Source organism: Macaca mulatta, chromosome 16 (assembly GCF_049350105.2).
Source record: "Macaca mulatta isolate MMU2019108-1 chromosome 16, T2T-MMU8v2.0, whole genome shotgun sequence".
NCBI lineage: Eukaryota > Metazoa > Chordata > Mammalia > Primates > Cercopithecidae > Macaca > Macaca mulatta.
Window position 1 is genome coordinate 35,930,223 of NC_133421.1, and position 72,089 is coordinate 36,002,311.

Sequence of the window (72,089 nt, forward strand, 5' to 3'; positions counted from 1 at the left end):
AAAGAGTAAAAAGAAATGAACAAAGCCTCCAAGAAACACGGGACTATGGGAAAGACCAAATCTACATTTGATTGGTGTACCTGAAAGTGAGGGGAGAATGGAACCAAGCTGGAAAACACTCTTCAGGATATTATCCAGGAGAACTTTCCCAACCTAGCAAGGCAGGCCAACATTCGAATTCAGGAAATACAGAGGACACCACAAAGATACTCCTCAAGAAGAGCAGCTCCAAGACACGTAATTGTCAGATTCACCAAAGTTGAAATGAAGGAAAAAATGTTAAGGGCAGCCACAGAGAAAAGTCAGGTTTCCCAGAAAGCAAAGCCCATCAGACTAACAGCGGATCTCTCATCAGAAACTCTACGAGTCAGAAGAGAGTGGGGGCCAATATTCAACATTCTCAAAGAAAAGAATTTTCAACCCAGAATTTCATGTCCAGCCAAACTAAGCTTCATAAGTAAAGGAGAAATAAAATCCTTTACAGACAAACAAATGCTGAGAGATTTTGTTACCACCAAGCCTGCCTTACAAGAGCTCCTGAAGGAAGCACTAAACATAGAAAGGAACAACAAGTACATGCCACTGCAAAAACATGTGAAATTGTAAAGACCATTGATGCTAGGAAGAAATGGCATCAACTAACAGGCAAAATAACCAGCTAACACCATGACAGGATCAAATTCACACATAAAAATATTAACCTTAAATGTAAATGGGCTGAATGCTCCAATTAAAAGACACAGACTGGCAAACTGGATAAAGAGTCAACACCCATCAGTGTGCTGTATTCAGGAGACCCATCTCACATGCAGACACACACATAGGCTCAAAATAAAGAGATGGAGGAAGATCTACCAAGCAAATGGAAAGCAAAAAAAAAAGCAGGGATTGGAATCCTAGTCTCTGATAAAACAGACTTTAAACCGACAAAGATCAAAAGAGAGAAAGAAGGACATTACATAATGGTAAAGGGATCAATTCAACAAGAAGAGATAACTATCCTAAATATATATGCACCCAATACAGGAGCACTCATATTCATAAAGCAAGTCCTTAGAGACCTACAAAGAAACTTAGACTCCCACACAATAATAACAGGAGACTTTAACACCCCACTGTCAATATTAGACAGATCAACGAGACAGAAGGTTAACAAGGATATCCAGGACTTGAACTCAGCTCTGCACCAAGCACACCTAATAGATATCTACAGAACTCTCCACCCCTAATGAACAGAATATACATTCTTCTCAGCACCATATCGCACTTATTCCAAAATTGAACAAATAATTGGAAGTCAAGCACTCCTCAGCAAATGTAAAATAACATAAATCACAACAAACTGTCTCCCAGACCACAGTGCAATCAAATTAGAACTTGGGAATAAGAAACTCACTCAAAACCGCACAACTACATGGAAACTGAACAACTTGCTCCTGAATGACTACTGGGTAAGTAACGAAATGAAGGTAGAAATAAAGATGTTCTTTGAAACCAATGAGAACAAAGACACAACGTACCAGAATCTCTGGGACACATTTCAAGCAGTGTGTAGAGGGAAATTTATAGCACTAAATGCCCACAAGAGAAAGCAGAAAAGATCTAAACTCGACACCCTAACATCACAATTAAAAGAACTAGAGAAGCAAGAGCAAACACATTCAAAAGCTAGCAGAAGGCAAGAAATAACTAAGATCAGAGCAGAACTGAAGGACATAGAGACACAAAAAACCCTCCAAAAAAATCAATGAATCCAGGAGCTGGTTTTTTTAAAAGATCGGCAAAATTGATAGACCACTAACAAGACTGATAAAGAAGAAAAGAGAGAAGAATCAAATAGACCCAATAAAAAATGATAAAGGGGATATCACCACCGATCCCACAGAAATACAAACTATCATCAGAGAATACTATAAACACCTATACACAAATAAACTAGAAAATCTGGAGGAAATGGATAAATTCCTGGACACATACACCCTCCCAAGACTAAACCAGGAAGAAGTTGAATCCCTGAATAGACTAGTAACAGGCTCTGAAATTGAGGCAATAATTAATAGCCCACCAACCAACAGAAGTCCAGGACCAGACGGATTCACAGCCGAATTCTACCAGAGGTACAAAGAGGAGCTGGCACCATTCCTTCTGAAACTATTCCAATCAATAGAAAAAGAGGGAATCCTCCCTAACTCATTTTCTGAGGCCAGCATCATCCTGATACCAAAGCCTGGCAGAGACACAACAAAAAAAGAGAATTTTAGAACAATATCCCTGATGAACATCAATGCGAAAATCCTCAATAAAATACTGGCAAACCAAATCCAGCAGCACATCAAAAAGCGTATCCACCACGATCAAGTTGGCTTCATCCCTGAGATGCAAGCCTGGTTCAACATATGCAAATCAATAAACGTAATCCATCACATAAATGGAACCAAAGACAAAACCACATGATTATCTCAATAGATGTAGAAAAGGCCTTCGACAAAATTCAACAGCCCTTCATGCTAAAAAGACTCAAAAAACTAGGTACTGATGGAGCGTATCTCAAAATAATAAGAACTATTTATGACAAACCCAGAGCCAATATCATACTGAATAGGCAAAAACCAGCAGCATTCCCTTTGAAAACTGGCACAAGATAGGGATGCCCTCTCTCACCACTCCTATTCAACATAGTGTTGGAAGTTCTGGCCAGGGCAATCAGGCAAGAGAAAGAAATAAAAGGTATTCAATTAGGAAAAGAGGAAGTTAAATTATCCCTGTTTGCAGATGACGTGATTGTATATTTAGAAAACCCCATCGTCTCAGCCCAAAATTTCCTTAAGCTGATAAGCAACTTCAGCAAAGTCTCAGGATACAAAATCAATGTGCAAAACTCACAAGCATTCCTATACATCAATAACAGACAGAGAGCCAAATCATGAGTGAACTCCCATTCACAATTGCTACAAAGAGAATAAAATACCTAGGAATCCAACTTACAAGGGATATGAAGGATCTCTTCAAGGAGAACTACAAACCACTGCTCCATGAAATAAAAGAGGACACAAACAAATGGAAGAACATTCCATGCTCATGGATAGGAAGAATCAATATCATGATAATGGCCATACTGCCCAAGGTAATTTATAGATTCAATGCCATCCCCATCAAGCTACCAATGACTTTCTTCACAGAATTGGAAAAAACTACTTTGAAGTTCATATGGAACCAAAAAAAAGAGCCTGCATTGCCAAGACAACCCTAAGCAAAAGGAACTAAGTTGGAGGCATCACACTACCTGACTTCAAACTATACTACAAGGCTGTAGTAACCAAAACAGCATGGTACTGGTACCAAAACAAAAATATAGACCAATGGAATAAAACAAAGGCCTCGGAAATAACATCACACATCTACAACCATCTGATCTTTGACAAGCCTGACAAAAACAAGAAATGGGGAAAGAATTCCCTATCATATAATCTGACTTAGTCAGATACAATGGATTAAGAAAATGTGGCTCATATACACCACAGAATACTATGCAGCCATAAAAAAGGATGAGTTCCTGTCCTTTGTAGGGACATGGATGAAGCTGGAAACCATCATTCTGAGCAAACTATCGCAAGGACAGAAAACCAAACACCACATGTTCTCACTCATAGGTGGGAACTGAACAATGAGAATGCTTGGACACTGGGCGGGGAACATCACACACTGGAGCCTGTTGTGGAGTGGGGAGATGGGGGAGGGATAGCATTAGGAGAGGTACCTAATGTAAATGACGAGTTAATGGGTGTAGCAAACCAACGTGGCACATGTATACCTATATAACAAACCTGTACATTATGCACATGTACCCTAGAACTTAAAGTATAATTTAAAAAAAAATACAAAAATTAGCCAGGCATGGTGGTGCGCACCTGTAATCCCAGCTACTCAGCAGGCTGAGGCAGGAGAATTGCTTGAACCCAGGAAGCGGAGGACGCATGAGCCATAATCACGTGACTGCACTCCAGCCTGGGGGACACAACGAGAATTCATCTCAAAATTCTGTAGATTGCTTTTGGTAATAAGGACATTTTAATAATAGTAATTTTTCAAATCCACGAGCATGGGATATCTTTCCTTTTTTTGTGTCCTCTTTAATTTCTTTTATTCACATTTTGTATTTTTCATTAGTTCTGTATCTTGATTGTAGTAGTGGTGGTTACAAACATCTATATATGTGATATACATACGAAATGCTGATTTTGACATGATACCCTGATAATGTGAGATGTGACTACTGGGGAAAACTGGGTGAAGATATTCAGTTCTCAAGATCCGCATTGGGCCTGATCCAGCCCTTGTACAGGCTCTCAGATGGTGTATAATTCTACTTCCTGTGAAAGAGACAGAAAGACGGACCAGGCCCTGGGAAGAAGAGTGAGTTTGGCCCTGAAAAGGGGATTGGTGAGAGTAGAAGGAAGGGAACCCACAAGATGTGCTCTGTTTATTCAACACCTTTGTTTGTCGCCATATCTTGCCCACTGTCTATAGACTTATAATGAGTAACTAAATGAATGATGTCAAAAGCTGAGCCCTTGGTGTAAAACAGGCACTCTTCTTCAGTTCCTAAGTGACAAAACCCATCCCATTGCCTCTGGACCCTGGTCCTCTGGAAGCTGGAAGGAGGATAATCATGCTTTTCCTAGAAGCTCCAGGCAAGCTGCCAGTGGTTTGGACATTTCATCCCTGCGGCCCTTGCCGGAACTGGACCTGCTGCCCCAGGTACGTGTTACAGTGCAGGAGCGTGGTATGTCAGCCCTGAAGCATCCTGATGCAAGCCACTGAACGCTCAACTCAAAATCGCTTAAGCAATAATGAAAAGTATCCTTTCACATAAGAAGAATTCTGGAGATCAAGCAGTTCCAGTGTTGGTTCATTTCCCAGCCAAATTTGGTCATCAAGTACTCAAATTCTTTCCACTTCATCTTCAGTGGATTGACTATTCAGCTTTTTCGTATTTGCCAACCTGACACATAAAAAATGGTATGTAATAAACAAGACACAAGTTTATTGACAGTCTGGAGTAGTCACTAGTAGGCAGGGTTCTGAGAAAATACTCAGACTCTTCTTGCCCCAGAAAGTATATCCAGCAAATCAACTCCTGGGATCTCCAAACAGATTGGATTAAAAATGGAAAATAGCAAAGGATCTTGGCAGAGAATCCTCTCTGACTTAGTCGGATACAAGATTAAAAAAAAAAAAAAAGTTCTTGTCTTGCTTTCTAAAACAAATTCTGATAAAGACCCCTAAGAATCTAAAATCAATTGAACACAGAAAGTTTAAAGCGAAGGAATTTCCCTACGTCCTGCCAAGAAGAGGAATGTTTACAATCTCTGCACATGGCCTAACATGGCTCCCCTAAGAACAAGCTTCCCTTGTTTCAATTTCCATTAAAAGAGGAGCATAAGGGCTTTTTTTTTTTTTTTTTTTTGAGACAGAGTCTCACTCTGTTGCCCAGGCTGGAGTGCAGTGGCATGAACTTAGCTCACTGCAAACTCTGCTTCCCGGGTTCAAGCAATTCTCGTGCCTCAGCCTCCTAAGTAGCTGAGATCACAGGCATGCACCACCACACCTGGCTAGTTTTTGTATTTTTTGTAGAGACAAGGTTTCACCATGTTGCCCAGACTGGTCTGGATCTCCCAACCTCAAGTGGTCACCATGCCCAGCCTGCATAAAGGCTTTTCTAAACTAACGCTACCCCAGTAAAATTTTCTGTAATGCTGAATATGTTTTATATCTGAGCTGTCCAATGGAGTAGCCACTGCCATGCATGTGTGACTATGTGGTACTTGAAATGTGGCTAGTGTGAATAAAGAACTGAATTTTTAATTTTAAGAAATTTTACTTAATTTAAATTTAAATAGCCACATGTGACTAATAGCTACCACACTGGACAGAGCAGTTCTAGGTAGACTTGTTTGGCGTTTTCTTTTGCTAAGAGCGATGCCCCAGGTCTTACTGGTTCAAGATGCCCATGACTGCAACCTCTGGACATGACTAGGGTTGTTGCTGATAAACCACAGGATAGTATAGCTTCAGGTTTTTATAGTAATAAAAATAAAGAGAAAGAGTAGAGGATGCTTACACCCAAAATCACAGGCACCACTCCATGTCCACTCCAGCCACAGGCTGAGTCTGCACAAATGAAATCGAGTGTTGAGCTGAGATAAATACCTTGCTGAGAAAGGGAAGTTTGGTAGGAGAGGTGAGGAAGAAGGAAGGTCTGAGCATTGTTGAATTACCTGGATGTAAGTGTTTTACTTCACCACTTTGGCCCTAATATCACAACACAATTATTGAAGGGAGTACTTACCAGGTACAATTGCAATTTTACTTTATTAAATGTTCACAATGTGTAAGCAACTGTACAGAACATAGAAACAATTGTCCTCATCCTCCAGGACTACATACTCTGATGAGATGGGTAAAAATAATAATAAAGACCAGGAGTGGTAGCTCACGCCTGTAATCCCAGCACTTTGGGAGGCTGAAGCAGGTGGATCATCTGAGGTCAGGAGTTCAACACCAGCCTGGCCAACATGGTGAAACCCCATCTCTACTAAAAATACAAAAATTAGCTGGGCGTGGTGGCGGGCACCTGTAATCCCAGCTACTCGGGTGGCTGAGGCATGAGAATCACTTGAACCCGGGAAACAGAGGTTGCAGTGAGCCAAGGTCATACCACTGCACTCCAGCCTGGGCAACAGAACAGGACTTTGTCTCAAAAAATAATAATAATTAATAACACTAACAATAATAAAGGAGACTGAGTGCAGCTGAAAGATATCATGATGAAAAAAAGATGGATAAACAAATGATGTGTTATTTTCTTCTATTATGGATTTTAAAAATACATACTTTTTCCCCTGTAATTATTGAAATGATATTTGCCCATTATGGAAAAACTGAAATAAACAGATAAGCACAAAGAAAATAAGTATCAGCTATAATAGCATGAAAATATTTCCTTAACCAATTTTCTTTCAAAATATATATATTTTTAGGTTGGGCACGGTGGAGGAAGTTCTCTAGCAAGGAGAAAAATCAAGCTAGAGAATATTTTGAGGTAAAGGCATTGAAATAAATTACTCACGTTCATTGCTCTCTAAAAACATGATGACAAAAAAGGGAAAATATAATAAACCATAACCCAAACTCTAAATAATACAAACAGCAGACATAAAAAACCAGAGCTAGTGAAATATACCTAGGTACACATCCGTTTGGGAGAGAACACATAGATATTGATAAGGTTAAGAAGCTGACAACAGGGAAATATAGGTATTAATGTAAGGGGTAAACCCCAGAAGAATAAAAATAGAATGTATATCTTACGCAAAGAGTAAAAGAAAATTTATTCTATCCAGTGAAAGGAAAAAAGGAATAAAAAAGAAATAAAAGTATGAAATAGAAAACATGAAATTAAAATTATAGAAATAGCTCTAGTAGACTGGTGATTAGAATTTATGTAAATAGGTTAAATTTGCCTTTTAAAAAAAATTACCAAATTGGATTTTAAAAATAGGCTGGCCACGATGGCTCACGTCTGTAATCCCAGCACTTTGGGAGGCCAAGCTGGGAGGATCGTTTGAGCTCAGGAGTTGGAGACCATCCCTGGGCAACATAGCAAGGCTCCGTCTCTATTTGAAAAAAATAAAAGAGTATCAGGTAAGGTAGAACTTTAATTTCTCCCCCAAATTGTAAGCCAATTTGTCCTTCATTATTTGTTGAGAAATTTGTATTTGTATTCTCCCATTGCTGAATTGAGATGCCCACTCTGTCTAGTACTCATGATTTATATGTATTTGGGTTTGTCCTTGGGTGGTGGGCACTGGCTCCTTCTTCAATGAAAGACTTGTCCCACCACTGGGAGTGTTGTCAGTGGAGTCTTCAGGGGTCATCCCCTGCAAGCATTGTCTGAGCTGCAGAGAGGCACCACGTCTGAGGAGTTACCCCTTCCCAGTGGCCTACATCCAATGACTCATTGCTGTGGGTATAAATGCCTGGACACAGGTCCCACTTGAGACAACTCTGAAGGCCATTGAGCACCCAGCTCCTGTGGGTTTGGCCAGGGCTCCTGTTGGGTCTACTGAATCATGGTTTGACTTATCCCCCTGTCTGCCTGTCCTGCCTCCTTCCCCTCCCATCCACTGGTGGTGATCCCAAGGGTGCTCCTACATGTGAACACCCTGCATGCTCACCCTCGTCTCAGAGACTATGACACTTGACTTGGCATTCTGTGCCATGCAGTGGCCTGTCGTTTCCCCAGTGCACTGTGAAGTCAGCTTCCCTTTAGCAAGCTTAAGGTCTACAGTGCAAGTCCTGCTCTTAATGATGCAGGACTGAGTTTGTTTAATTTGGTTACTTTTCCAGATGTTTCATTAAGTGCCAAGAAAAAATTTCCTTGTCACTTTGATTGGAATTACATTACATTTATAAATTTATTTAAGGACAACATCATCTTGATAATATCCAGTCATCCCCTCAGGGAACATGCTTTACCTTGGCATATACTCTTTCTTTAATGTCCTTCATTAAAGGTTTGTGGTTTTCTATTTCTTTTTTCCTTTTCTTTTCTTTTTTTCTTTGACACAGGGTCTCACTCTGTCACTCGGGCTGGAGTGCAGCAGCGTGATCATAGCTCACTGTGGCTTCGAACTTCTGGACTCAAGCCATCCTCCTCCCTCAGCCTCTCAAAGTGTTGGGATTACAGGTGTGAGCCACCACATCCGGCCTGGTTTTCTATTCCATTTGCATTATTATTAAAATAATGCATATTATATATAGTATGTACATGATATACACTGGCTTTGATATAATCTATTTTTTTACTAACATGTAGAAGCTATTGATTTTTATATACTTATTTTATAACTGGTCTCTTGGGTTTTTAGGTAAATGTTCATGGGATTGTGCAAATGGCAATAAATTTGACATCTTTCCAAAAGTTTTATTTTACTCCTTTTTCTTGTCGTTATTCAATGACTGGAATTTTGAGACCAAGCTTAAGCAGTAGTGGGGATAGTTTCAGATTACTAGTGGGAATGTCCCAAGTATTAACCGTTAAGGAAGGTATTAGTTTGGGCCACTAATCATGTCAAAAAAGCAACCATCTAATTCTTAACATAAGAGTTTTTGTTTGTTTTAAAAAATCAGCAATGGGCCAGGCACAGTGGCTTACCACTGCAATCCCAGCCCTTTGGGAGGCTAAGGCAGGTGGGCAGATCGTTTGAGGTCAGGAGTTCGAGATCAGCCTGGCCAACATGGTGAAACCCCGTCTCTACTAAAAATATAAAAATTAGCTGGCCGTGGTGGCACACACCTGTGATCTCAGCCACTTGGGAGGCTGCAGCATGAGAATCGCTTGAGCCCGGGAGGTGGAGGTTCCAGTGAGCCAAGATCATACCACTCCAGTCCAACTTGGGTAACAGAGTAAAACTCTGTCTAAAAAAAAAAAAAATTAGCAATGCTGTCAGGGTAAGTTTAAATATTGGCATCTTTCTATTGCTTTTGCCTGGAATTCCTTTAAGTCTACATATATAGGCTCTGTTTTTGAATTTGGAAGTTTCTTTGATTACATCCTCCATTATTAGGTCTGTTTCAACGTTCCTGTTTTAGCCTCAGCAACATCTTAAGTTCTTAATTTTAATCTTCCTTTTCTGTCTTCTATATTTATTGTATTTTCTCTTGTTATTTTGAACTTTATTCTTTTCCTCTGCATTTTAGGAGGACTTTTGGGCCTCCATATTGTGGATTCAGTTTTCCATCTTCTTGAATCTAGAGGCTTTACTGCTGCTCATATATTTTCAAATTCCATTATATTGTTCTAGTCTATTTATATTATTTTCTTATCCAATTCCCCTTTTGAAAAAATTTTACTGGCCTCTGTTTTCATCTCAGTCTACTATTTGAGAACATCAGTTTTGAGCTATTGTTTCACAGAGTCCATGTTTTCATTTTGTTAGGATCACAATAAAGTTTATCATCTAAAATTTATAGGTTGGTGCAAAAGCAATTGCAGTTTTTGCCATTAAAAGTAATGGCAAGGGCCGGGCGCGGTGGCTCACGCCTGTAATCCCAGCACTTTGGGAGGCCGAGGCGGGCGGTCAGGAGATCGAGACCACGGTGAAACCCCGTCTCTACTAAAAATACAAAAAATTAGCCGGGCGCGGTTGTGGGCGCCTGTAGTCCCAGCTACTCGGGAGGCTGAGGCAGGAGAATGGCGTGAACCCGGGAGGCGGAGCTTGCAGTGAGCCGAGATCGCGCCACTGCACTCCAGCCTGGGCTGGGCGACAGAGCGAGACTCCGTCTCAAAAAAAAAAAAAAAAGTAATGGCAGGGTATTAAAGTAACACTTCAGGCTTCTACCATAACTCTGATGTCAGTTGGATTCAGACAACCCTTCTGATGGGTCAACCTTCCATCCCATGGGAAGTCCAATGACACACCCAAGATTTCTAGGGTTCCTTGTGCTCACCACTTGCTCCATTTTCCTGTTCCTGCTCACTGGAGCTCATTTGTTTCTTTCCCTTCATGCTTGCTTTCCTCTCTGCTCAGAGCCTACTTTCTTCCCAAGGTTCTTGAACTTCTATCCCTTTCTCTCCCAAGACTCTCCCAGATCACATCCCCTCTGGTCTGTGCCAACTTCTCCCAATTCTGGTTCCTTTCCTATCACTGGATCTTTTTGCTCAGCAAACCATCTTAGCTATGCCTAGAAGGGTTCATCTTCATCTTCAAACATATCTCTGCAAGATATGTTCTTAAACGAAGACATTTCCCCCACCATGAGAAATGAAGTATTCTGCTCATTAAGTAATATTTTTTTCCTCCTCAGTATACTACCATTCACTTTATTCAATAGCTTGGTTTTCCTCTTGAGTGTTATGTTCTCTTCTCTTCATGATACAGAATACTGCCATAGTTCCATGTTGGTTTTACCACCATTTCACCTTTGAAAATGGAGAGATTTATCTAAACTTTCTAGATGACCCTGAAACAGGGTAAAATGATTTTCTTGGGATTCCTTTACCAGTTGCTGCTACAATGCTCTTCTCTGATCTTAGTTTGAAGGCCTCTTTGATCCTTAGACTAAGGGAAGAAGGGATCCAGAGCTATGAGCTGAAGGGCAGATTCTGTGATTCTAGGTGTTTGGGGATGCACCAGGCTCAGCTTTCTGACTGACCCTGCGGTGACTGGCTTGGAGGCCTCAGCTTTCAGCTGTATCCCAGCCTACTGTAGTGTCCACTCTCTCTGGAAGGAGTCCCATCCCTACTCCCACCCCCTGATTTTCTCCATGGGTGGCCACTTTAACCTTGGACCACGTGCACAACTATTTTTAAAGGTAAAAAGGATTGCAAGTGATGTGATTGACCCAAGGCCTATTTTACTTTTAACTCTTGCTCTTTCTAATTAGGGGATGTTACTAAGATCTCTATTAATTACTCCAGGATGCTGTTTCCTGGGGAGAAGGGAGGTCAGGGTATACCTGGAGCTTTTTCTTCCATGCAGACTTCTTGCTGTAGTCCAGTAGAAAGTCCTCAATATTTGTGAAATGTAGATGATATCCTTTTCTAGTTGTAACACTGATATTTATTTTACTTATATTGTATTCCTTTCAGTCAGGAGCTAGGGGTGTGGGGTGGGACAGGATTAGATGTTAACATTCAAAGTCAGGCTGGGCGCAGTAGCTCACACCTGTAATCCCAGCGCTTTGGGAGACTGAGGCAGGTGGATTACTTGATGTCAGGAGTTCGAGACCAGTCTGGCCAATATGGCAAAATCCCATCTCTACAAAAAGTACAAAATATTAGTTGGGCATAGTGGTGTGCACCTGTAAGTCCCAGCTACTTGGGAGGTTGAGCTGGGAAAATTACTTGAGCCAAGAGGTCCAGGCTACAGTGAGCCATTGCAGTCCAGCCTGGGAAACAGAGTGAGACCCTGTCTCAAAACAAAAACAAAGTCACCTATCCTATTCAAAAGTACCAATAATTTATTAGTTTTTTGTTTTTAGTTTATAGAAAAGTTCTTTCAGTTTAAATCAGGCATTCATAATATTTCAAGTCTGAAACAAGTCTAGAGAAAGGGTCTACTCAAATAATACACCATCACAACCTAACTGTTTGTGCAGGCATGGAGCTGGGTAGCATTGCCTCTATTTTTGTTAGAATGATCTTTGGATATCCTTACTCCTGTTCCGTTAGGGAAAAAAATCAGCTTAGAAAAATCTGAACAATTCCCAAAAATAATATGCAGCTGAAAATTCCTTTTGCTGTAGTTTTCTCAGGAAGCAGATCAAGCCTTTCCATTTCCTAGCAGATCCCTCAACAGTCAAAAGGACAGGGAATGTTTGTAAGGGTATCTTGTGTACTTTTGTTCTCACCAGCCCTCAGGTCCCCTGGAAACACTACACTCTAATAAGCAAAATGATCTAAGGAGTAAAGAAACAGCAGGCACCTTTTAGATAGGATGCACTGCAGCCAAGACATTTACGTGAGGTCAGCTGGGCACCAAGTTGCTGTTTTGAATTTGTGAAAGTTCCATCTGTGTGATAACCAAAATCCAGGGGAGGAAAAAACTCTGCTCCAAGTAAACTCAAATTAAGTGGCATTGGTAGAAAGATATGAATAAGATGAGCTTCCATTTGGCAAGCAACATCTTTCTATCAGACAAGCCCATGGGGGAGTGGTACATGTGGCTTTGGGCTAAGTCACAGAGGGGTTCCAGAAATTCTGCGCTGCCACAGACAGACAGTCCGGAGTTCAAGACCAGCCTAGCCTGGTAAAACCCCATCTCTACTAAAAATACAACAATTATCTGGGTGTGGTGGTGGGTACCTGTAATCCCAGCTACCTGGGAGGCTGAGGCAGAAGAATCGTTTGAACCTGGGAGGCAGAGGTTGTGGTGAGCTGAGATCATGCCACTGCACTCCAGCCTGGGCGACAAGAGTGAAACTCCATCTCAAAACAAAACAAAACAAAAATGATCTGGGTGTGGTGGCACGTGCCTGCAATCCCAGCTACTCAGGAAGCTGAGGCAGGAGAATCGCTTGAACTTGGGAGATGGAAGTTGCAGTGAGCCAAGGTCGTGCACTGCACTCCAACCTGGACAATGGAGGGAGACTGTGCCTCAAAAAAAATAAAATAATAAAGAAGCTCTCTGAATATTTCCCTTTATGGTCCTCTCAAACTCTCTTGCTTAACCTTTGTGTGCCTCAGTTCTTTGACTGATCTTTCCCTGTTCTGACATTGTTATCTATGGCACGCATTTTCTTACTTCCTTATGCGAGTTTGCTAAGCTGAAGTTCGAATTTGTGAACTTTGGACATTTCTTCTCCATTTCTCTTGTTATTGCTCAGTTTGGAGAAGCGAGGGTATAGGATATAGGGGGGTGTGTGTGTGTGTATGTGTGTGTATCAGATAACAAAAGATCTAAGATACCTCTAGTAAAAAGGCCATCAAAAGAGAAGTGGGTCACCCCTAGATTAGTGGCACAACTAGTCTAAATGGACCCAATATAAAATCTCTGTGAGGTCTTTATGCTTTCTGCAACCTCTTGCATACACAAGAATACTTTGTGTTGCCATACTTTAGGACATTACTTTATTAATAATTAAACACCATTGTTTTTAATAATACCAACATATTATATAAAAATTTTAAATCTAGGCCGGGAGTGGTGACTCATGCCTGCAATTCCAGCACTTTGGGAGACCAAGGCGGGTGGATCACTTGAGGTCAGGAGTTTGAGACCAGCCTGGCCACCATGGTAAAACCCCATCTCTACTAAAATTTAAAAAAAATTAGCCGCATGTGGTGGCCCACACTTGTAATCCCAGCTACTCTGGAGGCTGAGGCATGAGAATCTCTCGAACCCAGGAGGCAGAGGTTGCAGTGCGCTGAGATAGTGCCACTGCACTCCAGCCTGGATGGCAGAGAGAACTGTCTCAAATAAACAAATAATAATTTTAAATCTAACACTAAAATGCAGAAACACAATAACTTAAATAAATTCTGTCCATAGAAAAAATTGTATGGGATCTTATAATCATCATCATGATTTCTTTGGCAAAGTCACCAAATAAGTTTTGCAGTTTCCAGTTGCTTGAGCTACTCTACTATTCAGAGCACTCTGTTAAATAATGTTCCATATTGTTTGCCTACCTTATCAGTATTTCCCAAACTTCCCTGATGATATGAATCACCTGAAAAACATGAGGTGCCTCTGTCACTCAGGATTTGGCGCCCATAGTTGAAGAACAATCTGCAATTCTCAACATCCACCAACATGTTCAAGCCCCAGTGCTCTTAGTTTTTGCTCTTTGTTTGCAATATGAAAGGTGACAGAACAACGCCTCAAAATTGGGCAATAGTAGGCTTTATTTAGTTAGTTTATTTTTTTACCAGCTTTCTGCAAGGTATTTATTGGTTTGCTTTTGAATTTTTAAATTGACACATTATAATTGTACTTTTTTTTTTTTTTTTTTTTTTTTTTGAGACAGTCTCACTCTGTGGCCCAGGCTGGAGTGCAGTGGTGCGATCTCGGCTCACTGCATTCTCCCGCTGTGGGGTTCGAGTGATTCTCCTGCCTCAGCCTCCTGAGTAGCTGGGACTACAGGCGCCAGCCACCATGTCTAATTTTTGTATTTGTAGTAGAGATGGGGTTTCACCACGTGGGCCAGGCTGGTCTCGAACTCTTGCCCTCAAGTGATCTGCCCACCTCAACCTCCCAACGTGCTGGGATTACAGGGATGAGCCATAGCACCCGGCCTATCCTGACTTTTAGTAATTTTGCTAAAATGAAGGTAAGACAAATACACTTCATGAAATAAATATATAAAATTTATAAATTATGCTTGTTTTATTTTGTTTTATCTTCCAAACATTCCTGATCTATCAACTGATCATCAAGATATAAATAATATATTTACTAATTTGGATACTTTACATGTATTTTTTGAAATGTTTTCACTTTGAAGATACATTCATCAAGGAAGAAGAGTAGAACACAATTCATTTAACAATTTGTTTACCTGACTTACGATTTTTAAATATTTAGCCATATGGTCTGTGGGCCTTAGTCCCAGAGACTGGAAATGTTAGGGCTGGCCCTAATGGGTACTTCCTGAGGAGGGCTGTCCATTCTTTTGCACTCATACCCTTTCTCTTGGGAACGAGCTTTTCTGAAGTTCTAAGAAATATAATTTCCTCCATCACCTTACACATAAAGTACAATTAATTTTAAATCTCCTGGACATCGGTTTCTGGCTTTCACATAATTTGTATGTACACCTTGATGTTCTCCTATTGTACCAGGACTAGGACTTTAAACAACAAACTGCTTAAGGTCAAAAGCCTGGGCTGGACGCGGTGGTTCATGCCTGTAATCCCAGCACTTTGGGAGGCCAAGGTGGGCAGATTACTTGAGGTCAGGAGTTCGAGACCAGCCTAGCCAAAAGGTGAAACCCTGCATCTACTAAAAATATAACAATTAGCCAGACATGGTGGCAGGCGCTTGTAATCCCAGCTACTCGGGAGGCTGGGGCATGAGAATCACTTGAACTCAGGAGGCGAAGGTTGCAATGACCCGAGATGATGCCATTGCACTCCAGCCTGGGCAACGAGAGCAAAACTCTGTCTCAAAAAAAAAGAACATACATTTTCACAATATCCACATTGCCCTGTATACCCCTATACCCACTAAAATGTGAGAAGCACTTCTGTAACCTCTGGACTGAGGCAAGTAAAGGAATAAAGTTGAGGAAGAGAGGAGAATGGTGGCTGTGGATCAGCTAGATGTCTGGGTCAGGGGCAACCATAGAAGTACTGGGTCCTGGGTTTTATTGCCAGCAGGGAGATTGGGTTAGCAACAGAGGAACCCAACAGTTATGACCGGGCCACTGGGTCCCAGACTGGGGAAGGTGTACTAAAGGATATTTTAGGATGTCTACCCATCCATTCCATCTTCTGGAAGATTCTGCCTCTTGATCCAGCTGCTCCTGAGTGATCATGTGTACTGTGTGACCTGAGCCCCCTGGCCATAACCAGTACAATCAGGGACACACATCAGGCAAAAGGCAGCTAAGTCCTGGCCTGGTCAGTGACTTGTGGCCTGGCTTGAATATATGAGCTGGGCCATCACATTCCAATTTGGGAAATTTAGAATGGTTAAGGCCAGGTGGGAGGAGGTAGGCATTCCAGCAAGTTACAGAGTTAAGGTTGGGTAGCTCTAATGGGCTGCACACGCACCTACTGTATAAGAGAATAGAGACAACGAGTGAGCAGAGGAAGCCAGGTGGAAAGGAATGTGAGAGAGGAATGGAGTACACACACACCGATACAGTATGGTTAGACTTTGTGTCCCCACCCAGATCTCATCTTGACTTGTAATCACCATAATCCCCTTGAGTCAAGGAACAGACCAGGTGGAGATAATAGAATCCTGGGCTGTTCTCATGATAGTGAGTGAGTTCTCATAAGATCTAATGGTTTTATAAAGGGCTCTTCCTGCTTCACTTGACACTTCTTCTTGCCACCTTATGAAGAAGGTGCCTTGCTTACCTTTGCTTCCCCACGATTATAAGCTTCCAGAGGCCTCCCCAGCCATGCTAAACTGTGAGTCAACTAAACCTCTTTCCTTGATAAATTACCCAGTCTTGGGCAGTTCTTTATGGCAGTATGAAAATGGGCTACTACACACATATACACACATACACACACATATGCACACATAGATATATGTCACACATATAGAGAGACACACAGACATATATACACATATACATACTATACACACATACATATATTAACACATACACACAGAGAGACACACAGACACATATATACATAAACATATACACATATACACATATACACATGCATATATACACATACATATACACACGTATATACACGCACATTCACACACACATATATTTGTGTACATATATACACACATGCACGTACATACGCATATATACACATGCATATACATACATATAAACATGTATATATACGTGTATGCACATACACACACCTATATGCACACTTACATATATAATACACATATATACACTTGTGTATACACACTATATATACACATACACACACACATATATATGCACACATACATACACATATATATACACACACACACACATATATATAACACACATACACCCTGAAATGAAGCTGAGCAAGAAAGAGACAAGAGAGAGCAGCTAGACTCCCAAACAGCCTCAGTTTCTGCTCTTCCTCAAATCTATGGTTAATTTTAGGGGCTATAAGCCTTTGCTTCCAGCAACCAAAAGACTCTTGACTAGAAGGGCGGGTAAACTAATGCTAGTAACCTAATTCCAAATACTCTAAAACTATCCATTTATAATCCTTCTTTTCCTATTGGCCCAGAAACTGGGGAGAATGGGAAGAGTGAATTTGGGTGGGAAGAGAGAACGTGTCTCTGAGGATTGACACCTGGGTGAGTGGGCACTCAGTTTTAGTACTCACATCTAGCCTACAGGTTATCATAGCACATTTTATTTCTTATTACTTGGTTGATCTCTGTGGGTTTTTTTTTGTTTTTTGTTTTTTTTTTTTTGAGACGGAGTCTCGCTTTGTGGTCCAGGCTGGAGTGCAGTGGCCGGATCTCAGCTCACTGCAAGCTCCGCCTCCCGGGTTTACGCCATTCTCCTGCCTCAGCCTCCCGAGTAGCTGGGACTACAGGCACCCGCCACCTCGCCCGGCTAGTTTTTTTTTTGTATTTTTTAGTAGAGACGGGGTTTCACCGTGTTAGCCAGGATGGTCTCGATCTCCTGACCTCGTGATCCGCCCGTCTCGGCCTCCCAAAGTGCTGGGATTACAGGCTTGAGCCACCGCGCCTGGCCTATCTCTGTGTTTTTTAAAATTGGAGAAAACACTAAAAAATTCAATAGAAAGCGCGGATTAGGAGTATTGCTGTTTAAGTACTTATTTAGAGCTTAGATTATCCAAGTCAATTTTGCTAATAGGCTCTTAATATTTTAACATGCTAGAGAAGATTAATTAGGGAGATTTAAAATAATACTGCGCTAGCCGTCTTGGCTTTAACCTGGGTCTGGATTGTTCATGACATGTATGGGGGAGTGAGGGACAGTTGGGGGGTGGTGCAAGAGGGGCTCTGGAAGAGTCAGTTCTGGATAATACATTTACATAAGAGTTGTTGCCAAGGGAACAGGAACATCTGCCTACACCAGAGAACAAGGGTCTTTGGAGGGCAGTGCTGATCTGAGTGCTAGGGGAGAGGTGGTTCTAAAATATGCTGAAGGAGCTGTTGCCTGTAAAAAGTCTAAAATATCAGGTGCAAGCCTCATTGTTTTCATGCCCGGGTGAATCAACATGAGACAAAAAATGGAAGTGGGGTTCCCCATGCCAGCAGCAGATCCTCATGTGGTCCTCAGAGCACTGAGGGCAGCAGTGTTGCTCAAGCACCTCGAGCCTCCTGGGCTGTCTAGGTTTTCTTTTAAGCTGGCTTACTGTGTAATGTGATCTTGCTTTGTTCTTAGTCTACACATTTAAATTCTTGTCCAAAATCTGTTTTTTTTTTTTTTCAACCCTGATGTCATGCGTATCCCAAATCTCTTTACTTGTCTGCTAGTCTCCAACAGGATTTACAATGATGGTCTCTTAACAACCTGGTCTCCCTGCTGCCATTCTTGTCATCCTCTGCATTCTCACCATGGTAGCTAGAAGGAACTTTGAACAATGGAAACTTCGTCTTAATATCCCAATGTCAGCTGCTGTGCCTACGGATAGCCGTGCTTTATTCTTTTACTTTCTTAATAAACTTGCTTTCACCATATAGAGATAGAGATAGACATAGAGATAGAGATAGACATAATCTCCCAATGTCTTCCTGCCATCCTTAGCACAAGCCAAATCTCTTACCCTGGTCTATACTTCCTTGTGTGATCCAGCCCCTGCCTTCCTCTCTGACATTACCTGCTACCTGCTACTGCTCTCCTTGCTTTTTTTGCTCCATCCATACGATTTCCTCTTTTTCAAACACCCTGAGCTCCTTCTGCCTCAGAGACTTTGTAGAAGCTGGGCTGGCTGCCTGGGCTCCGCCTTGTCTCACCTGAAATGCTACCTTCTATTGCTAAGCCTTTCCTGATCTCTCAGTCTAAAGGGCATGCTCTCTGCTGAAGCCACTTTCTAGTATATCATTGTGTTTTATTTTTTTTTCACAGAATACGTCTCCACCTAGAATTTCCATGAGTCTGTTTCATTCCCTGTCTCCCACCAGTACAATGAAAGTTTCATAACTGCAGAGACCTCATCTGCCTCCATAGCTGCTGCATTGCCAACACCTAGAACAGTTTCAGGGACGTAATAGATGCTCAATAAACATTCATTGAAAACACAAACAAGCAAACTCCCCAGCATTGCTGATCTCCCACTTGCCACTTGGATTGATTGCACACCTGCTTTAATTAGCTCCTGTGATATGGAGACTCCACCTTCCATTTACACCTCTTTCTGGAAATCCTAATAAACCTCTCAGAACAAGCCCTGCCCCTGGAATTTTCTCTAGCACTGGGAAAGGAAAGCTAATGCACAGTTTGACTTTGTGCGTTTAAACTTTTGGTGATTGGAGTAACTGCTTCCTACTTCACAGCCACTCGACTCTGTAGAGAAATATTTCTATAAGCATTTTGCCCTCGGTCTCGCTCCTTCTGCATGCTGACTTTGTGCTCTGAGACAGCAGCCCTGCTGCCTGGCAGCACCTGAGCCTCACATCCAAGGAGGCCACCAACAATGAGGTGCTGATTTTCCCTCCTAAGTTCCTGTTTGAAAACTCCAGGAGGACGCCGGGTGTGGTGGCTCACGCCTGTAATCCCAGCACTTTGGGAGGCCAAGGCAGGCAGATCACCTGAGGCCAGGAGTTCAAAACCAGCCTGGCCAACATGGCGAAACTCTGTCTCTACCAAAAATACAAAATTTAGCCAGGCATGGTGGCATGAGCCTGTAAACCCAGTTACTCAGGAGGCTAAAGGAGAATCACTTGAACCCAGGAGACAGAGGTTGCAGTGAGCTGCGATCATACCACTGCAGATCATACCACTCCATCTCCAGTAAATAAATAAATAAATAAATAATATGGTTTGGTTGTGTCTCCACCCAAATCTCAACTTGAATTGAATCTCCGAGAATTCCCACATGTTGTGGGAGGGACCCAGGGGGAGGTAATTAAATCATGGGGGCAGTCTTTCCCAAGCTATTCTCGTAATAGTGAATAAGTCTCATGAGATCTGATGGGTTTATTAGGGGCTTCCACTTTTGCTTCTTCCTTATTTTGTCTTGCTGCCATCCTGTAAGAAGTGCCTTTCACCACCCACCATGATTCTGAGCCCTCCCCAGTCATATGGAACTATAAGTCCAATTAAATATCTTTTTCTTCCCAATCTTGGGTATAGGTTTATCAGCAGTGTGAAAATGGACTAATATAATAAATAAATAAATATTTTTAATTTCAAATATTCAGGTTTTAAAACCAGGTTGGGACAACTTCTTGAATTTTTAACATTTTTTTAAATGATGAGAAATATTCCCAATTATATTTCAAAACTATGATGTGGCAGTTACAGTTCTAATGCACTTGTTTAAGAGCAAAGCTTGTGAAACGTATCACTTCTGACAAATTCTTCACTTTCCTCAGTTATGGTTAAGGCTCTCTTGAGTCCTCTCAAATTCTAACCATTCTATTTGTGGCCTGAAACCTTATCCCAGTTGTCCACATCATCTTTGAGCCAGCAATCAAGTAGAAAGGACTATGTTTATTGTAGTTTCTCAAAACGTGGGATAGCAGAATCACTTGGGGTGGTTGTAAAAACAGATTGCTGAGTTGCACCCTAAACATAGTAACTGGAGGGTCTCTGGGGGTGAGTCCAGAGCATTTTTTTTTTTTTTTTTTTTTGAGATGGAATCTCACTGTGTCACTCAGTCTGGAGTGCAATGGCAAGATCTCAGCTCACTGCAACCTCCTCCTCCCAGGTTCAAGCGATTCTCCTACCTCAGCCTCCTGAGTAGCTGGAATTGCAGGCACGTGCCACCACCCCCAGCTAATTTTTATATTTTTAGCAGAGACGGGGTTTTGCCATTTTGGCCAGGCTGGTCTCGAACTCCTGACCTCAGGTGATCCACCCACCTCGGCCTCCCAAATGCGGGGATTACAGGGGTAAGCCACTGTATCTGGCCCAGAGCACTTTTCTTAATACTCAAAATTTTATAGGTATCCAGCTTCACCTACCCTACCCTCTACGGAACAGCATGCATTGTTCTTACTTGTTAAACGTTATAAATAGCAATTCTCAGATTCCACTGTGGTGATGACAGACAAACTTAAGCCTACCTACTTAAAAATAAAGCAAAAGAAAAACAGAATTCATTGAAATGCCAAAAAGTAAGAAAATACATGCAGACTACTAGAGAGATCATTCATTTGAAAGTCTTTTGTTTGTATTTGTTTTATTTTAAATAAGATGTTCATTTAAAATGAAAGGGCTGTGCATTAAAAGCCTTGCTCTGCTATATTTTATTTTATTTTGAGACAGAGTCTTACTCTGTCACCCAGGCTGGAGTGCCATGGCGCAATCTTGGTTCATTACAATTGCCGCCTCCCAGGTACAAGTGATTCTTGTACCTCAGCCTCCCAAGTAGCAGGGATTATAGGCACGTGCCACCATGCCTGGCTAATTTTTGTATTTTTAGTAAAGATGGGGGTTTCACCATGTTGGCCAGGCTGGTCTTGAACTCCTGACCTCAGGTGATCCACCAGCCTTGGCCTCCCAAAGAGCTGGGATTACAGGCATGAGCCACCACACCTGGCCTATTTTATTACTTTATGGTACAGGGAATACAATTTCAGAAACCTTGGTTCATCCAGTAGTTTTCTTAATTTGGGCAAATGTCCCTGATGATGGACTTCTACGTAGTTTCTAGAGATTAAATACCACTATTATTCTTTTTTTCTCATACAAATAATTTTTCCCCAGAGGTGCACATGGGGCCCCAGTAATGTTAGATGACTCTTCCATTGCCCTCTTGCCAAAGGCGGGAGGATGCGAACTTGAAACCTGAAAATAATTTTTTAAAACTTTTTTTTTTTTTGAAACAGGGTCTCACTCTGTCACACAGGCTGGAGTCCAGTGGTGCAATCTTGGCTCATTGCAACTTCCACCTCCCCAGTTCAAGCAGTCCTCCTGTCTCAGCCTCCCAAGTAGCTGAGATTACAGGCATGCACCACCACGGTCAGTTTTTTGTTTTTTGTTTTTTTGGTTTTTTTTTTTTGTATTTTTGGTAGAGACGGGGTCTTGCCATATTGTTCAGGCTGGTCTTGAACTCCTGGGCTCAAGTAATCCGCCTGCCTCAGCCTTCCAAAGTGCTGGGATTATAGGCATGAGCCACTGCACCTGGCCTAAAAATACTTTTTAATATTTAAAGATTCATAAATAATTAACATGATTTTGAGAAAAGAGGAGCAAAGGAACCGACTGTCTCTACCAGACATTACAATGCCACAGCAAGAAAAAGTGTGACACTGTCATACAAACAGGCAAAATAGAGAGACAGAATAGAATAGAGTCCAGAAAGAGACACAGTTATATGTGAGGGAAGGATGTAGAGTTGGGAAACCTGACTCACTAAATGGATTTTTAAAAATGGCTCTCCAGGCATGATGGCATGTGCTTGTAGTCCCAGCTACTCAGGAGGCTGAGGCAGGAAGATTGCTTGACCCCGGGAGGCTGAGGCTGCAGTGAGCTGTAATGGCACCTCTACACTCCAGCATGAGTGACAGAGAGAAACCCTGTTCAAAAAAAATAAATAAAAGCTCTCTCTATTTCACACCATAAACTCCAAGTGTACAAAACACTTAAATATGAAAGGTAAAACCATAAAAGTAATAGAAGGAAATGTAGAAGAATATATTCGTGACCTTGGATTGAGAAAGAGTTTCTTAAATAAGACTCCAAAAGCATAAAACCATGGGGAAAAAAAAAGATGAAATTCACTCTATCTGTGGGCTTATAGAATGCTTTGTCCGTCGTCATACTATTCCACATGCATTATTTCTTTTTTTTTTTTTTTTTTTTGAGACGGAGTCTCGCTCTGTTGCCCAGGCTGGAGTGCAGTGGCCGGATCTCAGCTCACTGCAAGCTCCGCCTCCCGGGTTTATGCCATTCTCCTGCCTCAGCCTTCCAAGTAGCTGGGACTACAGGCGCCCGCCACCTCGCCCGGCTAGTTTTTTGTATTTTTAGTAGAGACGGGGTTTCACCATGTTAGCCAGGATGGTCTCAATCTCCTGACCTTGTGATCCGCCCGTCTCGGCCTCCCAAAGTGCTGGGATTACAGGCTTGAGCCACCGCGCCCGGCCACATGCATTATTTCTAACCAAAGAGCTCATTTCACAGCAAATAAAGTGTGACCAAAGGCCCATGCTCATGGAATTCACTGTTCTTACCATGTTCCTTATTGCCCTGAAGCAGCTGCCTCAATGGAACAGTAGAATGGCCTTTGGAAGACTCAATTATAGTTCTAGCTAGATGGTAACACCCATGTGGCTGGGGCAGTGTTCTTCAGAAGGCTGGGTGTGTTCTCAATCAGCATCCAACACATGGTAATATTTCTCTCATAGCCAGAGATTCCCGGGTCTGGAAGTCAAAGGATGGGAATGGAAATAGTTTCTTCTCACTATTACTCCTAGCAATCCATTAGCAACACTTCTGCTTTCCAGCCTCATGAAAGGTCCAGAGATTTTGGCTCCAAAGGGGTAAATACTTCCATCAGGGGCACAACAATGATTCCAATGAGCTGGAAGTCGAGAATGCCACCCAGCCACTTTGGCCTCATGCCTCTGAATCAACAAGCAAAGAAGGAGTACTGTCTGTGGTGACTGATCCTGACCATCGAGAGAAAACGGGGCTCTTCCGGGGATGCTGTCTACAGGCACTCAGAATGGTCCAGTATTTGACATACCGTGGCAGGCTTTCCTACAATACAGCCTCTGACAAAACTAGGCTGTCCCGAACCAAAACTAGGCTGTCCCAAACCCCTATTTGGGTTTAATAGAATTGTTTATCTTGATACCAAGGTTGGGAAAGCACCAAAATCTGCATGCGGCATGTGCCCAGGCGGACTTCAAGGGGTTCCTGCTGTTAGACCTAAAGTTCTTAGGAGATTGTCCAAAACAAAGAAACATGTCAGCAGGGCCTGTGGTGGTTCCATGTGTGCTCAATGTGTTCGTGACAGGATCAAGCATGCTTTCCTTACCAAGGAGCAGAAAAACGTTGTGAAGGTGCTGAAGGAGGCTCACGCCTGTAATCCCAGCACTTTGGGAGGCCCAGGCGGGCGGATCACGAGGTCAGGAGATCGAGACCATCCTGGCTAACATGGTGAAACCCCGTCTCTACTAAAAAAATACAAAAAATTAGCTGGGCGAGGTGGCGGGCGCCTGTAGTCCCAGCTACTCGGGAGGCTGATGCAGGAGAATGGCGTGAACCCGGGAGGCGGAGCTTGCAGTGAGTTGAGATCGCGCCACTGCACTCCAGAGTGAGACTCCGTCTAAAAAAAATAAAATTAAATAAAATAAATGTTGAAGGCACAAGCACAAAGTCAAAAAACGAAATTAAAAAATGAAACTTTTTGGAGTAATAAAAATGAAAAGACTTAAAAAGAGAGAGAGAAAATGGGGATGCTGTTATGAAATGAGGGTAAGGGGGCATATGCATGGAATGCAGGAGATTTTCCAGGGTTCCCCTTTGTCCTCCCAAGCCCAGGGATTAAAGTCAACTGAAAACTATAACAACTCAATCAAGACAGCGCTGCTGATGGTCCAGACGGTTCAGGAATGAAGGTCTGGGTTACTCTAGCAGGCAGGGAACTAAAATCAGCTTAGGTGCCTGCTGAGGACACAAATAATAGGAATGGGTAGTGGAAGAAAGTAGTTATAAATAAAGTATGGCAAGGGACTCGTGCTCATGGAATTCATTTTTTGGTTTGTGTATGTGTGTGTTTTTTGTTTGTTTGTTTGTTTGTTTTTTTGTTTTTTTTTTTTTTTGAAGACAGAGTCTCACTCTGTTGCCCAGGCTGGAGTGCAGTGGAGCAATCTTGGCTCACCGCAATCTCCACTTCCTGGGTTCAAGCGATTCTCCTGCCTCAGTCTCCAAAGTAGTTGGGATTACAGGCGCCCACTGCCATGCCCGGCTAATTTTTTTTTTTTTTTTTTTGTATTTTTGGTAGAGATGGGGTTTTGCCATGTTCGCCAGGCTCGTCTCAAACTCCTGACCTCAAGTGATCTGCCCACCTGGGCCTCCCAAATTGCTGGGATTACAGGCGGTAATATGAGCCACTACATCCGGCCGGAATTCATATTCTTATCATGTTCCCATCATTCCGAAGCATTTGGCTTGATGAAAGAGTTTACAGCCATGTAGCAAGCTGCAGAAATAAGAACTGTAATGAATATTTCTTCCTTTTTTTGCATGAATATGTTTGTGTCTATATGAATAAAGTAGTTTGATTTTCTTTCCCTCTCCCATAGCCATACTTAATAGCAGGTTAGGTTTATATCAGTCTTTAAATTGTGGAATACCAAAGGACAAGTGTGAATTAGGTAGGAAAATGAACACCCTTCAAAAACTGAAAAGGAACTTTGCCTCATCTTTCTGGGGAAAGTGTTAACATGTTTTGGGTTGTACATGGTACAGTTGTGCCATGTTAGACAGAAAGATGACTTAGTTGTTATCTTTATTTAGAGGTTAAGTATGGTTTAAAACAGGGGTGCCTTAATCCTGGCCTGTGGAGTCCAGGAGTGGAAGCAGGAGAAAGGCGGGCTGGGAACTGTAGAAGTCTCACCTTGGTGTTCACAGCAGGTAGGTGGTCATTTTGCTAATGGCTTGGTGAGCGTGCACAGTAATTAGGCTTTCGCACTTTGGAGGATGGTTCTGGCTAAGAGAAGCAAAATGCTTCTTGGGTGAAAAGGCTTTTATTCTCTTTATTTATTATTTATTTATTTTTTGTGGAAGTGTGGGGGTGGGGGTGGGGGGAGTAGTGGGAGTTACCATGTTGGGCAGACTGGTCGCGAACTCCAGATTTCTAGTGATCCGCCCGCCTTGGCCTCCCGAAGTGCTGGGATTATAGGTGTAAGCCACAGTGCCTGGCCAGGACTTTTATTTGCGCTTCCTCTTACACATGGTGAGTGGGCACCTGAGGTTCAGAGTGCCTCCTTTGCAGAGGACGCCTATAGTAGGGGCTCAGCGTTTGCTGAATTAAAGGGAATTTGTCTTCCTACCTTTAAATTCGCAACACTTCAGAATCGAATGAGAGACCTCCGTCCATAAAATTGACTTTATAAATCTTTTTCTTTTCTTTCCTTTTTTTTTTTTTTTTTTTTGTTAGAGCCAAGGTCTTGCTCTGTTGCCCAGGCTGAAGTGCCGTGCAGTGATCACAGCTCCCTGCAGCCTTGAACTCCTGGGCTCATGAAATCCTCCTGCCTCAGTAAGTCACCAAGCCTGGCTAATTCTTTCTTTCTTTATTTTTTTATTTTTTTTTTTTTGTAGAAAAGTGGGTCTTTCTCAGTTGCCCAGGCTAATCTCAAACTCCTGGGTTCAAGTGATCCTCCCTCCTCGGCTTCCCAAAGTTAAGATTGTAGGCATGAACTATCACGCCTAGCCTATAAATCTTTACTCATCTTTGCAAATTTCTAATTATCAGAGAATATAGTCAGGTCTAATCCATCATTTTACAAATAAAGTGACTTTCTGACATCCCCGAGCTAAATAAATAATAAATAGATAAATAAATAAACTCAGGTGCCAAATTCAGAAGGGGTAGACCATGGTGGCTTTGAAACGTATTGTGGCCACTTGGCAAGGTGGAACTACATTTTCCAGCATCTCCTCCCGATATATTTCTGGTTAAGGTGGGCCACAGGAGACATTCCTATGCAGATTTGGGGGCGGAAGTGAAGCAGCAGCCATTCTGTGGCTCGTGTTATTGTTTATCTGCTGGTTTACCTCCTTGGCTTGGGCCAGCAGCTGGGCCTAAAACTGCTCCGCCTTCCCCCAAGTCCTTCTCCAGTGTTTCCTATTCCTAGGCTAGATACGTACTGAAGGAACGCAGCTTCTTCTGCAGGATGGCCATACCATCAAGGTCAAAGGCAAAGAGAATTGACATGGTTTTAGTTTGCCTTGGTGGGTTCCAACTGGTATTTGCTTTTCTCTATGCCTTCCTGACTGCCTTCCCTGACGTCTTCAAGCTCCAGGATCAAGTGTGAAGATAACAGCTTTACAGGGATTGCTTAAGCAGTTCCCACAATTGTGTAAGATTATATGCGGTATATATGATATATAATATACATTCCCTAGTGGATTCTGCTCTGCTTCAATCTCTTCTGTGCTAGAATCCTGACTGAATGTATTGTAATGATTTTGTAATCGGGTAAATGCATTATCTTCTTCGGATTTGCACTTCCGAAAACTTTTCATTCAGAATGGTGTGTAGTGGATTAAATCAGGGTGTCCAATCTTTTGGCTTCCCTGGGCCACATTGGAAGAATGGTCTTGGGCCACGATGAAAATAGGTTAACACTAACAATAGATGATGAGCTAAAGAAAAAAAATCGCAAAAAAAATCTGATAATTTTTTTTTTTTTTTTTTTTTTTTTTGAGACGGAGTCTTGCTCTGTAGCCCGGGCTGGAGTGCAGTGGCCGGATCTCAGCTCACTGCAAGCTCCGCCTCCCGGGTTTACGCCATTCTCCTGCCTCAGCCTCCCGAGTAGCTGGGACTACAGGCGCCCGCCACCTCGCCCGGCTAGTTTTTTGTATTTTTAGTAGAGACGGGGTTTCACCGTGTTAGCCAGGATGGTCTCGATCTCCTGACCTCGTGATCCGCCCGTCTCGGCCTCCCAAAGTGCTGGGATTACAGGCTTGAGCCACCGCGCCCGGCGATAATGTTTTAAGAAAGTTTACAAATTCGTGTTGGGCCACATTCAAAGCCTGAGCCACATGCAGCTAGAGGGCCGTGGTTTGGACAAGCTTGAACTACATTGAAGTCACTATTGCTGTGTTGCCCAGGCTGGAGTGCAGTGGCCAGTCACAAGCACAATTATTGTGAGCTACAACCTTAACCTCCTGGGCTCAAGCAATCCTTCTGCTTCAGCCTCCCTAGTAGCTGGGCCTACATGAATTTTGAAGAACAATAAACTTGATCAGATAAACAGTTCACATGTGTAAGCTTTTCACAATTGCCTAACATAAAAATTGCTATATGGACCAGGTGCTGTGGCTCATGCCTTTAATCCCAGCACTCTGGAAGGCTGAGGCTGGTGGATCACTTGAGGCCAGGAGTTCGAGACCAGCCTGTCCAACATGGTGAAAACCTGTGTCTACTAAAAATACAAAAATTACCTGAGTGTGGTGGTACACGCCTGTAATCCCAGCTACTCGGGAGGCTGAGGCATGAGAATCCTTGGTACCTGGGAGGTAGAGGTTGCAGTGAATCACTGGGCTCCAGCCTGGGCAACAGAACAAGACCCTGTCTCAAAAAAAAAAAAAAAAAAAAAAATGCTATGTGACAAACTAGAGATAATATGTACATATTTCTTAGATTTAACAGGGATAAATGTCTAAAGAGATAAATTTTGTTTTCCCACTCTTATTATATACGCAAAAAGCAATAAATTGAACAAGTTGAGTAGTTGCCTCTGAGTGGTAGGAAGTGATGAAGGGGTGGGAGTGAAACTGTTGCTTTTGGTCTAAACCTTTTTAGGATTATTTGACCGCTAGACTAGTTGCATGGAATATTTTTATAAAAATAAACGTTGGTTACAAAAAAAGTTTTAATAAAGGCAAAAACCATGCCACCTATTTGCAATAGGGTGGGCAAGAAGAAAGAAAATAGGAAAGGTTATCATTTGAGTTGGACAATAGACTTCAGTACTGGAGAGTTTCCAATACAAGTTGAAAGGAAGGTCAGGTTTAGGGAGGATTATGAAGCTGCAAGATTTAAAAGGATAAGAGAATGAGCTCTTCCTTCTTTAACAGTCATTTTCTACAAAAAGAACATCTTGGCAACATATTCTCAGGCTCCCCCTCCTCTCCACCTCTCTGCCTTCTCTTTCTATACTGTATTTATTGTGCTAAATGAATCTAAATCCCAGAAATAATTGAAACAAGATAATATTTTGAAGCAGCTCCTTTCAGAGCTGTGTTTCATAGACTTGAGGACTCTTGAGTTCTGGGATTGGTATAGCAATGGCCATAAAAAGTAATTTTCACTTAAAAAAAATGGCTAGCTACTTGGAGGCTGAGGTGGGAGGATCACCTGAGGTTGGGAGGTCAAGGCTGCAGTGTGCTGTGATTGCACCACTGCACTCCAGCCTGGGTGACACAGTGAGGCCCTGTCTCAAAAAAAAAAAAAAAATACAGGCCGGGCATGACTCATGCCTGTAATCCCAGTGCTTTGGGAGGGTGAGGCAGGTGGATCACTTGAGGTTAGGAGTTCAAGACCAGCCTTGAGGCAGGTGGATCACTTGAGGTTAGGAGTTTAGCACAACATGGTGAAACCCCATCTGTGCTAAAAATACAGAAAGTAGCCAGGTGTGATGGCACTGTACCTGTAGTCCCAGCTACTCGGGAGGCTGAGGCCAGGGGAGGTTGAGGCAGGAGAATTGCTTGAACCCTGGAGGGAGAGTTTGCTGTGAGCTGAGATTGTGACATTGCACTCCAGTATGGGCAAAAGAGTGAAACTCTGTATCAAAAAAACATAAAATAAAATAAAATAAAGAGTATCTTCAATGGTAGAATAATTACTGGTTATAAAATTACATGATGTGAGAGAGGGTCCCAGCTTAAATGCCATTTACTACCTGTAGTCTTTAGGTTCTTTTCCATCCTTCCTTCCTTCCTTTCTGTTTTTCTTCTTCTCAGATAACAAGCTGAGAAATTTAGAGTCTCGCTCTGTCGCCCAGGCTGGAGTGCAGCAGTATAATCTCAGCTCACTGCAACCTCCAAGTCCTGGATTCAAGCCATCCTCCTGCCTCAGGCTCCCAAGGAGCTGGGACTACAGGTGTGTACCACCATGCCTGGCTAATTTTTGTATTTTTAGTAGAGACGGGGTTTTACCATGTTGGCCAGGTTAGTCTCGAACTCCTGACCTCAGGTGATCCTCCCACCTTGGCCTTCCAAAGTGCTGGGATTACAGGCATGAGCCACCATGCCTGGCCTAAGTTTCTTGACAAAGAAAAGTATTAGGAATTTTTTTTTTTTTTTTTTTTTTTTTTTTTGGTGTGTTATGTTGAGGGTGAAATGAATGGATGAATGGTAGATGAGTTATCCAAAATCAGATTGCATCAGACAAGACACTGAGAAATAAGAAGAATCTATCACTTGCTAGTTCCTTGTGTGTTATGGGTCCATGAACTTTTTGGCTATATTTCAATAAAGAAAACAGAAAGAACTCTAAGGTATTCCCCATATGTTCTATAAAATGGGTGCATTGAAGTATATGACATCGGCTTTTCCAGGGGCAGTGCTGCATGGTGAGGATCTCTCATCTACGCCCATAGCTAAGAGCCTGCTGCAGTCCATGCAGGTCTTTGGACAGAGGAAGATGACCACAGTCATGGCGAGCTTCAAACATGGCAGTGGCCTCATGGAAGTGAACAGGCGGCCCCTGGAGATGATGGAGCCATGCACACTGCATTACAAGCTGCTGGAACCAGTTCTGCTTCTGGGCAAGGAGTGATTTGCTGGCATGGACTTCCATGTCCTAGTGAAGGGTTCTGGTCAGGTAGCCCAGATTCATGCTGTCAGTCCATCTCCAAAGCCCCGGTGGCCTGTTACCAGAAATATGTGGAAGTGGCTTCCAAGAATGTCAAAGACATCCTCATCCAGTATGGCTGGACCCTGGTGGTGGCTGACCCCCGTCGCTGCCAATCCAGAACGTTTAGAAGCCCTGGTGCCCGTACTTGTTACCAGGAATCCTATCTTAAAGCCCGTCACGAGTTATCAGTAAAAGTCCATCATTGTGTAATAAATACCTATGTAACAAATAATGTTTGAGTTTAAAAAACCAAAACTAAAATAAAATATATGACTCAGTGGGCCAGGGACACAGAGTGCTGGGGATTTGGCATTTAGGAGAACTGTGAGGGCAGCAGCATCCATGGAGGCTGAATGAGGTGGGGACTGTGAATGACTTGCTGAAAAATGAAAAGAAGTTTCCATCTGAGAAGGCAGCAGGCTTAGTGTCCTAGAGTCTGCAGTTTGAAAACACGTCATGCCTGGCATGAAGCAAGTACAATGATATTCTCCAACGCATCAGCCTGCCACAGGTGGCTGCTATTCAAAAGGGGGTAAAAGACAAACCAACCAACCCAACAGGTCTCTATACCTGGCTGAGGGCACTGCCACCTCCTGGAATGTGAAAAGGCCCTAAGTTACGTGCAAGAGCTGCTGTGAGCAGATAAGCCAGAATCCACCTTTTCCTCCCCTGTTCTAACTCTCCACCATCCCCATCTCTGCCAGACTTAGCTCCTCATCCTCAAGTCCCCCTGAATTCCTGGTTATTAAGGCCTTTTCCCACCCCCATGCTTAGGCCTTTTAAGTCTCCTTTTAAATCATCTCCCTCCAGGCAATTCCCCCTCAACATCCTCTCACCAGCTTAGGGAAGTCCTCCTGATGAGATTTAGGAGGACAGACAGGTCACATGACTATCTCTATGTGGATTATTTCTACATATGAAAAATAGCCATATGTTTGGATTGATTCTTAACAGCATTCATCTTGGAGTTTCAATTTTTCAAAATAATGTATCAAATTTTGCAATGCTCTAGCATATGGTAAAACATAAAATAGTCAAATGAATGATATTTATGCAGGGAAGAAAGATGAAGTCAGGAGGCCTACTACGTGGATCCACTTGTGTCCCCGTGTGATGAATAAGCTAAGGAAGCCCCTGACCAAGCAAAGGGGCTGGAGATGATTATGGATCTGGATTGGTGTCTCTTTTGATCAGTGTTATTTCAGTTTGGTGGCAAAATCAGCCTAGAGGCCAGGTGTCCAAATTTATAATTTCATGGTTTCCACGAAGCACATGAACTCAAGAAGTCAGAAAGAAAGGTTTCAATTCTGACTCTGCCTCTTACTATAAGTATGTGAATTTGCAGAAGTTACTTAACCTCTGAAATTTCCTTATCTGTGAAATGGGGAAATATTTGCTGGGAGGATTAAATGAGCTAACCCAGCAAAGGGCCAGACAGAGTTTAATGAAGGGTAGCCTTCTCTTTACCTCCTTAGTGCTTGCTTGAGAGCTGGAAAAAAACCATAAGGATTGCACAACTTCCAAATTCCCAGATCACATCAAGGTGGCCAAATCCTTAACAGGAATTTAAGCTCCTAGGCTTAAATTTTGCTTGGCTTAATCACACTTATGCGCTATCCTGGGATAATTCTCCAAACCTCTCTGGAACTGAGTTCATTCCTCTGTGGGATGAAGAAATAACAGTCTATGCCCTTAAGACACAAGGTTAGATAACAGCCAATTAATGCTTACAAAGTACATTGGTATCCAAGGATGAAAGTGCAGAGTCAAAACATATTTTCAGCTGGGCGTGGTGGCTCACACCTGTAATCCCCACATATTGAGAGGCCAAGACAGGCAGATGGCTTAAACCCAGGAGTTTGAGACCAGCCTGGGCAGCATAGCGAGACCTTGTCTCTGTTATATTTTAATTTTTTTTTTAATCTTTTTTTTTTTAATTTAGGCCCGGGGAGGTGGCTCACACCTGTAATCCCAGCACTTTGGGAGGCCAAGGCAGACAGATCACTTGAGGCCAGAAGTTTGAGACCAGCCTGGCCAACATGGCAAAACCTCACCTCTACTAAAATATAAAAATTAGCCAGACGTGGTGGCATGCGCGTGTAATATTCCATAATTCGACACAGATGATTAGGGCATCTTCTGCTCTTTTCACTAAGAGTTAATGGTTCCGTTCTCCCGTCCCACTTTCTTTCCATATCCTTCTTCAGGTGTTTTGATATCTAATCCAGAAGAAACATGGATTTCCATTTTATTAACACTCATAAATTTAACTATTGTATATGTTATTCCAAAAATGCAAAAGAAAGAGATTATTTGTAATGGAAGGAATATTGGATTTTGAGGGAGCTGATGATGTTCACTCTCATCCTTGATTTGCCATTTACTGACAATGTGATCTTAGGTAACCTAAGTTCCTGTTAGCACTAAAATTTTAGGAAATGCAAATGAGTCTATAAAAGGGAAATTGCTCAGCTAAAAATTAACTTCCTTCCCTTTCTAATTGAGAATTGAACACCCTCACAGTAATATTTTAATATAGACCCAAAACTGAAAGTAGATCTTCATTTTAATTCTCATTTTTTATCTTAGTCTGGTACTTGGCACATAGTAAGATTCAACGAATAGAGTGGCTCTCATGAACATGAGACCAAGAAAAAGAATGTTTCATCATCTAAGAACTCAATTCAAAGAGAATTAACTAAGCATCTGCTATTTGGCAGCTGTATTTGCCAGGCATTCTAATTTTTTATCTTTCATAAAAACTGAGATGAGGCTGGGTGCAGTGGCTCACACCTGTAATCCCAGCACTTTGGGAGGCCGAGGTGGGCAGATCATGAAGTCAGGAGTTCAAGACCAGCCTGGCCAATATGGTGAAACCCCATCTCTACTAAAAATACAAAAAATTAGCCAGGTGTGGTGGTGTGTGCCTGTAATCCCAGCTACTTGGGAGGCTGAGGCAGGAGAATTGCTTGAACCCAGGAGGCAGAGGTTGCAGTGAGCCGAGATCATGACACTGCATGCCAACCTGGGTGACAGAGCAAGATTCTGTCTCAAAAAAAAAGGTTAAAAAAATTGAGATGAATGGATATGACCTCTGTCTTCCATTAACTTATGACTTTGGGGAGCAATTACATGTATACAAAATTCAGTGTGATAGGAAAAGTGCTGGGAGTCTTGCGAGGAAAACCATACCTCATCCTCATTTTATCACTAACCAGTTGTATGAATGTGAGAAAGTTATTTATACACTAAGACACCAGCTTCATCATCTGTAAAATAAGGTAATACTACATGATCTGTCCTCTAAGGCCCCTTCTAGCTATGAGTCTGAAAATGATTCTATGCCTCTGAAACATTAGTTTAAATGCCTGTTCTTAAAAACTCTTAAATATTTAGTAAAGATAACCTCTTCAATACACTTATTTTTCCATCTACAACTAATAAGCAAAGTCACACAAAACAGTAATGCTTACTTATCTTGGAGGATACTTCCAAGACCCCAGTAGATGCCTGCACCTGCAGATAGTACTGAACTTTATGTATACTACGTTTTTTCTTATAGATACCTATGATAAAGTTTAATTTACAAATTAGGCACAGGGCTGGGCGTGGTGGCTCACGCCTGTAATCGCAGCATTTTGGGAGGCTGAGGCAGGTGGGTCACCCGAGATCAGGAGTTCAAGACCAGCCTGGCCAACATGGTGAAACCCCATCTCTACTAAGAATACAAAAATTAGCTGAGAGTGGTGGTATATGCCTGTAATCCCAGCCACTTGGGAAGCTGAGGCAGGAGAATCGCTTGAACCCCAGAGGCAGAGGTTGCAGTGAGCCAAGATCACCCAGCCTGGGCAATAGAGTGAGACTTTGTCTTAAAAAAAGAAAAGGGAATCTGAAAAAAAAAAAAAAAGAAAAAACAAAATTCAGTAACTAAAACAATATGGAAGATTAAAAAGAACTTAAATAATGTGGAGGAGTGTTGGAAATCAGTCAGAAGTTCCTCAGCCTAAAAAAAACTATGACCTATATTCTAGCAAGTAAAGACAGCAATAGCAGATCTTGGATTCAGCTCCATTGCACCAGGACAGGACTGGCAGGCAGGGGTGAAATCTCAAGGAGAGATAGCCTGTGACCTGTCACTAGGACTCTCTGAGACCCCTTGAAAAGGATTCAAATTCCAGCCCATGTCATTGCACCAGAAGTGGGAAATAGCTGATTAAAAAGCTTGCCAAAAAAGCCAGGCACCTGGAGATAAGACTCAGGAAGCATTTTCCTTTTTTTTTTTTTTTTTTTTTGAGATGGAGTCTCGCTCTGTCGCCCAGGCTGGAGTGCAGTGGCCGGATCTCAGCTCACTGCAAGCTCTGCCTCCCGGGTTTATGCCATTCTCCTGTCTCAACCTCCCGAGTAGCTGGGACTACAGGCGCCCGCCACCTCGCTCGGCTACTTTTTTGTATTTTTTAGTGGAGACGGGGTTTCACCATGTTAGCCCATGTTAGGATGGTCTCGATCTCCTGATATCGTGATCCGCCCGTCTCGGCGTCCCAAAGTGCTGGGATTACAGGCTTGAGCCACCGCGCCCGGCCTTCAGGAAGCATTTTCCAAACAAGGAACAAAAGAGTGAAGGAGGAGGTCATGGAAGAGAAATCCTGGAGTTTTATGCAGTTGGTGAGGGATCATTGTTTTCTTCCTCGCAATCTCTGTAGAATGGTCACAGGCAAAAACATCAGAAAAATGAAAGTGCAGAGCTCTATTAGAGGAAGAGGAAAATGATTGATAGGAGGAAAATCTCCATCATCGCATGGAATATTCCATTTTACACAGATTTCTTCTGAAGGTCAAGGACTGAACTAAAGGACACAGCCTGCGTGTAACTGCCCTGACTTTGGGGGTAAGAAGAGGAGAGGGAGCTGGGTTATCTCATCAGTGTGCACAGGAAATCCAACAGAACAGTAGAGATGGGGGCCTCTGCTTACTCTTTTTTAATTTTTTTTCTTTTTCATTTTATTTTATTTTATTTTATTTTGAGATAGGGTCTCACTCTGTCACCCAGGCTGGAGTGCAGTGGCACAATCATGGCTCACTGCAGCCTTGTCCTCCTGAGCTTAAGTGATCCTCCTACCTCAGTCACCCAAGTAGCTGGAACTACAGGCATACCACCACACCAGGCTAATTTTTAAAAATTTTTTGTAGAGATAAGGTCTCATGTTGCCCAGGCTGGTCTCAAACTCCTGGATTCAAGTGATCCTCCCGCCTTAGCCTCCCAGAGTGTCAGCATTACAGGCCTGAGCCACCACACCCAGCCCCACTGCTTACTCTTTCAGATATAATTTCCTGTACGCCTCCAGCATTCTGGCCCAGACACAGATGCAGAAACATCTAGGCTGGCTGCACCATTTTCCACACTTTAAGCTTTTTTGGGTACAGTTTTAAACTAAGATCAAAGTATACATCTTTGAAAACCCAATACTAATATTCTGCTCAAACCACACTGTGAAAACACCCCACACAAAAAAATGTGAAATCAGGGAAAAAGCGAAAAATAAGACTACAGCGTAAAAATGGGGACACTATTAGATATTTCATCCCCAGCAAGACTACCACCGCCAAAAGCGGTTGCCTTCAGAATTTTCCTCTGGGTCCATTATTTTTCCAGCATGTTCCACAATTATAAAGATATCTATTACTATTTATTAATGTACATGCTTACGTGTATAAATTGTACTTGCCCAGCTGACTCCTGGGCAAATTCCATATCCTTTCATTCTAGAATCCCAGACTTAGTGCCACAAATCCCATCATTTGAAACTCCTGGCCTAGAATCCAAACTCTGCATAATTTTGCGTGCATCCTTAGACTTAGCATGGAGAAGTTGTAAAAACAATGCAATAGCAGAGAGGTCCAAAAAGCAAAAATAAGCAATTCTCCTACTGCTTAAACAATGTGTGCTGTGCAAGGTATTTTTAATTTTTTTTTGTTTGGACTTGGCCAGGACAGAGTCAAAACACTATGATAGGCATTTATTTATTTATTTATTTATTTATTTATTTATTTATTTATTTTTGAGACAGTCTTATTCTGCTATCCAGGTTGGAGTACAGTAGTGCCATCTTGGCTCATGCCACCTCCACCTCCCGGGTTCAAGTGATTCTCCTGCCTCAGCTTCCCAAGTAACTGGGATTGCGGGCACCCACCACCATGCCTGGCTAACTTTTTATATTTCTAGTAGAGAGGGGATTTCACCATGTTGGCCAGGCTGGTCTTGAACTCCTGATCTCAAGTGATCTGCCCACCTCAGCCTCCCAGAGTGGTGGGATTATAGACATGAGTCACTGCGCCTGGCTATATGATAACCATTTTTGTCTTTGAGATTTGATCACACTAGGAAACAACAAAATATTGGCATTGTGTTAGTTGAGTTTGATTTTTAGGCTTAAAAAATTTTTTTTTGTTGGTGGTGGGCTTCATTCAATTCCCTATTACAGGATTTATTAGCTTTTCTATTTTATTCATGTGTGGTTTTTTTCTTTATTTTCTTTGTTTGTTTGTTTGTTTGTTTGTTTTTTCCAAATGAAGTCTCGCTCTGTTGCACAGGCTGGAGTGCAATGGTGTGATCTCAGCTCACTGCAACCTCCACCTCCCAGGTTCAAGTGATTCTCCTGCCTCAGCTTCTAGAGAGAGTAGCTGGGACTACAGGTGCCCACCACCACACCCAGCTAATTTTTTTGTATTTTTAGTAGACACAGGGTTTCACTATGTTGTCCAGGCTGGTCTCGAACTCCTATCCTCAGGCGATCCACCCGCCTCATCCTCCCAAAGTGCTGGGATTACAGGTGTGAGCCACCGCACCTGGCATGAGGCATTTGCTTTAAGTAAATGTTGCTTCCTTTTAGTTATAGGAAGGGGACATTTCCTTTCTTCTCTCACCAAGATAAAGATTCAAAAGTAAGAACCTGCAGGAATTCTTACGAATTCTAAATTTATTTAGAGGTTTGTCTGCAACTGCAGAGCTCTATATGGATGCACAACCTGATAGCAACCCACTTGAATTGCTCAAAAAAAGACCACAGTTGTGAACTGGATACATTCATGATACCAAGGGAAATATACTTGTAATGTCTATAGGAATAATGAAAAGTTAATTACAGGAGAAGCCCAATCTTCCACGATAGTAAGTATTGTGAAGAAAAGAAAAATGTTCAATGCCAAATGAAGTCAAAATTACCTACAGTGATGCAGTAAAAAGTGTTTTTGTTGTTGTTGTTGTTGTTGTTGTTGAGATAAAATCTTGTTCTGTTGCCTAGGCTTGAGTGCAGTGGCAAGATCTCGGCTCACTGCAACCTCTACCTCCTGGGTTCAAACAATTCTCCTGCCTCAGCCTCCCACGTAGCTGGGACTACAGGCATACGCCATCACGCCTGGCCAATTTTTTTGTATTTTTAGTAGAGACAGGGTTTCACCATGTTGGTCAGGCTATTCTTGAACTCCTGAGCTCATGTAATCTGCCCGCCTCAGCCTCCTAAAATGCTGGGATTAGAGGCATAAGCCACCACTCCCAGCTAATTTTTGTATTTTTAGTAGAGACAGAGTTTCGCCATGTTGGTCAGGCTGGTCTTGAACTCCTGACCTCAAGTGATCTGCCTGCCTTGGGCAAAGTGTTGGGATTACAGGCATGAGCCACTACTCGGCTGAAAAGTTTTTTTAATACAGGAAAACATTATTTTATGATAGGAAATAAAAGGCAAGACACAAACTTTTAAATTGTAATCTACTCCAAATGCTAATTATTTCCATACGCATGGTTATATTCACTCCCCCTGAACAAACGAATGTGACTATTGCTCCACCTCTTTTATGCTTCTGCATCTCCCTGTTCGTATAAGAAAATGGTGTAGAAAAAGCAAAGGTATAACTACATGAAAATACCTGGCTGTTTATACAACATTTTGCTGAGATGTGAGAGAATGGCATGATGGAGGGTGCATATACAGTTATATATACAGGTTGAATATCTCTCATTGGAAATGCTTGGGACCAGAAGTATTTCAGATATCAGAATATTTACATACACATAATGAGCTATCTTGGGGATGGCACTAAGTCTAACATGAGTCTAAACATGACATTCATTTATGTTTCATATACATCTTACACAAGGCGATTTATATTTTTATATATATATATATATATATATTTTAGACGGAGTCTCGCTCTGTCACACAGGCTGGAGTGCAGTGGCACGATATCGGCTCACTGCAACCTCTGCCTCCCAGGTTCAAGCGATTCTCCTGCCTCAGCCTCCCGAGTACCTGGGACTACAGGCATGCGCCCCCACATCCGGCTAATTTTTGTATTTTTAGTAGAGATGGGGTTTCACCATGTTGGCCAGGCTGGTCTCAAACTCCCGACCTTGTGATCCGCCCACCTCGGCCTCCCAAAGTGCTGGGATTACAGGTGTGAGCTACCCGCACCCGGCCTTATACAATATTTTTAGTAATTTTGTGCATGAAACAAAGTTTTGACTGTGCAAACTTTTTTTTTTTCTTTTTGAGGCAGCATCTCATTCTGTTACACAAGGTTGGAGTGCAGTGCTGCAATCTCTGCTCACTGCAATCTCTGCCTCCCAGGCTCAAGAGATCCTAGCATGTCAGTGATTGATGCCAGCTAATTTTTTGTATTTTTGGTAGAGACGGGGTTTCACCATGTTGCACAGGCTAATCTTGAAGTCTTGAGCTCAGGTGATCTACCCACCTCAGTCTCCCAAAGTGCTGTGAACCACTTTGCCCAGACTGTACAAACTTTTGACTGCGACCTGTCACATGAGGTCAGGCATGGAATTTTCCACTTGCAGCATTATGTTGGAATTGAAAAAGTTTTGGATTTTGTAGCATTTCAGATTCTCAGATTAGGGATGCTCAACCTGTGTATGTATATGTGTGTGTGTATATATATATCTCAGTATAATAAATGTTGGTAAAATTATGGGTAAATTGGCCTTAACAAATAACTATATAACAGTGATGTTTTTTGAATAATTCAAGAATGAGATTCAAGAGAATGGGTTTTTAGTGGTTGGGTCAGCTTTGTTTTTGAAATGAATGCTTTCTAGAACTTTTGTTTATTATTATTTATTTATTTTTGAGATAGGGTCTCACTCTGTCTCCTAAACTGGAGTGCAGTGGCTCAATCACAGCTCACTACAATCTCAACTTCACCAGGCTCAGGTGATCCTCCCCACTCAGCCTCCTGAGTAGCTGGTACCACAAGTGTGTGCCACCATGCCCAGCTAAATTTTTTGTATTTTTCAAAAAACTAGCCGGGCGAGCTGGCGGGCGCCTGTGGTCCCAGCTACTCGGGAGGCTGAGGCAGGAGAATGGCGTGAACCCGGGAGGCAGAGCTTGCAGTGAGCTGAGATCAGGCCACTGCACTCCAGCCTGGGCGACAGAGCGAGACTCCGTCTCAAAAAAAAAAAAAAAAAAAAAAAAAATTTTTTTGTATTTTTTTTGTAGAAGCAAGGTTGCACCATGTTGCCAAGGCTAACCTAGAACTCCCGGGCTCAAGCAATCCACCTGCCTCAACCTACCAAAGTGCTGGGCTTATAGGCATGAGCCATTATGCCTGGCCTTTTATTTATTGTTTTGATTATACATATACTTAATGTTATTTCACAGCTTTCTTTCTATGAGATTTTAATCTTTCAGTTTTGCAGTTAGCTAGGATTACTATATATACAAATAGTATTTAACACTTATATAGTACTCTGTGTCAGGCCCTGTTGTAAATACTAATCCTCAAAACTGTGAAGTAGGCATTATTACCATCCCCATTTTCTAGATGAGAAGACTGAGGCACAGGGAGGCTAAATAATTTGTCTAAAGACATGACATTACTAATACAATTTTTTCAGTGGAAGAAATAACACCAAGGTGTCAATGATGGTTTTTCAGGGTGTGGAGTTACAAAGGATTGTTAAGAGGATTGAAATGACAAGATCTTGAACTAAGCCCATGGCAGCTGAGATGAAACAGACAGGACAGACTCAAAAACAGTGTAAGAGAAAATATTGGCAAGCCTTATGGATTGATTGATTTGATGTTGGGATGAGGCAGAGCAGGGAAGCTGGGAAGACTCACCTCTGGCACCTGTGACTGGGTGGACATTTCACTAGAGTAGTAAATACAAAAGGCGGAGCAGACTGGGGAGAAATGATGTGCTCGGTTTTGACATTTTGAGTTTTATCGTAAGTATCTGAACACATGAATTTTAAACTTAAGACAGACTGGGCTCAGTGGCTCACACCAGTAATCCCAGCACTTTGGGAAGCCGATGCAGGTGGATCACCTGAGGTCAGGAGTTCGAGACCAGCCTGGTCAACATGGTGAAACCCCGTCTTTACTAAAAATACAAAAATTAGCCGGGCTTGGTGGTGTGCATCTGTAATCCCAGCTACTAGGGAGGCTGACACAGGAGAACTGCTTGAGCCCAGGAGGCAAAGGTTGCAGTGAGCCGAGATCACACTGTTGCACTCCAGCCTGGGCGACAAAGTGAGACTCCGTCTCAAAAAAAAAAAAAAAAAAAAAAAAAGACAGCGGTTAGGTCTCAGCTTGAGAGTCTTCACACAGAGCTGGTATTTAAACCCAAGAAAGAGGTTGCTGTCACCCAGGGAGACTGTGGAAGAAGGGAAAAAAAAAGGCTGTGGGCCAAGGACAGAACTCTAGAGAACCCCAACATCTATGCGACATGTAGGGAATAAGAAGCCCCTTCAGATTTGACATTAAAATAGCAAACACAGATATGAAATGCCAAGGTATCTATTTGCTTTTCAAGCTAGGTTTCATTTATGAGAGGCACGGCAGCATGGAAGTAGGGCAGTCAAACAAGTCTGAGTTCAGATCTAGCCCCTGCAGCTTTCTCTGTCCTGTGGTTTCTCAAGTTACTAAGTGTCTATGAAATGTATGTCAATAAACTGTATGGGCACTCCAGCCTGGGCGACAGAGTGAGGCTCCATCTCAGGGAGAAAAAAAAAGAAAAAAAGAAAAAGTCATCACAATAATTCACTGTTGGACACTCAAGAACTGGTATTTCCCATGAATTTGTATGGTATAGTACAAGTAATAGGGATAATAGCAGTTGGTTAAAATAATTAACTGAGACAGATATAAATGTTGGTATATGAGCTACAAGACTGCATTAAAGGTTTTCTTTAATGTATGTCAATATACTGCTCATATGTTGTGAGCATGAAATCAGTTAATCCACAGAAGCACTTATATGGCTCAGTGCTTAGAAGTATTTATTACTAATGAGTACACAAATCATAAAATTATTGCCGGACGCGGTGGCTCACGCCTGTAATCCCAGCACTTTGGGAGGCGGAGGCGGGCGGATCACCCGAGGTCAGGAGTTCGAGACCAGCCTGACCAACATGAAGAAACCTCATCTCCACTAAAAATACAAAATTGGTTGGGCGTGGTGGCACATGCCTATAATCCCAGCTACTAGGAAGGCTGAGGCAGGAGAATTGCTTGAACCTGGGAAGCCGTGGTTGCAGTGAGCCATGATCGTGCCATTGCACTCCAGCCTGGGCAAACAAGAGTGAAACTCCGTCTAAAAAAAAAAAAATCATAAAATTATTTTTCATTCCATTGTCATGCTTTGCCAGTTGAGAAAATGGCCAGGAAGTCTGTTGGCTTGCAGGAGTAAATTAAAATAGAAATTAAACAATTGTATTAAAAAGTCTGACTGGGGTAGCTTACGCCTGTAATTCCGGTACTTTGGGAGGCCGAGGCGGGCAGATCACTTGAGGTCAGGAGTTCGAGACCAGCCTGGCCAACGTGGTGAAATCCCATCTCTACTAAAAATACAAAATTTAGCCGGGCATGGTGGCGTGTGCCTGTAATCCCAGCTACGTGGAAGGCTGAGGCAGGAGAATCATTTGAACCCAGGAGACAAAGGTTGCAGTGAGCCAAGATCGTGCCACTGCACTTTAGCCTGGGTGACAGAGTGAGATTCCATTTCAGGGAGAAAAAAAAAAAGAAAAAAAGAAAAAGTCATCACAATAATTCACTGTTGGACACTCAAGAACTGGTATTTCCCATGAATTTGTATGGTATAGTACAAGTAACAGGGATAATAGCAGTTGGTTAAAAGAATTAACTGAGACTGATACATGAGCTACAAGACTGCATTAAAGTTTTTCTTTTGTTCTACTCTAAAAATTCAGCAACCAGGCCCAGTGCCTGTTACAGAGTGAGTCCTCAAGATATGTGTTGACTGAAGCTAGCAAAGTGATTTATTGATTTATTGATTGATTGATTGATTGATTGAGTTTCACTCTCGTCACCCAGGCTACAGTGCAGTGGTGCAACCTCAGTTCACTGCAACCTCTGCCACCTGGTTTCAAGCAATTCTGCTGCCTTATTCTCCGGAGCACCTGGGTCTTCACCACCACACCTGGCTAATTTTTTGTATTTTTAGTAGAGATGGAGTTTCACCATATTGGCCAGGCTGGTCTCGAACTCCTGACATCTGCCTCGGCCTCCCAAAGTGCTGAGATTACAGGCGTGAGCCACCGCCCCCAGCCTAACAAAGTGATTTTATTTTTAAGAGGAGGGGCAGGCAGGGCGCAGTGGCTTACGCCTCTAATCCTGGCAGTTTGAGAGGCCAAGGTGGGCAGATCACAAGGTCAGGAGTTCAAGACCAGCCTGGCCAATATGGTGAAACTCTGTCCCTACTAAAAGGACAAAAAAAAATTAGCCAGGCGTGGTGGCAGGCGCCTGTAATCCCAGCTACTCAGGAGGCTGAGGCAGGAAAATCACTTGAAACTGGGAGGCGGAGGTTGCAGTGAGCTGAGATCGCGCCACTGCACTCCGCTCTGGGCAACAGAGCAAGATTCTGTCTCAAAAAAAAAAAAAAATACAACAACAACCAAAAAAAAAAAAAAAATGGGAGGGGCGATGTTTTATTAAACATTTCGCTATTTGAAGAATTAATACATTCATGCAAAGAAAAGATGAAGCAAACATGCCGTACAGTGTTATCATTTGAGATCTCTTAAAAGCGGCTATATGGCCGGGTGCAGTGGCTCATGCCTGTAATCACGGCACTTTGGGAGGCTGAGGCAGGTGGATCACTGGAGATCAGCAGTTCGAAACCAGCCTGGAAAACAGGGTGAAACCCCCCTCTCTACTAAAAATACAAAAATTACCAGGGCGTGGTGTCACATGCCTGTACAAATCCCAGCTACTGGGGAGGCTGAGGCAGGAGAATTGCCTAAACCCGGGAGACGGAGGTTGCAGTGAGCCAAGATCACATCATTGCACTCCAGCCCGGGAGAAGAATCGAGACTCCATCTCAAAAAAAAAAAAAAAAAAAAAAAAAAAAGACAGCAGCTATGCAACACTCTGTCCCATGAATATCTGCCACATATTTGAAATTCCCAGTTGTCAGGCCTCTGAACCCAAGCTAAGCCATCATATCTCCAGTGACCTGCACGTATACATCCAGATGGCCCCATGCAACTGAAGATCCACAAAAGAAGTGAAAATAGCCTTAACTGATGACATTCCACCATTGTGATTTGTTTCTGCCCCACCCTAACTGATCAATGTACTTTGCAATCTCCCCTACCCTTAAGGAGGTTCTTTATAATCTCCCCCATGCTTAAGAAGATTCTTTGTAATTCTCCCTACCCTTGAGAATGTACTTTGTGAGATCCACCCCCTGCCCCTGAAACATTGCTCTTAACTCCACCACCTATCCCAAAACCTATAAGAACTCATTATAATCCCATCACTCTTGCTGACTTTGTTTTCAGACTCAGCCCGCCTGCATCTAGGTGAAATAAACAGCCTTGTTACTCACACAAAGCCTGTTTGGTGGTCTCTTCACACGGACACATGAGACATTTGGTGCTGAAGAGCCAGGTCAGCAGGACTCCTTTGGGAGACCAGTCCCTTGTCCTCACCCTCACTCCATGAAGAGATCCACCTACGACCTCGGGTCCTCAGTCCAAGCCCCCCAGGGAACATCTCACCAATTTTAAATCTTTTTTTACTCTCTTCTCCAACCTCTCTCACTATTCCTCAACCTCTTTCTCCTTTCAATCTTGGCGCCACCCTTCAATCTCTCCCTTCTCTTAATTTCAATTCCTTTCATTTTCTGGTAGAGACAAAGGAGACACATTTTATCCGTGGACCCAAAACTCCGATGCCAGTCACGGATTCGGGAAGGCAGCCTTCCCTTGGTGTTTAATCATTTCAGGGTCGCCTCTCTGATTACTCACCCACGTTCCGTTGGTGTCTGATCTCCATGGGGACGCCTGCCTAGGTCACTCACCCACATTACCTTGGTGGCAAGTCAATTGCGGGGATGCCTGCTTTGGCTGCTCACCCACGTTGCAGCCCAGGGCTGCTCCCCATCCCCCTCCTCCATGTCATTACCCTTCTCTTTAAACTTGCCTCCTTCACTATGGGCAACCTTCCACCCTCCATTCCTCCTTCTTCTCCCTTAGCCTGTGTTCTCAAGAACTTAAAACCTCTTCAACTCTCACCTGACCTAAAATCTAAGCATCTTATTTTCTTCTGCAATACCGCTTGGCCCCAATACAAACTCGACAGTAGTTCCAAGTGGCCAGAGAATGGCACTTTCGATTTGTCTATCCTACAAGATCTAGACAATTTTTGTCGAAAAATGGGCAAATGGTCTGAGGTGTCTGATGTCCAGGCATTCTTTTACACATTGGTCCTTCCCTAGTCTCTGCTCCCAATAAGACTTGTTCCAAATCTTTCTTCTTTCCCTCCTGCCTGTCCCGTCAGTCCCAACCCCAGACGTCTCTGAGTCTTTTGAATCTTCCTTTTCTACAGACCCATCTGACCTCTCCCCTCCTCCCCAGGCTGCTCCTCGCCAGGCCGAGCAAGGTCCCAATTTTTCCTCAGCCTCTGCTCCCCCAATCTATAATCCTTCTATCACCTCCCCTCCTCACACCCGGTCTGGCTTAGTTTCATTCTGCGACTAGCCCTCCCCCACCTGCCCAACAATTTCCTCTTAGAGAGGTGGCTGGAGCTGAAGGCATAGTCAGGGTGTATGTGCCTTTTTCTCTATCAGACCTTTCCCATGTTAGCCAGCATTTAGGCTCTTTCTCATCAGACCCCACTAAATATATACAGGAATTCCAATACCTAACTCTGCCCTACAATTTAACCTGGAGTGACTTAAATGTCATCCTAACTTCTACCCTCTCCCCAGATGAATGGGAAAGAGTTTTTTCTCTAGCCCAGTCTCACACTGATAACCACCAGTTTCGTGAGCCAGACCCCAGAGGAAGGCCATCTTATTCTCAATATGCATTTTGTTAGCCAATCTGCTCCAGACATTAGAAAAAGTTCCAAAAATTAAATTCCGGCCCTCAAACCCCACAACAGGACTTAATTAACCTCGCCTTACAGGTGTACAATAATAGAGAAGAGTTGCAATTACTTCCTCTGCTGTGAGAGAAACCCCAGCCATATCTCCAACACACAAAAACTTCAAAATGCCTAAGCCACAGTGGTCAGGCGTTCCTTCAGGACTTCCTCCCCCAGGATCTTGCTTCAAGTGCGGGAAATCTGGTCACTAGGCCAAGGAATGCCCACAGCCCAGGATTCCTCCTGAGCCGTGTCCCATGTGTGTGGGACCCCACTGGAAATTGGACTGTCCAATTGGCCTGAGGCTCTGACTGACTCCTTCCCAAATCTTCTCGACTTAGCGGCTGAAGACTGACACTGCCCGATCACCTCGGAAGCCCCCTAGACATTCACAGACACCGAGCTTCGGGTAACTCTTACAGCGGAGGGTAAGTCCGACCCCTTCTTAATCAATACGGAGGCTACTCCACATTACCTTCTTTTCAAGGGCCTGCTTCCCTTACCTCCATAACTATTGTGGATGATGATGGCCAGGCTGCTAAACCTCTTAAAACTCCCCAACTCTGGTGCCAACTTAGACAACACTCTCTTAAGCACTCCTTTTTAGTTATCTCCACCTGCCCAGCTCTCTTATTAGGTCAAGACATTTTATCTAAATTATCTGCTTCCCTGACTATTCCTGGGCTACAGCCACACCTCATTGCCACCTTGTCCCCCAGTTCAAAGCCTCATTCACAATCCTTTTCTTGTATCTCCCCACCTTAATTCACAAGTATAGGATACCTCCACTTCCTCCTTGGTGACAAATGATTCACCCCTTACCATCCCATTAAAACCTAATCACATTACCCTGCTCAATGCCAATATCCCATCCCAAAGCATGCTTTAAAAGGATTAAAGCCTGTTATCACTTGCCTGTTACAGCACGGCCTTTTAAAGCCTATACACTCTCCTTACAATTCCCCAATTTTACCTGTCCAAAAACCGGACAAGCCTCACAGGTTAGTTCAGGATCTTCACCTTATCAACCAAATTGTTTTGCCTATCCACCCTGTGGTGCCAAAGCCATATACTCTGCTATCCTCAATACCTCCCTCCACAACCCCTCCACAACCCATTATTTTGTTCCGGATCTCAAACATGCTTTCTGATTTGTTTTATGTGACCACCAGAGCAGGCGCCAGAGAAAAGGCAAGTAGGCAAGGTAAAAAGAAACTTTATTAGCTAGCCAATCTGAAGGAAGAAAGGGCGAGGTTCACCGGTCTCCGGCGGTGGAGGCTGAGGAAGTCACTCCGGCATTCTCGGGCGAGGTTCCTAGGTCCGCATATGAGGAGGGGCTGAGGAAGTTTGTGCCGCGCGCCTGCTGGGAGCGGCTTTTCTGTCTAAGGCTTGGGAGTGGGAGGGCAATAGGTGGGACACAGGCGTGTCGGGGGCGTTCCATAGGTGTGGCCAGGTAAGTTTTGGTTTCCTCGATCGGACGCCATGTTGCGCCTGCGCAGTTGGTCTGTATTTTTCCCGGGCGTGGGCTGCATTTTCCTGCGCGGGTAAGTTGGTGATGAAGAACCCGGAAATGTGCCATCTTAGTTGTCTTTGTCCTCTCCCCCCGTCCAGACAGTCCAACCTTTTATTGATTATAGTGATTGGGGGCATCATTGTCTGTCTGGCTGCTTCCTGCTGTTAAGGGGCGTAGTTAGGGTCCGTGGTTGGTATCTGGACGTAGGGATGTAGGAGCATCTGGTTGAAGGTGACGCAGGTGATTTCTTGGACCCTGGCTCGGAAAAATTTTATTAAAATGGGAGCAAAACATAAGGCAAGGCAGAGGATTAGTATGGGAATTAGGAATGGGAGCATCTGCTGTACTACGGGCAGCAGCCATACCGGTGATCCAGGGGTGAAGGGGGCGTTAAATTGTTGAAGCTCTTTTTTGATCTTGTTAAATGTTTGGACATTGGTGTCAACCAGGCCTGATTCATTTACGTAGTAGCAACACTCCTCTCCTAGGAAGAGGCATGTCCCTCCTTTTTCAGCAGTAAGAAGATCTAATGCCTGTCTATTTTGTGCTGCTACCTGGGCCACTGAGGTGATTTGACGTTGTAAAGAGGCTAAGCTTTCAGCTGAAGCCTCTATGGCTGCCTGGACCTGAGTGGAGAGGGTCTGTGTGGATTGAATCGAGTGGGTGAGGGCCCCTGTTCCAAGTCCTGAGGCTACTAGGGACGATGCTAGGGAAACCCCGATAATTAAGGGAAGAAAAACGGCCCGCTTTTGGATGTTATTGCTGGGGCTGAGCTGGGAAGCTAGTTCGGACAATTTTTCTTCACTATATAGGGTTAAGCTAGACACTAAAGATACCAGAACACAAAGGGATTGGGTGATGGGGGTATGGTTAAGAGTTTTAGATAGAGTTTGGTTACACTAAAAGTAGCCTCCAACGGGGGCCATCTGGGTCTCGCTGGGAACTTCAGTGCAATTACACCATGAAGAGTTTGGAGTAGAGTAGCAAAAAGGAATCTCTGTCTCACTCTGTCGCTCTTCATCTGTCTCTCCCCATCTCTGTCTCTGTCTCTCTCCATCTCTGTCTCTGTCCATCTCTGTATCTCTTCATCTATCTCTCTCCATCTCTGTCTTACTCTGTCTCTCTTCATTTCTGTCTCTCCTCATCTCTGTCTCTGTCTCTCTCCACCTCTGTCTCCCTCCATCTCTGTCTCTCTCCATCTCTATCTTTCTCCACCTCTATCTCTTCATCTCTGTCTCTGTCTCCCCACCTCCCGCTCACCAAGGCTGCTCCCCTCACCAACTCCCCTACCTCCTGGCTTCTCCCTATCTCTGACTCAACAGGGACTGAGTGCAGCAGGGGCCCTTGGGGAGGTCTGGGCTTTCTACTGCCTTCTGGTTACAGCCTCTCCTTCCCCATATATGTCCTTCGTCCTGGCCTAATGAGTCCACATTTTATTTAGGGAGAGGGCAGAGTGACAAATCTGGGGGGGGGGCACAATCTGCAGTGCCCTGCATGACTGAGTGTATCTGGTTGTCTGTAGACCAGGTTTCAGTTATAGAGAATCTGCATACAAAGTTAGGATTAGTAGGAGTAACTAGGGGGATTAGAGTGAACCACAATAATGGTGGCAAGCGTGTGGAGAGTAAGTTCAACATTGCTGAAATTACAAAGGGCACCCTGCCAAGCTAGGTCTTTTATGAGAGTAAAAAGTCAGGAAATCCACTGGTTGGGGGATGGGTCAGGCAGGAGGGTGTCTATGGGGTCTATAAGGGAAAAATCAGTTAAGTTAAGATGAAGACTAGTGAGGAAGCGGGAAAGTTTGAGGAGAGTGTTGATCCTTGAGTAGAAGCTGGTCACCTGGAGAAAGGGAAGGGGAATAGATGTTTTGAGTTAGGTTAAGATGTCTCATCCCAAGGGGGGGTGGGACAAGAGGGCATGATGAGGAAAGAGTGGGCAAAGCATGCATAGTCCAGGCAGTAATTTAACACTGGGGTCTGGCGAGGGTTAGACAGTTTACCGTCTACCCCAACTACTGAGATAGTGGATGGCTGGCTAGGACCTCCATAGGTTGGCAAAACAGAATATAATTGTAAAACAGAATAGGTAGCCTCCGTATTGACGAGAAAAGAAATTGGCTTACCCGCTACCTGTAGAGTTACCCTAGGGTCAGCAAGGGTGACCGGGGTCTCCAAGTGTGGGCACCATCAGTCGTCGTCCAGGTGTAGGAGCTGGAAGGAGCCTTCCGACCCTTGAGGAGAGGCACCACGTTGAGCTGCAATGCCTGCCCTGCTGGCGGGGCAATCAGACTTCCAGTGTCCTTCCTGTTGGCAGGTTGGGCATGGCGTGGTAGGCAGGCAAGGATTTGGACACCTTTTTGCCCAGTGCCCAGTTGTGCCACACTTAAAGCATGGACCAGATGGAGTGGCCGGCTTGGCCTGGGGACACTGGTTTGCCCAGTGTCCTGGGTCTCCGCATTTATAGCAGGAGTCCTTAAGAGACTTATCTTTGGTTTTCCCTGCCGGCAAAGTGGGCAACACGGGTTGGAGGGCAGCCACTAAAGCTTGTGCCTGAAGGGCGGCCTTCTATTCTACTCTGGCTTGTCAAAGAGCCTCAGCTGTTTCCCCTCTAGAGTTAAAAACTTCGAAAGCTAGCGTGACTAAGTCCTGAATGGGGGTTTGAGGTCCATCCTCTACCTTTCTTAATTTTTTTTTTTCGGATGTCAGGGGCCAACAGGGAAATAAAATAACTGGCAAGGACAGTAGCTCCTGCCGGAGAGGTAGGATCCAGTCGGGTAAATTGGACAAGTGCCTCTGTAAGGCGATTTAAAAAGGAGACAGGATTTTCCTCTGAGTATTGAATAACCTCCTGTAACTTATTAAAATTTACTATTTTGTTAGAGGCTGCCTGCATGCCAGCTAAGAGGCATTGTATCATAAGGTCTCTTCTGCGACGCCCAGGTTGTTGAGGTTGGTAGTCCCATTTAGGATCTGTAGATGGGACAGCTTGTTCACCTACTGGGCTGGCCAGGTCAGTTAAGTGTAACTGGTCTGCATGCTGCCTGGCGGCTGCAAGAATGCACTCTCTTTCCTCTGGGTTAAGAATGGAAGTAAGAATGACATGTAAGTCATGCCAGGTAAGGTCATATGCCTGGCCTAGGTATCAAAACTCTTTGGAATATTGGGTAGGGTTGGCTGAGAAGTCACCGAGTCATTCTTCAATTTTGGAAAGGTCAGCCAGGGAAAAGGAGACATGGACTCTAACCACGCCCTCAGCTCCAGCCACTTCTCAGATGGGGCCAACAAATTAGCAGGGGAGGTTGGAACAGACTGACCAGTCAGGTAGGTTGAGACTGGTTGACCGGTAGAGGGGGGTGAGGCAGGCTGACTGGTAGAGGGCTGACTAGTGGGGGCCGCTCTCGTGGTCTTGGAGCGAGTGTGGGCGGAAATGGGAGGTAAGAGGAGTGGCTGAGGGAGGGGCAGTAGGAGGAGCATAGGGAGGGGGGTTGGTAGGTCCGGAGGGAGGTGCCCCGCCATCAGACCCATCTGAGATGGAAGTAGAATCTTCCTCCGCTTGTGGTGTGGGGGCTGAGGGCTGGGTTTTAGCTAACAAGACCTGGGCCATTGAACACTGGGCGCACAGGTCTGGGTGAGAGCGCAAGTCCTAAAAGCCTTGGACATAGAAAATCTCTGACCACTTTCCAAGCCTTTGGCAGAAATTAGAGAGATCTAACAGAATGTTATAGTCAAGTGTGCCGTCTGGTGGCCATTGAGATTGGTTGTCTAATTTATACTGTGGCCATGCCACAGTGGAGAGGAAAATTAGCCGAAGGCTTCCAAGTTTTGGAGGAGACACCCTAAGAGGGTGTTCCTAGGGATTTTCGATTGTGAGGTTCCCATTGTTTAACCACCAGAAATGGAAACCGACCTCACGCAGTGGCAAAGCGTCCTTTGCCGCTGCTAGAGACCGGGGGCTCCTGGAGCCACTAACGGAGAATTGAGGAACTTCAAGGCGGACGTCTCCAGGTTGAAGACCTCACTGCGCCACAGGGTGGCTACGTCCTTGGGCGTACATACAACTCTAGGCCAAGGACACAGAAACGGACAGAGATGGTTAACAAAGGGGAGTACTCACCAAAGAAGAAATTCTCAGAGTGGCACCAGTGGAAAGCTGGAACACTTGTTCGGTGTTGGTGGCTGGTTGGGTTGGGAGCCGGTTCGCTGGGGAGGAGGTTCCTCAGACCCCTAGGGGATGTTGAGGAAGGGTCTCCTCCCAGGTCTGGTTTCGGCACCAACTGTTTTGTTTCTCTATTACTACTATTAATAGACGCAAAGACTAAATATCAATAATGGCCAAAACGAGCGAAGAAAGTGGCAGCCCTTTTATTTGCAAATACGCACGCACTCTCGGGCGAGGTTCACTGGTCCGCGAGAAAGGGCCAGGGAAGTCGCGCCGGCGCTCTTGGGTGAGGTTCTCTGGTCCACGAATGCGGGGGGCTGAGGAAGTCACGCCAGCTCCTGCCAGTGGCAGACTTTTATGCATTGGTACTGGAAGGGGGAGGGCAGTGGGCGGGATAAGGGTGTGATAGGGGCGTCTCTGTAGGCATGGCCGGGTAAGTTTCGATCTCTTCGGATTGACATCACCTGGCACATGCTCGGTTGTCCTGCACTTTCCCGGGCACGGGAAAGTTGGTGATGAAGAACCCGGAAGCAATCGGGACTGTGCCACCTTGTTCACCTTCCTCCATTTTGTCACTTCTCCCTCACCCAAACACTTTCTTTACTATTCCTTTACATCCTTCATCCCAGCCTCTCTTTGCTTTCACTTGGACTGACCCTGATACCCACCAGGCTCAGCAAATTACCCAGGCTGTACTGCCACAAGGCCTCACGGACAGCCCCCATTACTTCAGTCAAGCTCAAATTTCTTCCTCATCTGTTACCTATCTCAGCATAATTCTCATGAAAACTCACATGGCCTCCCTCCTGATTGTGTCTGGCTAATCTCCCAAACCCCAATCCCTTCTACAAAACAACAACTCCTTTCCTTCCTAGGCATGGCTAGGTACTTCCGCCTTTGGATACCTAGTTTTACCATCCTAACTAAACCATTATATAAACTCACAAAAGTAAACCTAGCTGACCCCACAGATCCTAAATCCTTTCACCACTCCTTTCTGTCCCTTAAAAACAGCCCTAGAAGCTGCCCCTACATTAGCTCTCCCTAACTCATCCCAGCAGTTTTCATTACACACAGCCAAAGTGCAGGGCTATGCAGTCGGAGTTCTTATACAAGAGCCAGGACCACGCCCTGTAGCCTTTCTGTCCAAACAACTTGACCTTACTGTTTTAGCCTAGCCCTCATGTCTGCGTGTGGTGGCTGCTGCTGCCTTAATACTTTTAGAGGCCCTCAAAATCACAAACATGCTCAACTCACTCTCTACAGCTCTCATAACTTCCAAAATCTATTTTCTTCCTCATACCTGACACATATACTTTCTGCTCCCCGGCTCCTTCAGTTATTCTCTTTGTGGAGTCTCCCACAATTACCATTGTTCCTGGCCTGGACTTCAATCCAGCCTCCCACACTGTTCCTGATACCACACCTGACCCCCATGACTATATCTCTATGATACACCTGACATTCACCCCATTTCCCCATATTTCCTACTTTCCTGTTCCTCACCCTGATCACACTTGGTTTATTGATGGCAGTTCCACCAGGCTTAATCGCCACACACCAGCAAAGGCAGGCTATGCTATAGTATTTTCCACATCAATCATTGAAGTTACTGCTCTGCCGTCCTCCACTACCTCTCAGCAAGCCAAACTCATTGGCTTAATTTGGGCCCCCATTCTTGTAAAAGGACTACGTGTCAATATTTATACTGACCCCATATCCTGCACCACCATGCTGTTTTATGGGCTGAAAAGTTTCCTCACTATGCAAGGGTCCTCTGTCATTAATTCCTCTTTAATCAAAACTCTTCTCCAGGCCACTTTACTTCCAAAGGAAGCTGGAGTAACACAATGCAAGGGCCATCAAAAGGCATCAGATTCCATCACTCAGGGAAGGCATCAGATCCCATAGCTCAGGGCAACACTTATGCTGATAAGGTAGCTAAAAAAGCAGCTAGCATTCCAACTTCTATCCCTCACGGAAGTTTTTCTCCTTCTCATCTGCTCACTCCCACCTACTCCCCCACTGAAACGTCCGCCTATCAATCTCTTCCCACACAAGGCAAATGGTTCTTGGACCAAGGAAAATATCTCCTTCCAGCCTCACAGGCCCATTCTATTCTATCGTCATTTCATAACCTCTTCCATGTAGGTTACAAGCCGTTAGCCGGCCTCTTAGAGCCTCTCATTTCTTTTCCATCGTGGAAATCTATCCTCAAGGAAATCACTTCTCAGTGTTCCATCTGCTATTCTACTACTCCTTAGGGATTATTCAGGCCCCCTCCCTTCCTTACACATCAAGCTCAGGGATTTGCCCCTGCCCAGGACTGGCAAATTGACTTTACTCACATGCCTCGAGTCAGGAAACTAAAATACCTTTTGGTCTGGGTAGACACTTTCACTGGATGGGTAGAGGCCATCTGAGAAGGGTGGTCTGAAAAGGCCACCACAGTCATTTCTTCCCTTTTTGTCAGACATAATTCCTTGGTTTAGCCTTCCCACCTCTATACAGTCCAATAACGGACCAGCTTTATTAGTCAAATCACCCAAGCAGTTCCTCAGGCTCTTGGTATTTAGTGGCTCCTGTTTTTACCTTAAATCACCACCTTTAAGTCTCTCTTAAAGTGGGTAGAAGATCTTCAGTGCAAGGTACCCTCCAATACTTTCACCCTGATGAAGTTCTATTCTTTACTTTTATACTTACTCTTATTCTCGTTCCCGTTCTTATGCCACCCTCTACCTCTCCCCAGCCATCTCCACCACACTATCAGTCTCAGTCACTCTCTCCTAGCCGTTTCTAATCCTTCTCTAACAAACAATGGCTAGCTTTCCATTTCTCTTTCCTCCAAAATCATCAAGGCCTCAACTTACTGCTAAAAAAAGAGGACTCTGTATGTTTTTAAATACAGAGTGTTGTTTTTACCTAAATCAGTCTGACCTGTTATAAGACAACATAAAAAAACTCAAGGATAGAGCCCAAAAAAAGCTCCAACCAAGCAAACAATAATGTTGAACCCCCTTGGACACTCTCTAATTGGATGTCCTGGGTACTCCCAATTCTTAGTCCTTTAATACCTTTTTTTTTTTTTTTTCCTTCTCTTATTCGGATCTTGTGTCTTTCGTTTAGTTTCTCAATTCATACTGAGAGGTGACAACATGCTAGCAGCCCTCGCTTTCGGTGCCTCCTTGGCCTCAGCGTCCACTCTGCCAGTGTTTGGGGAGTCCTTCAGCCTGCCACAGCACTCTGGGAGCCCCTCTCTGGGCTGGTCGAGGCCAGAGCCAGCTCCCTCTGGAACTGGGGCTGTGCACAGTGCTCACGGGCCAGCACAAGTTCCGGGTGGGTGTGGGCTCCGTGGGCCCTGCACTTGGAGCGCTGGCTGGTGCCACTGGCCCCGGGCAGTGAGGGGCTTAGCACCTGGGCCAGCAGCTGCAGAGAGTGTACTAGGTCCCCCAGCAGTGCCAGCCTGCTGGCACTGTGCTCGAATTCTCACCGGGCCTCAGCTGCCTCCCTGCAAGGCAGGGTTCAGGACCTGCAGCCCACCATGCCCGAGCCTTCCCACCTCTGCTGTGGGCTCCCGCGCAGCCAGAGCCTCCCCGATTGGCATGCCCCTGCTCCATGGCGCCCAGTCCCATCCACCGCCCAAAGGCTGAGGAGTGCAGGCACGGCAAGGGACTGGTGGGCAGCTCCGCCGGCGGACCTGGCCTGGGATCCACTAGGTGATGCCAGCTGGGCTCCTGAGTCCAGTGGGGACTTTGAGAACCTTTATGTCTAGCTAAGTGATGGTAAACGCAGCAATCAGCACTCTGTATCTAACTTAGGGTTTGTAAATACACCAATCAGTACTCTGTGTCTAGCTCAAGGTTTGTAAATACACTAATGGGTACTCTGTATCTAGCTAACCTAGTGGGGACTTGGAGAACTTTTCTGTCTAGCACTCTGTGTCTAGCTAAAGGATTGTAAACACATCAGTCAGCACTCTGTCCAAACGGACCAATCAGCTCTCTGTAAAATGGACCAATCAGCTCTCTGTAAAATAGACCAATCAGCCCTCTGTAAAATGGACCAATCAGTAGGATGTGGGTGGGGTCAGATAAGGGAATAAAAGCAGGCTCCTTGAGCCAGCCAGCTGTCCTCTTCCACACTGTGGAAGCTTTGTTCTTTTTTTGCTCTTTGCAATAAATCTGGCTGCTGCTCATTCTTTGGGTCCACGCCACCTTTATAAGCTGTCACACTCGCTGCAAAGGTCTGCAGCTTCACTCCTGAGGCCAGCCAGACCACGAACCCACCAGAAGGAATGAACAACTCCCGACAAGAGGAACAAACACCACCAGATGCGCCGCCTGAAGAGCTGTAACGCTTACCACGAAGGTCTGCAGTTTCACTCCTGAAGCCAGCAAGACCAGAAACCCACCAGAAGGAAGAAACTCCAAACATGTCCGAACATCAGAAGGAACAAACTCCAGACACACCATCTTTAAGAACTGTAACACTCACCAGGAGGGGTCTGCGGCTTCATTCTTGAAGTCAGTGAGAGACCAAGAACCACCAATTCCGGACACAATACAAAACCACATCCAGGCCATCACCAAAAATTCTGTACGACAAATGCTCCTTCTAACAACCCCATGATATCACCCCTTACCCCAAAATCTTCCTTCAGCTTAATCTCTCCCACTCTAGGTTCCCACATCGCCCCTAATCCCACTTGAAGCAGCCCTGAGAAATATCACCCATTATCTCTCCATACCACCCCCCAAAATTTTCACCACCCCAACCCTTTACCACTGTTTTGTTTCATTTTTCTTATTAATATAAGAAGACAGGAATGCCAGGCCTCTGAGTCCAAGCTAAGCCATCATATGCCCAGTGACCTGCACGGATACATCCAGATGGCCTGAAGCAACTGAAGATTCACAAAAGAAGTGAAAATAACCTTAACTGATGACATTCCACCATTGTGATTTGTTTCTGCCCCACCCTAACTGATCAATGTACTTTGCAATCTCCCCTACCCTTAAGTTCTTTATAATCTCCCCCATGCTTAAGAAGGTTCTTTGTAATTCTCCCCACCCTTGAGAATGTACTTTGTGATATCCACCCCCTGTCCCTGAAACTTTGCTCTTAACTCCACCGCCTATCCCAAAACCTATAAGAACTCATGATAATCCCACCACCCTTGCTGACACTCTTTTCGGACTCCGCCCACCTGCATCCAGGTGAAATAAACACCCTTGTTGCTCACACAAAGCCTGTTTGGTGTTATCTGCACATGGACACATGAGACACCAGTCTCATACGCCCCAGTCCTTTGCAATGTTTAGGGTTCACACAAGAAGCCACTAAAATGCAAATATGTCATCTGTGACCAGGAACCAAGTTGGCATCTGGCAGACACTGACACATTTATCAGTCTGATGTGCAGACAACCAGGTGCCTCCCAGAGGCCTTCAGGTAAGGTGCAGGAAGTACCAATTCTGAGCTGACACAGTGGGATCTATCTTGGCCAGCGGTCGGGACTCTGGGGACAACCAGCTCCTACACAGCCCATCAGGCTGCAGGCACCAGCCATGACAAAGGCGGTCCACGGAGGCCTCGCGGTGCGTTGCAGGCGATCACACCAGAGTCTCCTTCTCGGTCCCCTCGGCCCTTCCTAAAACCTGCTGGCTCAGGTCCGAACAATCGTAGCTGGACAGGTGGTGCACAACGATGTTAATTTTAATCCTATCTTTTTTATCAGGGTATCCGTCAGTTCCCCAGTGCTTGTGGGCTGGGGAGTTGGCCAAACTGAGTGAAAACTTGAAATGTCTTTTTGTTCTTTTCCGTTCAGCCAGTTTAAGTTCCATGCAATCTTTAAGCTAGAAGGCTAATAATACAATTCTCTGCTTGCCCTTTTCAAAGGCACTTCAGCTTATAAACTTCATATCAGACATCCAAGCCCAGAAGACGCCACAGGCTTACAGGCACAGTCAGCGGACCCAGCCTGGGCTGGATCTCCCCTTGCAAGGCCCCCAGGTAACACCCGCGCGCTAGCGCCGGGCCCCGGAGATCACGTCCCGTGCGTTGGGAGGCGGAGCCACGGGTTCTGACGTCACGTGGCCGCGCCCCTGCCGCCCAGTTATCTCCCGCGCCGCCCGCCATTTTGATTTCAGTGTCTCGTTTGCCGTTGGCAGCGTTGGGGCAACCGACGTGCTCCGCAGGCGCGAGGCTGGGTACAGGGTCTATTGTCTGTGTTTGACTCCGTACTTTGGTCTGAGGCCTTCGGGAGCTTTCCCGGGGCAGTTAGCAGAAGCCGCAGCGGCCGCCCCGGCCCGGGGGGAGGACCAACCCCTAGTCACGCCCCTCAGCGCTCGCCACTCTTTTCTCTGTCGTTGGGTCCGCATCGTATTCCCGGAATCAGACGGTGCCCCATAGATGGCCAGCTTTCCCCCGAGGGTCAACGAGAAAGAGATCGGTGAGGATTGGGACCGTGGGTGGGCGCGTGAGGGCCGGGGAAAGGCAGGGACTCCTCGGAGGAGGTTTAGGAGGAAGCGACTCCGAGGCGCGCCAGGGCCAGCCCAAGAGCGAGGAGGAGGAAGCCGCCTCGATAGGAGTTGGTGGGGGGGTGGGAGGGGGCGGGTAAACGCCACCGACGTGGATGCAGCACCTACTGTGCTCCCTCGCGGTTACTGTGTGGCTGGGGCGGGCACGGACCCCGGTTTCTTCGTCGGAGGTCTGCGCAGGGCTCTTGTCCTGGGAGTTCCTGGCTCAGGACTTGACTGTCGAGTGGACAGGGAAGGGCCACTCAGGGGCTTTAGGTTTACAATGGGGAAAAGTAAACTTGTGGATTCCGAGCGGTAACGAAAGGAGGGGGTCCTCGTGTGTGCCAACCACACTTAGATGAGAAATGAGACGGAAGAGGTCCCAATAGCCTGGCAAAAGTAATACGGTATTTTAAAAAATGTTGTGGCGTTAAGAAACGCAGCGGTTCGGGGGAGGAGACTCTTTCAGAATTATCTTTCAAACACATAAGGGAGGAGCTGGGCGGTTGGGTGGAGTGACCGAAGGAAAGCTTTTGTGCGGAAGAGGAAACTCTGGAAAGGCTTTTCTGGCTTAGTGTGTACCCCTGGCCGGCCGAGTAAAGGGCAATTAGTGTTGAAGGTTGTGCGTCCACACCTACTTAGTGGTTAAATAATGCGCGTCGCATTATTTAAATCCTCTTTTAAAGTAAAATAACTGGAACAACGTTTGATGGTGTTGGGGGTGCTGTACATTGGCTGACACACTCAGCAAACACTGATCTTACTGTGTTAAGTAATAATTAGCTGTGGCCACTGAGCAGAGAGCATTTACATTTTCTTGAAGTGAATGTGTGCCTTTACTAAGTACAAGGAGGAGTTATTTCTAGAGAAGGAAAGAGGCTGAAGTAGCCAAAACGCCCACTCTTTTCTATGTGGGTGAATTTTTATATCTAGAAACAGCTGTTTTAGAATTCTGGACTTTTGTTGTCTTAGGGATGATTGATTAGGAAGGGACTTTAACCCTGGTTTTAATAACCATTTTTAAAGATACAAACACAGAAAAAAAGGAAAAAAATTGCAGCAGAGTTCACACAGAAAAAAGAAAAAAAAGATGCAAAGAACACAAAATTTGTGTCCAGTTATTATTTTAAGTGATTTTAAGACTAGAAAGTATATCGCGAAGTGGGACAAAGAACTCAAAAGTTCTTATCAGTTCAGTGGGTTTTTCTTTTACTTACTTCACTACACCATAATGTTATAGACGAGTAATCTGCCTTTTTTTTTAATCTGTATTTTACTTTCATCGTGATAAACCATTTTGAAAACTTTCCGGTCGTGTTTTTTGTTTGTTTGTTTGTTTGTTTGTTTGTTTTTTCTTTTGAGACGGAGTTTTTGCTCTTGTTGCCGAGGCTGGAGTGCACCATCTTGGCTCACTGCAACCTCCGCCTCCCAGGTTCAAGCGATTCTCCTGCCTCAGCCTCCCGAGTAGCTGGGATTACAGGCATCGCCTCCACACCCGGCTAATTTTTGTGTTTTTAGTAGAGATGGGGTTTCTCCATGTTGGTCAGGTTGGTCTCGAACTCCCGACCTCAGGTGATCCGCCCGCCTCTGCCTCCCAAAGTGCTAGGATTAGAGACTTGAGCCCACCGCGCCCGGATTTCCGGTTCTGTTTTCTAAGAGATGGATAGCATACTACATAAAGTAGAACCATCCACTAAGTGTTCCCCCGCCAGCCCCTGGTTTTCTTTTCTTTTCTTTTTTCTTTCTTTTCTTTTTTTTCGTATTTAAGTCTCAGTGTTATTTCCTGGATATGATATAAAAAGTTACTAGTACAAGGTTAAACATTTCTCCTGTGTAGCTTTTTAAATCTATGATTAAGGATTTACGTTTTTTCTTTTCTTGGGTGTTAATTAAAAGCCAAGCCAAGTTTAATTACTCGAGGACATACAGAGAGTAGAGGTAAGATTCCATGAATGATCAAATAATTCTGTATAATGCTACTGCCCTCTTTCGCAAGGCACAGCCATAGATTGTCCCTTTCTGGTTATGAAATTTTGGGGAGGAATGTAAAGAAGGAGCTAAATCTGATTTGCTTGGTTCAGCAGTGACTCAGATGATATGTTATTATTTTACAGATATTAATAATGTAGTGTTGTATCTTATGGCTGATTTCCCGTGGCAGGCAGCCTTTCCCTTAACAAGGTCATTAAATCATACATTTCTGTAGCTAACATTAAACAGTTACAGATAATGTAATAAAGGTTTAACTTAAAAATTTTTTTTCAAAGCACTTTATTACAAACTTTGTGCTACGTTTATAAAATTGTGCCAGTATTTAAATTGAGCGCTTAAAACGTTTTATTAAAGTGCCAAAGGCAATTTGATATACCTGTTATCCAGCAAAGAAACACAATCAAGACAATTATTAGTAATTTTTAACAGATTAATGCATTTATTTGGCAGGTTTTATGATGGCTCTATTTCTTGAGTTTGTATATATTTGAGAATTATGTTATAAATATGTTATTTCATTGTCTCTGCTATCCGAACCAATTTTTTAGTAATTGTTACCGCTCTTTTGCTTTTTTTTTTTTTCCTTTTGAGACTGAGTCTCACTCTGTCGTCCAGGCTGGAGTGCAGTAGTGCAATCTCAGCTTACTGCAACCTCCACCTCTCAGGATCAAGTGATTTTCCTGCCTTACCCTCCCAAGTAGCTGGGATTACAGGTTCATGCCACCACACCCGGCTTATTTTTTGTATTTTTAGTACAGATGGGGGAAGGGGGGTTTCACCGTGTTGGCCAAGCTGGTCTGAAACTCCTGACCTCAGGTGATCCACCCTCCTCGGCCTCCCAAAGTGCTGGGATTACAGGCGTGAGCCCCTGCCTCCGGCCTACTCTTTTTTTTTTTTTTTTTTTTTTTTTGAGACAGAGTCTTGCTCTGTCACCCAAGCTGGAGTGTGGTGGTGAAATCTTGGCTCTCTGCAACCTCTGCCTCCTGGGCTCAAGCAGTTCTGCCACCTCAGCCTGGGACTACAGGTGCATGCCATCACACTTGTTAATTTTTAAAATTTTTTGTAGAGACGAGGTACTCTATATATCCTAGGCTGGTCTCAAACTCATGGGCTCAAGTGATCCATTCACCTTGGCCTACCAGAGTGTTGGGATTACCAGTATGCCTGTCCTATTACCACTGTACACAAGGCGTTCCATGATTGTGGTCAAGGTAGAAGAAAAATATAGAGTAACCTTAAAATACAATCTACACCAGGCACGGTGGCTCATGCCTGTAATCCCAGCACTTTGGGAGGCTGAGGCGGGCAGATTACCTGAGGTCAGGAGTTCAAGACCAGCCTGGCCAACATGGTGAAACTCCATCTCTACCAAAATATACAAAAATTAGCTGGGCGTGGTGGTGGGCACCATGATGGTACATACGTATGATCTCAGCTACTCGGGAGGCTGAGGCAGGGAGAATTGCTTGAATCCAGGAGGCGGAGGTTGCAGTGAGCAGAGATCATGCCACTGCACTCCAGCCTGGGCAACAGAGCAAGCCTCTGTCTCAAAAAAAAAAAAAAAACAAACAAAATCTTGTATGAGAAATTTAGTCTCTCTTATGCTTGCTAAGGGAGAGCTTAATTTTAGTCTCATTTACTAGATGTTCTTGAAATTGAATGCAAGGGCTGTTCCTCATCGTATACAAGTTACATAAATATTCTCTGTAGAGACTTTTAAGTTGAATTTTAAACTTGCTTCCCTTATATGTGAACTTAGCATTTTTTTTCCCTCCTAAAATTTATGAGTTTTAAAAGATAGATGTGGTTAAACAGGAATCCAAGTTAAAAAAAAATATGCCTGATGCAGTGACTCATGCCTTAATCTCCCCACTTTGGGAAACCAAGATGAGAGGATCGCTTGAGGCCAGAAGCTGGAGACCAGCCTGGGCAACATAGCAAGACCCTATCTGTAAAAAATTGGTTTTTTGCCGGGTGCGGTGGCTCATACCTGTAATCCGAGCAGTTTGGCAGGCTGAGGCAGGTGGATCACGAGATCAGTAGTTCAAGACCAGCCTGACCAACATGATGAAACCCTGTCTCTACTAAAAATACAAAAAATAATAATAACAATTAGGGTGTGGTGGTGCATGCCTGTAATCCCAGCTACTTGGGAGGCTGAGGCAGGAGAATTGCTTGAACCCAGGAGGTGAAGGTTACAGTAAGCCAAGATCAAGCCGCTGTACTCCATCCTGGGTGACAGAGCAAGACTCTGTCTTAAAAAAAAGGAAATAAAGTTTGTTTTTGTTTTTTTAAGTTAGCCAAGTGTGGGGGCATGTGCCCGTAGTCCCTGCTATAGCTACTCAGAAGGTTGAGGCAGGAGGATCATTTAAGCCTACGAGTTTGCCTCTGCACTCCAGCCTTGGCAACAGAGCAAGACCCTGTCTAAAAAAATTAGGCAGGCAGGGGTTGCAAATTCAGAGGCCAGGCATATAAAGAACCCTGGTAAAAGGAACAAATAAGGCTGTGGGTTTGGAAAAATATAAGGAAACCTGAGCAGCATGCTGTTTCTGAAATCATTTGTATGTTAAAAGTATCTGCAGGCATTTGAGGGTCACTAAGTTTGTGAATTTTGTATTAAGAAAGTTATGTGACTCACACCTGTAATCCCAGTACTTTGGGAGGCTGAAGGTGGGAAGATCTCTTGAGCCCAGGAGTTTGAGACAGCCTGGGCAACAAACGGAGAACCTACCTCTACAAAAATAAAAACATTAACTGGGTGTGGTGGTGCATGTCTGTGGACCCAGCTGCTTGGGAGGCCGAGGCAGGAGGATCGCCTGAGCCTGGGAGGTCGAGGCTACAGTGCCCCGTTATTGTGCTACTGCACTCCAGCCTGGGTGACAGAGTGAGACCCTGACTCAAGAAAACAGAAAGTTATATGACTGCCAGTAAAGTTAATGTCATCTTAAGCTGTGCTAATACGGGGTGGGCGGGTGGGTGAGGGACTCTGCAGCTTTGATTAAACCACACCTGAAGTATTGTGGTTAGTTCTGGGTGCCACTTTGATGAGGGCCACTACTAACTAGAATTTATCCAGAAAGGTATGATGAAGTTAGGATGGGAAATGGACTTGAAACCATGTGATCTAAGGTATGATTGGAAGGATAGAGATCTTTTAGCCTGGTAAAAAGATTTTATTCATGGCTATCTTCAATATATAAATGTTATGAGGATAGCAGTAGGCTTATTCTCTTAGGTCAGAATCAGTACTGAGTGGGTAGAGTGGTAGGAGGAAGACTTTGAGTCATTAAAAGCCATCTCAGTTGCACCAAAATAGTGTAAGCCTAATTATGAATATCATAAAAACCACACCTATTTGTTAAGGTGTCGAGAGTTGGGCAGATAACATATTTAAATCACTGTAGAATGGGAGCATAAATGTGTGCTTTCATATTCATTCAATAAATATTTACTGAGCACCTGTCATATGCCAGGTGCTATACTAGCTATTGTCGGAGCATACATTCAAACTGAACAAGTACGTTTTGGGGGGGGGGGGGTTGTGTGTATGTGTATGTGTATGTGTATGTGTATGTATGTATGTGTCCATGTCCAGGTTCTCTAACTATAGCAGTGTAAGTGGTTCTTACATGAACAGCAGTACATAGACTATATTAAAGGTTAGGTGTTGGAAAGTTTAAACCAGAAATACGTAAAAATATATTATTATACACTGTGCAATTGACCAGACAACTGACCACAAAATAGATAATAGGGAAAATTAAGACCAACCCAAAATAGGTAAGCCCGTAATCCCAGCACTTTGGGAGGCCGAGACGGGCGGATCACGAGGTCAGGAGATCGAGACCATCCTGGCTAACACGGTGAAACCCCGTCTCTGCTGAAAATACGAAAAACCAGCCGGGCGAGGTGGCGGGCGCCTGTAGTCCCAGCTACTCGGGAGGCTGAGGCAGGAGAATGGCGTAAACCCGGGAGGCGGAGCTTGCAGTGAGCTGCGATCCGGTCACTGCACTGCAGCCTGGGCGACAGAGCGAGACTCCGTCTCAAAAAAAAAACAACAACAACAACAACAACAAAAAGCTCCTTTCCCCAAATTGAGGAAATTCTAACTGAGTTTGCATGCATACATTGCAGTATGAGCTTGTTGATCATGCTTGTTAAATATGGAAGTAGTATTCTCCATATACTCTGGTAATATGCCAATTTTTGTTAGGAATACAAAATTTTAGTAATCTGAATTTAAAATTGTCCATTTTTTGTCCTTAAAAAACAAAATACTTCCATTTTTGAGTCAGTGTAAGGCCCATTAGGAAGACTCTTAAGGACCACTATTTAAGAATCACAAATATAATGCATTTTGGTTTTATTTCTTTTTTTTTCTTTTTTTTTTTTTTTTTAATGACAGAGTCTTCCTTTGTCACCCAGTCTGGAGTGCAGTGATGCAGTCTTGGCTCACTGCAATCTCCACCTCCAAGGTTCAAGCAGTTCTTATGCCTCAGCCTTCCAAGAAGCTGGTGTTACATGCATGCTCCAGCATACCACCATGCCCAGCTATAATGCATTTTCTTTTATTTTAGCTTTTTTCTTTTTGAGACGGAGTCTCACTCCACCCAGGCTGGAGTACAGTGACACTTTCTTGGCTTATTGCAACCTCCGCCTCCTGGGTTCAGGCAATTCTCTTACCTCATCCTGGGATTACAGGTGCCCACCACCACGCCCAGCTGATTTTTGTATTTTTAGTGGAGACAGGGTTTCACCATGTTGACCAGGCTGGTCTCGAACTCCAGACCTCAAGTGATCCACCTGTCTCAGCCTCCCAAAATGTTGGGATTACAGGTGTAAGCAACTACACCCGGCCTATAATGCATTTCTAAAGCACTGGTTGGACTAGACAACCTTTAAGTCTCTTCTAGTTCTGAGGGTTTTGTGATTTTTATGACCTGGGCCTGAAAAGGATACAAATATTTGTTTGGATAGCATATTTTATAGTGCTTTCCTTTGAGTAATGGTGTAATATTGTATTTTATAGTGAGGTATAGTTTTTGAAAGCTAAGAAATTTAATTTGGAAGATACTTTTCTTGCCAACTAAGTTTAATTTCTTGCATTTTAAATGTTAATAATTTGATGAGAACATAATACAATGCAAAAGTTAGGACTTTTATAATTGTTAAGTCTAATTGGTCATCACATTATTGTTACTTGACCAGTTTTTTTACTGAAACTTTCTTAAAAACTCTTGTATTGGGAAATTTTAGGGAAATCACTTTATCAAAACTTGGAGATAGTCATTATCATTAAGGAGTCTTCATATACTGCATACCCCCGGTTAGAGGATGGAATGCAGAACTCATCATACTTTGCATAGAAGAGGGAAGAAACTCAATCCCAAAGTAATATGGAGGCAGTCTCACATGTATTGTTGGTTATATATGATATCAAGTATTTTTATTTTTCCTTTTAGTGAGATCACGTACTATAGGTGAACTTTTAGCTCCTGCAGCTCCTTTTGACAAGAAATGTGGTCGTGAAAATTGGACTGTTGCTTTTGCTCCAGATGGTTCATACTTTGCTTGGTCACAAGGACATCGCACAGTAAAACTTGTTCCGTGGTCCCAGTGCCTTCAGAACTTGTAAGACTTTTTCTTTTCTGTATTTTGTATCTGTTTGTGGAATTTACTATTTTCTCTCAGTGTAGGGTAATAACATTTTGATATTTAAGTTTTACTTTATAGATGGTGTTGTGAGTTTTAGTCATGGGCTGAATGTATTTATTGGAAATTTTGTGTAAAGAATTCTTTGGGCCGGGCGCAGTGGCTCAGGCCGGTAATCCCAGCACTTTGGGAGGCCAACGCAGGCAGATCACTTGAGGTCGGGAGTTTGAGACCAGCCTGGCCAATATGGTGAAACCCCATCTCTACTGAAAATACAAAGACTAGCTGGGCATGGTGTGGCACACCTGTAGTCCCAGCTACTCAGGAGGCTGAGGCAGAAGAATTGCTTGAACCCAGGAGTCGGAGGTTGCAGTGAGTCGAGATAGCACCACTGCATTCCAGCCTGGGTGACAGAGCCAAACTCTGTCTCAAAAGAAAAAAAGAATTGTCTGATCTTATTTATACATTAAGTTTTTCTGTACATTAAAGTCAGATTGTGTCTAACAAATGCATATATATAGTGTTGTGCCAGAGCAGGTGACTTCTGTGATGTGAAGCTTTTTGGATTCACTTGGATTTTATAACATGTTGTTGGATAACTCTGATGCATAGTAGTAGAGACAGGGGTTTTACCATTTTGGCCAGGCTGGTCTCGAACTCCTGACTTCAGGTGATCCACCCTCCTCAGCCTCCCAAAGTGCTAGGATTACAGGCGTGAGCCACTGAGCCTGGGCTTTTGTTGTTGTTGTTTTTGTTTTTAATGGACTTATGGTCCCTCTGCTTGGGGTAAATTGAGTTTGGATGTTTGTTGAATGTTTTTCTAAAATGTATAATATGCTATATTGGATCTTTCCCTGTTTTTTTTGTATCTAGTAGACCTTCATGGTTATAGTCACTAATGTTCTCATTATGTATTACTTGAGGTCTAGAACCTATGGGAAACTGGTCATGGTTTGAGGATTTTTTTTTTCTCCCTTAAGGCAATTTTCTGATATCAGCTTGACCATATCTTACGTTACTGGGGTTTTTTTGTTTGGTTGGTTGGTTTTTGCTTATTTATATTTGTGTTTTTAGGTTGAAGGGAGCACCAGTTGATACGGTGGTTTTTAGGAAATTTTGGGAGGCAAATAAGTTATAATATAAATTGCTTTATTGTTGAACTTACTACTCAGTCACTGAGAATTTCTATTAATGACCTGAATTTATTCGGTCCTTCTCTCGTAGTTCAAATATCAACCTTTCCCTTCCTATCTATAGGATTCTATTGTTATTTGGTGTCATTATAATAACATTGAGGTTATTTTAACAAACGGTTGTAATTATTCAATGTCCAGAGGAGTCCAGAGTGAATAATAATACAATTTCCATCTGACTTCCCCCACCCCAGTCTCTTGCATGGCACCAAGAATGTTACCAATTCAAGCAGTTTAAGATTGCCAAGACAAAATAGTGATGGTGGTCAGAAAAATAAGCCTCGTGAACATATTATAGACTGTGGAGATATAGTCTGGAGTCTTGCTTTTGGGTCGTCAGTTCCAGAAAAACAGAGTCGCTGTGTAAATATAGAATGGCATCGCTTCAGATTTGGACAAGATCAGCTACTTCTTGCTACAGGGTTGAACAATGGGCGTATCAAAATATGGGATGTATATACAGGTATGGATTCATAGTTTTTAAAGCAAATGTATTATTTTGTTTTGCAGGGCACTACTCATAGGCACTGGAATTAGGATTTGAGGATTTCAGCTTACTGAAAAGCAAGAATTGATGGCATAAGTGTGTCTTTATAATTGACCTGAATATCACCTTCTTCAGCTCATCATTTTAATTTAGGAAAATGATAGAGTTCATATTGCTTCATCACTCTTTAGAGAGTAGTATAGTAGGAAAGGCTTTTCTAGGGAATGTTTAATTAGTTGTCCTTTATAACCTAGTTACTTAGTTAATGACTCACATGTCAAGGTGTTTTCTTTGTACTTTTTCAATGATTAATAGCTTAGAGGTTTTCAAGGTAAATCAAATTTCAACAATCATTATCTCAACTTGGAAAGGTTTAGTGAAAGTTTAGATAGGTTGAGAAGTTAAATTCTTTGGGCAACTAAAAATCAATGTGTTGCTTATTGCCTAAAACACTTTCTGGCATATAATATTACTCAAAAATGTAAAGGATTTTTAAAGAAGCATTAAAACAACATGTACATTAGAACATAACAAGTGATACTAACATAGGTGATAATGAGTCAAAATCTGGGTTCTTGAAAAAAGTAAGATGAACACATAGATTTTCTTAGAAAACAAAGCTCTTCCAGTATTATTTAAATACATTTTTTTCACTGGGATCATGTTAGAAAACTAAAGTTGTTGTGGGATAACATGTATCTTTTGGGGAGCTTAACTTTCCTAGGCCAAGGAAATAACAAGCAAAGAAATAATTTGATTTTATATTTTAAAGTTCATGCCTGTCATTCCAGCACTTTGGGAGGCCAAAACTGGGGGATCACTTGAGCCCAGGAGTTCTAGACCAGCCTGGGCAACATGGTGAGACTCCATCACTACAAAAAAAAAAAAAAAAAAAGCGAGCCATGGTGACTTGTAACTATAGTTCCAACTATTTCGGAGGCTGAGGTAGGGGAATTGCTTGAACCTAGGAGGTTGAGGCTGTAGTGAGCCAAGATTGTGCCATTGCACTCCAGCCTGAGTGACAGAGTGAGACCCTGTCTCAAGAAAAATAAGAACAAAACAAAAACATATTAATACTGTCTTTTTTCTCCCTTTTCTATCATATTTAGGAAAACTCCTCCTTAACTTGGTAGATCATACTGAAGTGGTCAGAGATTTAACTTTTGCTCCAGATGGAAGCTTGATCCTGGTGTCAGCTTCAAGAGACAAAACTCTCAGAGTGTGGGACCTGAAAGATGATGGTATGTCTTTTTTTCCAAGCTATGAACTAGGCTTCGTTTCTTGATATTACTATTGAGAGGTATTGGGAACATTTGGGGCATTTGACTTTAAAAATGGCATGTGATCAAAGTTCCTTTTCTCTGCCTAACATTTTGGCTCCTTTCCTGAATAGATCAAAGAAAAACATAAACGTGACCCAGAATAGGAGCCAACAGTTATTCGAAGTAAATGATCTGATATTATTCAGAAACTCATAGATCTGTATCAACTATCTGAGGACCAAATATGGATCAGATTTAGGGTTTTATGGAACCAGTCTGTTTATGTCCCCTTAGGGAGGGTTATTAACTTATTGCATTGACTTAGGGAAAATTTAGGTAGATCTTGAAGTAACTTAGTATCTAATAAAATTTTAATTAAAACATGACCTACATGCCAGAATTTATAATATGTAAATATTAGTAAGCATTATAATAAATTGGCTAGGTTAAGAAATACTTTTATAAAAAGTGAAAGATTTACTGTCCAATACAATAGAAAGATATGTTGGTGTCAAGTACTCACCTTTCTCTAAGCCTTACAAAGTTTTGGAGATGCTACCTCATTTGAGATGAGCATCTCTTCCCCTTTCTTAGTCCCTAATGAAAGAGTTTATATGTTTAGCTAAAACCTTAAATTTAAGGTCTGTTGGTGCTCTAACAGCCTCAAGCTAGAGGTTAACAGGCTTGCCTAGGGGTAATAAAGCTTTAATTGAATTAGTAGGAAATAAAACCCTCAGATCTGGAAATGTTCCAGCTGATAAATAGTAACCATTCCTTAATAAAGTACTATGCTAACATTAACAAGTCATGAAGGACCTTCTCTGCGTTTTATCTGCTCAGCCGTTGAGGTGCAAAGGGATCCCAACAATTGAAATATTTTAATAATTTTTATTTTCTTTTGCATATCGAATGATGCTTGCTTATCTCAAACTAATTTCAGCAATGTACATGTTTTAAGAACATAGGCTTAGTAAAATATAAGCTCCAAGATAGTGGGGTCCTTGCCTTATTTCCAGCTATATCCTCAGTGCCGGCATAGGCCTGGCATGCATAGGCACTCAGTAAGTTTTTGTAAAACTAAGAGTTCAGTATACTTAAGCATAGCTGTGTGCTGTGGGCATAATACACAAGGACTTTGGAGTGGGTTGTAGGTTTTCAAAAAGGAAGAATGAAAAGGCATTTTGAAGATGGTCAAGTTTCTTAACTTTTAAAATAAGGGGATTGAACTAAAAATTTGGTCTTCTGTAGATGGGGTGGGGCTAGGGTGTCCCAGACTTTTTCTGTCACTTAGGCTGGAGTTCTGTGGTGCCATCTCAGCTCACTGCAGCCTCTGCCTCCCAGGTTCAAGTAATTCTTGTGCCTCAGCTTCCCAAGTAGCTAGGATTACCGGCATGCACCACCATGCCTGGCTAATTTTTTAAATGTTTTTTTTAGTAGAGATGAGTTTTCACCCTGTTGGCCAGACTAGTCTCGAACTCCTGGCCTCAAGCAATCCACCCACCTCAGCCTCCCAAAGTGTTGGAATTACAGACAAGAGCCATCGCGCCAGGCCCCAGACTTCTTCTTGAAGTGCTAGATGTTAAATATTTGAGGCTTGTGAACCATGCTGTCTGCTGTAGAGCACAACGTAAACACATGGACAGGATTGTGTTCCAGTAAAATTTAAAATAAGCAGCTGGTGTATGTCAGTAACCCTTGTTACAGATAAATTACTTTCAGCTATAAATGTTTGTGATCCTTTGAATTACTACTGTTTTGAAATACTGCTCATTTGAAGTGGATTCTAGGGTTAATACAGATTGTTTCTTTTGTTCAGGAAACATGATGAAAGTATTGAGGGGGCATCAGAATTGGGTGTACAGCTGTGCATTCTCTCCTGACTCTTCTATGCTGTGTTCAGTCGGAGCCAGTAAAGCAGTATGTGTCAAAGTTCTTGTACATTAACTGTGAATTGGATTATGATAATGTGTGCATAATCATTTTAAATCTAAGTAACCTATGAAGTTTGTGCTCGGTGTCATGAATATTTTAAATGTTTTATTTTATGATGGGGGAGAATTTGCATGAAGGAAATTAAATATAGTTATTGATTGCCAAGTGAGAAGTTGGATTGTTTTTAGAGATAATAGAAAATGAGGGGCATATTAGGGTTTTCTTTTTTGTTTGTTTGGTTTTTTTTTTTTTTGTAAGTCTAGAAAAGTTTATGTGCTGTAGAAGAGATCTAGTCTATATGTTAAGACATTCCCTTGCTAATTATTTTCTTCTCTGTTGTTCTATTTTTTTGGTCCAGTTTGCTGTTTTTAAAGTTTTGAGTCCCAGCTGGTCCTGTACATTTAACTGAAAAAAAGTAACTTAAAATAATATAAAAATAGCACTCATGTATGTCCTAGAGTTAAGTTATAGGTGAAATTTGATACTGTTTGTCTTATATAGCATACCTATAGACAGCTTAAGTAAAGTGACTGTTAAGAGGGTTATGCTTATTGATGAACTCTTTTAGTTGTTTACCATTTCTAAGTTAGTGTAGTTAAATTGATCTCAGTAGCTAAAAATATTTATAAAATGGTTGAAGTCCAAATACATGTGATAATTACAATACACTTTGAATTAATGGGGGGTGGGAGACTAGTTGAAGTACATTTTATTTACCCAAGGAGTATGTTAAAATGATAGTTATAAATGTTGGAAGTTTAAAACAAGATACTCAGTTTAGTTCTTTACAAATCATAAGAAGAACAAAATTAGATGTTGACATTGCTATTTTAGGCTGTGTGTTTTCCATATGCTTCTTGCTTTCCCTGTCACAGGTGGTGGCAGCAATATTGGTGTGATTGAGGTTATGCTGGCACCACTCGCACACAGGCGCACAATGGTGTTAGCTGGGCAGAAAGAGTGGCATCTCTGGCTACCGGGCTGGGGGCGACCTTTACCATAGGATGAAGTAACCTTGCATTCGGCTGCAAGGTGTACTGTACGTACACAGGTGCTGGTCGATGTCCACTTTCTGCTTTTCTTTCTTTCTTTTTTCTT

General features: G+C 43.4%; 1 protein-coding gene and 2 pseudogenes across 3 annotated transcripts in view; all 3 read left to right on the top strand.

Annotated features, from left to right (window-relative positions):
• Positions 1 to 24,019: 24,019 nt before the first annotated feature.
• Positions 24,020 to 24,734, top strand: LOC106993938 (large ribosomal subunit protein eL34 pseudogene; annotated as a pseudogene).
• Positions 24,735 to 30,550: 5,816 nt separating this feature from the next.
• Positions 30,551 to 46,697, top strand: LOC100427586 (small ribosomal subunit protein uS9 pseudogene; annotated as a pseudogene).
• An 11,371-nt stretch (positions 46,698 to 58,068) lies between these two features.
• WSB1 (WD repeat and SOCS box containing 1) overlaps positions 58,069 to 72,089 on the top strand; it is a 19,825-nt gene continuing 5,804 nt past the window's right edge. Inside the window, exons 1-5 of one of the 3 annotated variants that reach the window (XM_077968798.1) lie at positions 58,069 to 58,406; positions 65,928 to 66,096; positions 67,505 to 67,773; positions 68,907 to 69,038; positions 70,876 to 70,976. In XM_077968798.1, the coding sequence (XP_077824924.1) occupies positions 58,367 to 58,406; positions 65,928 to 66,096; positions 67,505 to 67,773; positions 68,907 to 69,038; positions 70,876 to 70,976 (711 nt within the window). In that variant the 5' untranslated portion in view covers positions 58,069 to 58,366. 3 annotated transcript variants of the gene reach the window in all.